At 43.0% G+C, this 72,089-nt stretch overlaps 2 protein-coding genes across 3 annotated transcripts; both read left to right on the forward strand.

Annotated features, from left to right (window-relative positions):
* The first annotated feature begins 12,304 nt into the window (after nucleotides 1-12,304).
* On the forward strand, nucleotides 12,305-40,989 carry LOC119034107 (receptor-type tyrosine-protein phosphatase epsilon-like). 2 transcript variants are annotated; one of them, XM_037124838.1, is made up of 21 exons: nucleotides 12,305-12,532; nucleotides 20,724-20,953; nucleotides 28,501-28,572; nucleotides 29,718-29,814; nucleotides 30,259-30,332; nucleotides 30,783-30,919; nucleotides 31,081-31,171; nucleotides 31,305-31,381; nucleotides 31,468-31,504; nucleotides 32,362-32,459; nucleotides 33,023-33,142; nucleotides 34,528-34,688; nucleotides 36,127-36,262; nucleotides 36,466-36,615; nucleotides 37,097-37,190; nucleotides 37,595-37,671; nucleotides 37,810-37,944; nucleotides 38,189-38,314; nucleotides 38,466-38,617; nucleotides 39,887-40,022; nucleotides 40,140-40,989. In XM_037124838.1, exons 3-21 carry the CDS (start codon nucleotides 28,506-28,508, stop codon nucleotides 40,212-40,214), a joined length of 2,040 nt encoding a protein of 679 aa, XP_036980733.1. In that variant the 5' UTR covers nucleotides 12,305-12,532; nucleotides 20,724-20,953; nucleotides 28,501-28,505; the 3' UTR covers nucleotides 40,215-40,989. The 2 variants fall into 2 exon arrangements, with proteins under 2 accessions (XP_036980733.1, XP_036980732.1); XM_037124837.1 differs by having other exon boundaries at nucleotides 12,307-12,532; nucleotides 34,525-34,688.
* A 1,325-nt stretch (nucleotides 40,990-42,314) lies between these two features.
* On the forward strand, nucleotides 42,315-44,228 carry gnrh3 (gonadotropin-releasing hormone 3). The gene is made up of 4 exons (XM_037124839.1): nucleotides 42,315-42,482; nucleotides 42,686-42,828; nucleotides 43,325-43,405; nucleotides 43,718-44,228. The coding sequence occupies exons 2-4, from the start codon at nucleotides 42,691-42,693 to the stop codon at nucleotides 43,769-43,771; spliced, it is 273 nt and encodes a 90-aa protein (XP_036980734.1). The 5' UTR covers nucleotides 42,315-42,482; nucleotides 42,686-42,690; the 3' UTR covers nucleotides 43,772-44,228.
* Nucleotides 44,229-72,089: the final 27,861 nt, after the last annotated feature.

Consider the following 72,089-nt stretch of genomic DNA (forward strand, 5'->3'; position numbering starts at 1 on the left):
TGTCTTTAATCCACTGACTGTGTAAAATACGTACGGAGCTTCCAGATCTCCCTGGATCAGAAAGATGTCTTATTGTATGTAAGTGTATGAGAAAATGATCCTACGTCTCACTTAACACGTGAGCTGAGTCAAAGGCTTCCCCAAGAGTTTATGGTGTCTGTCTTTAGTTTCAAGTCTTCTTCAATGCAACATGATTTTCATTTTGTAAATTATGATACCATGTGGTGTGGCTAACTTGCTACCTGGCCATCCTCTGGTTCCCAGTCAGATCCAGTCAGGACATCCTCTGTAGATCTACCAAGAAGAAAACCAAGGTGGCAACAACGCCAAACTTGAGGCTTCAAAATGGTAGTCCACAAACCAAACCAGTGAGGTGCTGGTGGTGCACATTTATTTGCTTTCTGGTGGAGAGAGTCATATTTAACGAGTGATGCTGATGTCTTGTCTGACTCCCCGCCAGAAAGCAAATAAGCGTATTTCCCAAAACACAACATTTTTAATGAGACTGTTGTTCTTTTACCCAAATATTCAAAAACGATTAACGTCCCAGCCTTTAATGTAACTTTCCTTATCTCAGTTTAAGACGTTTATCTCTGCAAAGCTCTAATTTGCTGCGATCCTAGTTTCCCTTTCATTGTTCAAGGACATATATGTCATTTGAAATGTGTGTGTGTGTGTGTGATGCCAAAGTCACCCAATTGCATTCGCTTTGTTTATACCGCTTCATTTGAGGATCTATTCTTAGTCAGTGCCGCCTCACTTTATCACGGCACTCAGCAGGGTTTTTTCACTCAGCCAATATTCTTCATTACTTCACTCCCCCCCCGCTGCTTTCACCCTCCAGATATCTCTTCTTCATCTTCACCTGGCTTGCCTCGTATTCCTCAGCACCTCCTCTCCCCTCGCACGGCTCTCACCTGCGCTGCTTCGAGCTACGGCGGGATGAGTGAGCGTGCAGTCACTGACAGCTTAAACTCCAGACAAGCCTCAAGTTACTGACTCTCATATTAAATGTGTTTTTATACAATATGTTGTTTAATAGGTTGGGCTGGGATTGGCAGGTGTCAAAAATGGAGTTGTTGTATTTTCCAGTCGCATGAGGAAAAAAAAAAAGGCTGTGTGCCGAGCGTCTCTTAAAAATCAAGTAAACCTCAGTGATAGTTCACACCGTGAGTGGTGGTTTGCAGTGTGTTTCAGCAGGAAGTGTCTGCACATATGGTCATACTTCATGCTGTCAAGCATGTGTTAAAAACCCAGTGGCACTTTTCCTGTAGAGGAAAAAGAGATCTGTTATGACAGTGTAAATGTTTGTCGAGGCTTTTCTTTTTTTTTAAGCTGCTGTTACATTAGAAAGCCTTCAGCAGCCTTCAGTTTGGCTCACATCTGTATTTGTCGAATATAAAATGAATGCATCCTGTGTGAAGAATCGGGTTTGCATAACAAAAGAAGCATATCCCCAAAAAGAAAAAAATATTCCGCTGTGCTTCACTTCGAGCAGCATCTTTTTACACATGCATAAATATCAAAATTGTTCTGCCTTTTTTTTCCTCTAGCTGTCAGAGGAGAAATGTCAAAACTACTATGAAATGAGATGCAAAGTCAAAGAGAGCACTTAACCACACATGAACCACACACACATCCGTAAAAACCTCTCCCTGCTATATTTAATTCATGCTGACAGAACAAACCGTCCAAATGATGATGCACTTTGTTTATTCATGTGTCCTTTTTGAAAGAAAAAAAACCAAAACTGGATGTGACAGAGTTACAGCTCTTTCATCTACAATCAGATTACACCGGATGTTGTGGGTGGTGGCTTGTGTGCCATATGCCGGCTGAAAGTTTTGATCTTATCTACCTTAATGCAGAGTGGAGACCAGGATGCATTTATTCTGCATTAATCTAACTACAATAGCGGAGCAGCTGGACTTAAAATGATTCTCAGAACGGATTAAAGTTGGAAAAAGTCAAACCACAGTAAAAGTTCTGACCCTTTGCGGCACTGCAGCATCTGAAAAATAAATGTCATCGCGACGCCTGTACTCAGTGAACTTCAGCATGGACATGTCTCTTCTCACAGGCCACTCACAGTGTTACTCATGTAATGGGTTTAAGCCATGCGGTGACAAGTTAGCTGATGGATGAGGTGATTATATCCCTCTTTTGCTTCACTCGAGGACAGTCCCCAGTTCCTAATTGGTAAGAGAGCAGACGACAAGGGAAAAGACGTCACCCTCTCCGTCTCCCCTCCTCCCCTGCGTCCATCCCTTACTACATTCCCAGTTCCCAGTCATTTAACTAATCTTGTTTTATCCCCTTGTCGACAGGCACAAGACTCAGGCACTAAAATGGAGTGTAGTGGAGATAACTTGCATGGCAGGGCCACAGTAATTTAATGGGAACAGATGTTTCCCCTGCTAGAGTGACAGCAGATCCTTCTCCAGCTCCCTGAAGGGAGGAGCGGACACATTACAGATGGTTGTTGTGCCTGTGGTCATCATTACAAGGACCCAGGTTTAGACCATGTGTTCCGATCCCGTGGAAGATACGAAGGCAGCGGTGGTCAAAAGAGCCTCGGGATAGAAAATGACTTAAAAGGCCTCAGACCTTGAAACAGAAGCAACGATGCAAAAGTGAGAGGGATTGAAGCGAGAGAGAGAGAGAGAGAGCGATATAGATGTAAACACAGTTTGTGAGTTTGTTTTTGTGGGCGTCCTTGAACTGATTTCTCTGTTTGTGCTGTATGTGTGTGTGTGTGTGTGGGCATTCCTGTATTTGTGTATGACAGTATGTGTGGGCATTTGAGACACAGTCTGTACGATCTCATCACCAGAGACGGCCTCCACAGACAGTGAGGCAGCAGACGCCGATCGACCCGGGTGCTGCACAACAAACAGAGGCAACAACAAAACGCATTAACACTCCCAGAGAGAGAGAGAGAGACAGAGAAGTGCCTGAGATGTATTCCTCCCCGGCTTTTTTTTTTTCTCTCTCTGTCTTTTCACAGTCGAAAGATGAATCCCTCTCCATAACACACTCAAATTGAATTCGTGCCTTTTGTGTCATGCAAAAATGGGAAAACATTTCATCAAGTCTTTGCCTTTGCATCACGCTTGTTATTCAACTTGTCAGCTGTGCTCAGTAGGTCAACGTCTCACGGCATTTTCCCGGCTGCAGCACTTTCATTCATAGTTTAGTTTTTTTTTTTTCCTCCTGTCACTATGTTAAGAAAAATGTCAGGGCTGCAAATAAATATTTGACATTTTCTCTTTCACTGTTTCATTTCCAGGTTCCCTATGAATAAACCGTCCAAAAATATTCCTGACCCAGGCACTTCCTGTTCGATCCGAGCTCAAACAAATGGAAATAAAGTGTAATTTATGGACCCTCTGAGGCGGCAACGTTGAAGAAAAACACTTAACTTAAAAGCAGGGATGCTGCAAGTTATTTGAGAGGCATGTTAGAAGTGGACTTGCACTCCAGAGCAACACTTATCAAATACGGAAAAAAAAAAAAAAAAATGCGTTTACTGTATATTCTGTGGCTCTTGCTGAGCATACAAGTTCCAAATCAAACATCCACTAGAGCCTTTTGTTTTGATAGTCGTGCCAGTTCATTCTGCTCCGATATTTCCCGGTGATTGCACATCCTAACAGTTCTGCTGAAAGGTAATCCATTCAAGTAAACAGTGATTTTGGCAATCACTCCCTGTGCCTCCATCCCCAACCCCGCCGCACAAATGCATTTTATGATACAATCTATCCACATTGTACAAACGGAGACTGGGGACTTTATTGGTATGTACTGTGCACACCGTGTTTGGCTCTGCATCTTCCATGTGTGTATTTTGTCCTGTATTTCTTACCGTATTTCTTTACGGTTCAGCAGCTCATATCTCACGGGCCAGTAGTTCTCATTGAGGTTCCGAGTGTTAAGATTGCACTCGCAGGATGCTTTTGTCTTTCTGCATCTTGTTGGCTTGGTGTATTTCATTGGACGGCGACTTAAAATATGCAAATGAGGCATTATCTAATTATATATGCACTAATTTGCTTACATTTCCGGAAAAGAAATCTGAACATTAGATGAAGCCAGGTTGAAAATTCTTGTTGGATTCCGTTGATTTATTAGAGTCAAAGGTTTTTTCTGAGGGAGTTTTGGACACCTCGTTTTCATCACTCCATAAATCATAAAGTACTGTCTAAAAATCGAATTTTGCCATGTTTTTTGGAATAAAATGTTTCATAAATCAGGCTATGACTGATGAGGTTCCTGATAAAAACCATCTGCCCAGACCTTCAGAATGTAGATGGGAGTACGACTGAAAGCTCTGGTTTTTTACGGAAGTGCTATTTAAGGCTATTTATTCTGCTTAGAATATGAGAATAACACTTTTTTAGAAAATGCCCTTTAAAGATATGTATTGTAAAATTCCCCCAAACTACAAAGGTTTTAGTTGATCTCACAATGAAACTTCCTTAGTTGGTTTCTTACATTAAAGCAATTATTTTTCATATTGCAAGTTTTCAGAAATGTTATGTTTGGCAAATTAGGCTATCTAATCAAATATACACCAAACTGTACAGTTTTCGGGAAACAAATATGAACCAAAATAAAAACTTTAATGTATTTTGATTGTTTTCGTTCCCCTAGTTTAAAAAAGAAAACTTTATAGAAGCAAAATACAGAAAAATCTTTTAGACAACTGCATGAAAAACAATGTTTTTACCTCCCGAGTAAAAGCTTCTATGTCTGTTGTTCATACTGTTATAACTATTAGTTACTGTGAATAGCCACAGTTATTTAATTCTCATGTATCTGAATTCAAACTACCATTATGTAGGCATAACACTGGACATTACATTCAGCCATATGTACAAAGGCAATCCGTGGACATCCTTTTTTCCACGTTGCTGAGCACAATGGGACCACCGTAAACTCCCATGATAACTGTCACATCCAAAGTCAAAAAGGCGCCGCCATACTGATTGTACAGTATGTTCTCACTCCAAGCTCCCCAATAGGCAAAAATGCAATTTATGTGCATATTTAAATCAAAATCACTCCTGGTTCTGGGAAAGAAAAGCTGTCATATTCGTAAGAGGATGTGCCAATTGGAAAGGTCACAACTGTCTATAGAGAACAAATGAGGCCGGTAATCGTTTTTCCTGCCAGCCTTCTACAGGCACATAAAAGACCAGGTGCTTGTCTGAATCTTGATGATCCCCTCTAAGTGAAATCATTGACGCGCATCCAGCTCAATTAAGCAGCGACTATGGTGAGCATGGAATGATCACATTCGGTAGTAGACAGTGAAAAAAGTCACACTGCGCGACGACAGCATCACGAGGAGCAGTGAAATTATTGGTTATGATTGGCTGTAAAGAGACTCGGCGAGGCATTGTGGTGTTAAGAGAACTCTTTAAGTCCTGTTTCAAAACAACTTTTTCTGCCACAAAAGCCAGCAACCAAAGTGCCTCTGACATTTAGTGTACCTCTGTGAGAACTCCTGGGCTGTTAAAACAGCGTGTACTGTTACACCTCAAGGTCGTGTGTGGCACCGGGCGAGGGAGGATTATGGGCTCTAATGGACAGTGCTTGACTTTAATGAAGAGCCCTGATGAGGAGACAGATTGGTCCCCATCGACAGATCAGCTGCTGCCATTTCCATTTTCATGGGTGCCTAGAAGCATCATGGGAGGAATTTCACGGCTGGTTGCTGATCAAATCCACCTTTTTTTCACATACAGTAAATAATGTGTGTGTGTTTGTTTCAGCCTGTCCTCAAACCTAACAACTGAATACATAGACTGCCAACGATTTCTAAAAATGATGATTAAGATATATGTCCAGTCCTAAAAAGACATATACAGTATGTATATGTGTATGTGTACAGTATGCGACTGTTCCCAAAACAATAAACTGTATATGACCATTCATAAAATGACATGTATGACACAGCAATTGGTGCTGGGTAAGTCTTGGTGTTGGACCCATCCGTCCATCCACACTTCCTTCATTTGCATACTTCATCATCTTTATACTACGTCATGTGACTTTCTCCTTTTCTCCCATCTCAGTGTAGTACTGCAGGGATGACGTGTTTTTGTAGGCTAACCTGGAAGTTAGCATCGTCCTGGTGTCCTGCACAAAGAGTCCATGGGATAATTATTTTTGAGCGAATAAAAATGCCAAAGGTAAAAAGTTAATGTTGGGCCATTCACCAACTACACTTCAACCTCATAGCTTAGCTTCTTACCGCACCATACAGAACACACTGTACTATAAATTCATTAGAGTCAGCCTCTGAAGGTGGACTAGTGAGACGATAAGTCTCCATATTCAGCATGATGGCGTTTAATATCCCTGACAACTTCTAAAGTCTCTTTGAGAATGTACCCCACCCAATGAACACACCTTTTAATTCAAACGTGGGGTGTGTACAGATAAATTTTACCTAAAAAAAAAAAAATATCTAAAGGTTGTGTGAACCACAGGTTTTATTTTAGGCATTCAACAAATTCAAGAAACCTGCTGACTGAGGTAACCGGTAGAGCAGAAATGCTAACTTATTTCCATCTATTATTTATTTATTTAACTTATGACCACTGGAGATCGCCGCCTAACAATAGACGCTGTTGTTATATTCCTATATGCATGCACAGGTGACCTTATTTCCAGGTGATAACGGGCTCCTTTGTGTAAATGCTTACACAGCGTGTGGTGTTTTACAGTATGTCATCTCAGACCGATCCATTTCAGATACAACAGTTCAGCCTGATTCTCCCTGCCGAGTCACTATTCACACTCCTCCACGTTGCTAATCTCTAACATGTGTTACATTCAGGCACATAATGTACTGTAAATGGATTTCAGGCTGTAAGTCGGGCAGCCTTACACACATGCGGCTTATACGACGAGTAATCAAAAAGCTGTTAGGACTTCCTGATTAGAAAAAAAAAAGCTTCTGACACAGCCCTTTTTTTGTAGTCTGCAGGGCAACCAGGAACGTGAATTGGATCGTGGTGGAGTCTGTGATACTTAATCATTTTCTTATCAGTGGTTGCTGTCAGAGCCCAGCTAAGGAATGACCCCAAAAGAAAGAGGAGAAATGAAGGACGGAGGGCGCCACATGCTAGCTGGCCGTCTCCATTGAACTCAGTGACAGACACACCTGCCTATTGACACCAGTGCTTTATTCCACCTGAAATCCCCTCCTGATACCCACTCTGTGAAGGTTAATGGGGGATAAAACATTTTGTCATAAAGCTCACGGCAGTACCTTTTCTCTTGGTCTGGCATTAGAGCCAACGGGCAGGACAGAAAGGAAAAATTTATATCATCGCCAGCGGTCACTAGTGAACAACTTGTCATCATGGCCTATTTCAGAACAAAATACCCGCTAGTGCCAAGCTGTGGATGCTTCAAGTACAAGGGCACAGCTTAAGATGTGTAGTGCGGGTTTGTCATTGGCTGCAGACAGAATACTTCTGCTCCGCGCTGAGAAATAATACATCAAGTCAGCGTCATCAATCACTGCATTGTAGTAGATGTGAAGAAAAAGGAACACAGAAACTGTCTTATTAAATGCTGAAACCCACTTGAAGGATTCCTTCCTTCAGATGTGATAAGATGAAGGGATGAAGGTCAGATTGCGTTGTTCTTTTAAGACAGAAGGCGCTTTGACGCGCAGGTAGAAAACCTGCCTCCCTTAAAGCCTCCGCAGCCTTGAGGAAATGAATGTACCTACAACATAGTGCCACATTGTCCGTCCAAGAAACCTCAGTGCTGTTTCACTGGGAAGCCGGCAAGTTTTAATATCATCTGCAAAAAAAAAAAAGGAAGAAGTTATGAGTCTCTGAGGACACAAGCAATCAGCTACAGTATTGACACACTGACGCCACTTGTCAATTTGGAACTGATGTTTGCATATTGCACAAAGCGCTGCAGATTTAAATCTCAAACAGTGAGAATGTAATTATTGTCGCCACACTGATAAAGACAAACACGCTCTTTCAAGATGCTACATTTAAAAGATCATTTCTTCTCTCTTTCTCTCTCTCTCTCTTTTTTTTTTTTTTTTTACTGCAGGCTTAAGTGTTTTCTTTAATGGCAATTAACTTCAGCTGGGCGAGCAACCCACATTCACTCACAATGCGTTTTGGATAATTGGAGCTTCGCATGACGCTCGGATCTCTTTTGACTTCAATACGGAAGTGAAACTAAAATAATTCAATTATATGATGAGGTAAATTAGGTAAGTGAAACTCACACACACACACACACACACACACACACACACACACACACACACACACACACACACACACACACACACACACACACACACACACACATGCAGGAAACCCTATGAATCACAGAGCAGTACACAGCAGCAGAGGAGGGTTTATGGAGAATTTATAGAGCAACACTGCCCCCAGCTGAAATCTGGTGTGTGCTACTGGGGTGCATGCTGTGAAGACAAGTGAAAGGAAATTGATCACGTAACAGACCTTAACGCACTAAATGTTCCCTTTAAATGATTTCAGACATACCCTGCAGATCACTGGAGCTGATAACTCCAGTGATCAGTCGTGCAGTTAATGAACCACAGACTCTGCTATAAACACTGTGGGCTGGGAGATGTCATGTTTGCACACTTTTGAAGAAGCATTGTTTTGCACCAGTATACATCCTTTAAATACCAGTACGTGTATCTGTGTGAGCTACCTCTGTACATAAACATTACAAAAAAGGTAAATGACGGTGAAGGTGACACTGATAAGCTGGACTCCATTTTTTAATTCATGGTTGTAGACGTTAGCTTCAGGTAAAAACTGCTAAAGTTGGTCGATAATTGTTGTGAGGCAGACTGTACACACAACATGCTTCACGCCACTTCAAGCCTCCCAGCAAGTTCATGGAATCGTAAATGTTCCCATATGTTCACTCCTGATATACTGGGCATGATATTTATCACTCGCTGCGGATCACTGCCTCCAAGCATCACTGTGTGGCCTAATGTTCACTCGCAATTTAATGCAATAGAGCAACGTTTTCCAGTTCCTGTTCATGGGGGACCCCTGCGCTGCATGTTGTAGATCACCCTGCTCCAACACACCTGATTCAAACGATCAGGCTCTGCTGAAGCCTGATAACGAGCCATTCATCTGAGCCAGGTGTGTTGGAGCAGTTAAACATCTGAACATGCAGGGCAGGGTTAGAATGAAAAACACTGCAACAGAGCATTGTGAAAAAAGTTACTTCACAACTTCATTATCCTGCCAAGGCCAGACAACCAACAACCAGCTTTGACTGCAAACTCACTCAACTAACTCCTGAAGATCAAATAAGTGATACAATTAAAACAAAGTTTACGACGTGAATGGAAAATCCTTGTAGCCCCTTTATGTAACTACAAAAAATGATGATCCTGCTGCCCAGTTAACGTGGATTATTGATAGACTTGTTTTCCCACTAACTCTGCGTAACAGACACTTCTAAACTGGGTTTTGGCTAAAATGTTCTTAGTTCACAAAGCAAGTTTCTCTGTGGTCCTGACTGTACTAAATATTTGCTCTGAGAGGCTCCACTTTGTTTTCAGTTTTACATAGACCCTTTGTGACCGTGCTCACTGTCCTACACGCTCCACTTTCTTTCTTTTCACACAGTCATCCCCCACAGAGGCGCCGGGCCACATTAAAAGAAAGTTCTAACTCTTTTATTGTCAATAGCCTTTACCCGGGTCCATGTGTTTGAGATTATTTCAACTTTGGAAAGATGTTTGTGCTATAAATGCATGAAATGAGTTGATAGGATTGTTGTTATCACTGATTAATGACAAAAACTTGTTTTTTTCTTTTTTCCTCTTGGAGATTTTCAATGAGAGTATTCCAAGTTCCTTTTGGGCATAAAGTGCAGTCAGTAAATCCTTGACACTTTAAGTCAAATGTACTTAACAAAAAGAAGAAAAAAAGTGACTCATCTTCTGACTTCACAGCTTGTGAATAAATCTGCTGACTGATTCCCTCAACTCATATTTTTAGAGACGCTACATAGACATTCGTAAATTATTTGTCCCACCTCCTGAATGCATCCACCCCCACAGCAGCCTGTTCCTCCTATCTGCAGATCCAATCAGAATCACTCCACCAGCTCTAATGCAGCTTCCACAAGAGGTCATCAAAAGCTGCCCAGTTAAACTAAATGATTTGTCTTGAGGATTAACCCACATACTGTGTAAGACATCACAGTTTCTAACAGTGATAAACTGAACACATAGATGTTTTCGTTGTGATTCTCAGAGGCCTCTGCGCACTTGAAATTTCCCTGTATGTCTGCACATTCTGGGAACAGAGGACCTTTCTACACAGCTGCCCTTTAACAAAACTGCCCTCCAGTTTTCCCTGGGACCTCATATTTCTGACTCATGAGTCACGCTTGCAAATGTCACTTACTGTGCACAAGTATTTAATGGTAGCAAAATGTGATTCTGTACATCAGCTGTGGCGCAGCAATAGAATAAAGACATGCTCCATAAAATGTACTACAGTTTAAAGATATAATATGACACACATCTGAATTAAAATGTCCCCCAAAAAAGGATTAGACTTTTGGGATGAATTCTGTCATTAAATTTTTACCTCAGCCATGAACATTTCTGCATGACTGATGTCAGTAGATCTTAATTGGCAATTTTGTTTTACAACAATAAAGACAACAACTCCCGAAATCCCACGTTACTTACTTCTTTAGTGTTATTTGAACGAGACCTCGAACATACTGTGCATTTAACATTCAAACAAAGCAAATATATAAAATACGTGTATTGTAGACTGTAATCTCCAACACTGCGAACCATACCAGATACTGGGATACCAGAACATTTCTTTCCTCTTTTACTGCTTGAGCGGGAGGAGGAGACAGTTTCTGACCAAACTGATTACTGTTGGAATGTGGTGCTATTTAAGTCTCATATTAATCAAAACATGTCACTTACAGCAGCTGCAGTTTCTTTTATTCACCCTCTGTCTGAACACTCCATTTTAGTGCCTGTCTCTTTAAGGCCCCGTCTCTAGAAAAGCCAAGTCAGTTCTGATTGGTCAGCTCTCACAGACCAGAGCAGAAACCACACCCACCATGTTTCCACATCTTGTGACATCACAACCACATGAAGGCTTTGACGGCTCGTTTGAAGGCACAGTTTCTGATTATGGGCTGTTTGAGCTTTTCAATACATTAACATTATTTATATTGCACCTGGACCTGTGTTAGATTCAAAAACAAATCACACTTTACACACAATATGGAACATTTTAATATATAAAACGATAATCTTTTATCTTTTAATTTTACTGCCCCCATATGTCAGCCCTGTGATGAAGTGGCGACTTATCCAGGCTTTACCCCGTCCGTCGCCCCGTTTTCATCTAGGATCGGCTCCAGCCTCTCTGTGACCCTGGAAAGGATAAACGGTTTCAGGTGGATGGAACTTATTTTTTACTGTTTGCTCTCCTATTTACAACTTTCTGTGAGCACATGAAGGCAGCATGACAGGTTCATCATTGCCAGCAGATGGCTCTACTACTTACATTTATGGTCTGAGTCGTAAAACCTTTGACCAGGTCTATTTATTTTACTGTAAAGTTCAGCCTTTTTAGTTATCTGATACACTGACTTGAAAAAAAGAAAATGAAAGAAAAGCAAAAAGAAAAACTATAGCATATATTTTATATATAATATTATATATTATATTTAAAAGAAAATATAAATAAAAAAGAAACCATCTAACCACTATGGAACTCCCTGCTTACTCTAACAGAAACATATAATGATAATAACAAAACGTTGTTGTTGTTTTTTTTTTTTTTTTAAATATGCCCCCAGAGTATAAGCAAGTCTGTAGCATCATATGACATGGAAAACAGCATGCAGTTTAATAAGGTCAGTGTAATCCCCCAGAGGAACACTACAGGAATGTTACAGCTCACAGCCTCTTAATGCATTGAAGAAACGTCATGTGCCAAAATGCCAACCGTAAACAAACATAATGATAAAAAAAAGATTCAATCATTGGGGAGAAGACAAAAACAAAGTGAGCCCTTTCACGCACAGGCCTGCCCTTTATTGTCCAGTGATGCAGGAATGTGAGGGATGCTGAGTGTCCACCTGATACACAGCTCTGCTCTGCGCCCGGGGGAGGGTCTCCAGTCTCCACTCTGGCTGCCATCACAGCGCGCAGCTCAGCCAGGAAGCCAGGAAGGCAGCAGGAGGAGGAGGAGGAGGAGGAGGAGGGGGAGGAAGCGCATCCTCAGAGAGACCTGCTGGAAACATGACCACCATCAGGGGGATATAGACGCGTTCTCCGGTCAGATGAATCGACAAACCTGCTGCGTTTGGCGTTATTCTCCAAAGGACGTACGAGAGGACGAGGCAGGCGTTGCAGGAAAGACCCGAGCCGACATCATCACCACCATCATCATCATCATCAGCCGCTGCGCTGGTTGAGGCGAGGTCACCGCAGATTACCACGGTAAGATGCGGGAGAGAGGGGAGGAAAAAAATAAAATAAGAGAGCAGTGGGAAAGCAGCCGGGCTACCTTTGCATCTGCGTGTTTACGCGTAAACAGCGACTCTTTTCTGTCGGCGCGCCGTCATTTTCCAGACATGTCCCAGGCTTTTTCACTGGAGTTGTGATGCATTCAGGCTCCGCGCATCTCCCCCTCATAATTACACCTCGCTTGCGTTACGCTGGAATGCTTTTACATGAGCGGAAAAATCTCCAGGGGAGAGAAAAACGGGTGCAGGCCACGGGGATCGGACATGATATTCATATTGAGACAGAAAACAACAGGGGCTCCAGTAAATATGGGTTAGTGGAGCAGATACACACGCCCTGCGATCACCGGGATGCTCCATGTGATTATATTCCCTCTAACCGATGATTGTTTTTACATTCACCTTGGAGTCATCCGATAAATTGCTGATTTCAAATCAGATTTCCGGCTGGAGTTCTTTGGGGGAACGGGCGCATTGGATATGCAGCACAACCGGTCTAGACATAAAAACGCAAGGGGGCGAGTACACGTAGTACACATATAGTAGACAGGCCTGATGCACACTCAGCCACACTGGATGCTGTAGTTTACAAAATGTGGGTTGTTCATGTATCATCTGTGTCAGGTTATTTTTATTTTGATGCGAGGGGCATTTCAAAATAAAAGACACATCTTAAAAACTAAAAACTATCTCCTACATTTTCCCTGTTTCTCATATTTGTTGCTGTCATGGTGACACTAATGTGAAATAGGAGCCATGCATCTGGAACAAGTGATCACCAGAAGCTGTGATTTTAAAGGAGCACTACGTAACAATTTTACACCACGTTTTTAATTAATTTTTTTATTGGCCACATGTGAGCGGGCCTGACAAATCACCAGCCCTTCCTGTGGGTGATGTGTTTAAGTTGTTGACTGTGGGTTCCTTTGTGTGGGACGTGGGTCGGATTTTTCCGTGACAGTCCGGAGGATGTGACTTCATGCACGATCAAGTGCCTCCTCTCTGCGCTCTGCTAACAGAGAGCAACAGCAGCTAACGTTACTTCAGAAATGCAGTGCAACGACACAAGTCCCACAGAGCTCCTTTAATAACAATGAGATGACATGTAATCGTCAATTGAAATGCCATGTGTTCATACATGAATTATAAATGTCCCTCATTCAACATAACCTCATTCGCGATAACGTAACCTTCACTCCCCTCCCTGAATAAATGGCCTACTAACAGCTGATGTTAATTTTAGAATTACCTCAGACTCCTCGTCTGTGTGGTCTGAACATCGGGCTACGTAGCCCACATCTCCTCCACCTGGGGAGTACATGCTCTATAGTTACACACATGTTAATACAGCAATTAATTTCCTGATGACGACTTGTCAGTATCCTTAGGTGAGAATGATGCTGGTTATGTGAAATGCAAAGGACGCTGGTCTGCTTTTCAAAAGCACATCTCACATCTGTGAGTGTGGGCAGTTTATGTAAACTTTGACACATGAATGCGGGACACTGATATGACAACAGCCTCGAAGCCATGAGTCACCGTTGAGTCAACGTGGTCCACTTCTCTTGCTTTCAAATGACGCCCATCTGCTCGAGGGATCATCCGGAGGTTGCCACAGACGCTCTATCAGATGACAGTCATAAAACTGTCAGGGAGGAGATTGGTGTTGAGCACCTGGGCTGAGAGAAGAATGGATACAGAGTGCAGGGGGGAGGATGAGGGAGTGGAGATGGAGGTGGAAGATAACCAATGAGTAATATCAGTGTCTGTGTGACTGCCTGTCCGTTCTAATACAGCATCTAAACTGAAATATGATGTTGGCATGGTGCGTTTTAGCGAACCCTGGACGCTCTGAAACTTCACATTTACTTATTCTGCAGCTTTTATCTTGTCACTACAATGTGCCTGTGCTCTGGTCAGGTTTAGGCACAATAACCACTTGGTTAAGGTTAGGAAACACACCTAACACACCTGTTCTGGCCGCCACAAACACCTCCCAACTTCTCATCAAAACCGTCCTGGTTTTGTTGCCTCAAACATGGCTGTAATTTGTCCTGAGGTCTCTGCTGTCACTGGCTTGGCAACCTTCTCACCTGTAACTCCACCACCATCTCGTCCTCCTCCAAATATGACAGTCAGGTCATAAACATGTTATGTGAATGTGATATGAGATGTTTTTGTAGAAATGTCAGCACGGTTTGTAGCCTATGAACCGTACACCGACGTTAACATATCAGTGGTTTGCAGAAACATGAACATTTCATCCTGGCGATCGGGTCGTTCCATCCTGAAGTTTTGTTTCTAAACAGATTTGTGACACTTCTCCTTGCTCACACTCAGTTCTGTGCGTTCTTGAGTGTTTATATATTTGTGTAATAGCTTGTTTTCAATGCACAAATGTTTCAGCCAGAGAGGATTTGCACAGTGTGGGAAAAGTCATTTATCCAAACTGATTTATATTTCTAACATTTAATTAACTCGATCACGGTCGGTACATTAAGCCTTGTGGGCCAATCAGAGGTTAATTTCGCCGTATAAAAATTCATTAGGTTCCTGGGTAATCACCCTTCTTAATTTGCTGACTTTAACTGTCCGGCGTTTGTCACTACTGCCTTTATTTGTCTGTTTGTTGCCACATTTTCTCCTGCTTACCACTGAAACAAGAGGTGTGTCTGTGTGCAGCGAGCAGTGTGAGTTGTTTGGTGGAACAAGTTGATAAGTAACGTCTTGAAGCACTGCAGCTGTTTTTGATTGGACTGCCCTCTGAAGGCCTCCGCAGGCTTGATTATGACGGAGTGTGCTGCGTGAAAACGACTGCGTTCCACATACATCCTCCGTCATAATCTTTACGCGCCACATTTTATAATCCACCGCACTGTCGACACCCATTTTAAAGAGTGTCTCGCTCGCATTAACCTCCGACTCATGACCGCCTCTTGTTTATCATATTTCATAAGCGCAGCCGCTCGCTGCGCTAAGTCACCGTTTCATCAGGAAACTTGTGGTGCGACGTGCTGTGAGAAGAAGGAGTGCTTGTGTTGTCGCTCTGTTTGATAAAGAGGAAAGCAAGCCACTGTTCTTTTCAATGAGATCTCCTGCACTTCAACACAAAGAGCTGTTTCAGGATACACTCGCAGTGAAGGAGACAAAGAAACCCAAACGTTGCCGTATTAATTAGAAAGACAGTTTGGATGGGGCTGCTGCAGCACTCTTTGTTTGATTCACAGTTCCTACAGTCTTAACTCACTTACACTGGACTCTACTGAAAGGAGGAACTTGTTACCCCTGGTTGAGCTGCAGTGGCAGGGCTGTATTTGCACTGATTACTATCTCTTGTCCCTGGTTTCACCTACACTGTGCCCCAGAAGTGTCATTTTCAGAGTCCTCAAACTTGAAGCCGGAGATTACTCCACTCATCGCCTCACATGAGGTCATGAAAATAATGTTTCCAAGGCTATTTTCCCTCGGCGATAGCAATTTATTTCAAATCATGGGTGTTTGAGGCTCAGGCTATGACATGCTTGGCAGACCAGTCGCAGTTAAGGTTTAGGACTCGTGTGAATATGAGGTTGTCTGAGGTCTCATAGTGGCAGATCTTCACATTAACACTGAGAAATCACAACTGTTTCAGCACTGGTATGTCTTTATCTCATTTTGGGGAGGAGACTTATTTTCCTCTTTCAGTTTTTCCCTTAGTGTGTGATATAGTGCATGTAAAAGGTCCTGAACATTATAAAGCTCAAAGTCTGCGCCACTGGGAGATCCTCTCTCTCACAGAAAACACTGCATCTGAAGTGTCTGAATCACCTCGCCAGTCGACTTCCCTTGCAATCTTGACATCACACCATGTCACCATATCAGACATTTGCATAATGTATGCGTTGCGGCTAGTTTGGCATGTAAGAACTAAGCGGCAGATGTCTATCGCCAGCATTATGTTGATTGTAAGAGTCGAGCACAGTTGCTCTGTGTGTTACTTTGATGAGGTTGCTAATATATAAAAACTGTTATGAAGCTGTAACATTAGATGATTAGAGGCTAATACAGATGGTATTCCTCCTGTAACATGTGCTGTGGTGACGTTTTTGGCTGTGAAGTGGTTCCTGTGGTGACATTTACAGTCACAGTGGCACCAACTAGGAGCTAAATACACTGACAGAGCTGACCGGAGACAGCAGTGCTGGCTCAGGCATATGTGAGCTGACCAATCAGGGCAGGGGTGGGCCTTGAAGAGACAGGAGCTTAAACAGAGACAGAGAGTAAACACAGAGTTGCAGCCCTGAACAGGGGTAAGAGTGCTGATGCACCGAAGCATGAAAACCTATTCTAGCAGTGACCTAGTATAACCTGAAAGTAAGCAAAATATGCCACCTTCAAAAAGCAGCATTTTGTCTTTCTGTTCTGGCATTTTTGCAGCAGACAACCTTACAGATTGAATTGAATTAGCAAACACAAGCGTGAAATCTAATTTTCCCACCTGACTCACGAAATAACACAGTCTCAGCTTGCTGTGCACATCGAGCATCATGAATGAAGCTTACTGCGTGCATCTGCGCTCTCTGAGGACCTGCAGTCGTTCACCCCATTATATAAGAAACCGTTGATTCATCGTCACAGGAAACCACGTGCAACTCCGGGGTAGAAGCCATCAATATTGGATTTTATGTGTCAGGAAGGCAGCGTGTGAATAGCGTGAATGAACTCATTGAACATGCGGGTTGTTCGAGTAGCATCCATCAGATTTTTTTTCTTCGAATAAGTAAAAGCGTAATGAGTGATGAAGAAAGACGACTTAAGTTATATTTAATTCTTTACTATGCGCCCAAAAGAGATGCGTTTGCTTCATAGCGGAGCTGAGCTACAGTGCTCAGTGTTGTCTGTTTGGGTATGAATTAATGATCGAACCACAGAGTGCTGGGTGATGACTGCACTCCCATAAAACTTTAATGGCCTGCATGTTTCCCCTCTTACTCAATGGGCTGAGTGGCACAGAAAGGAAGTGCTTGTGCCTGCAGTAATCGTATGCCGCGAGCGTGTCTCCTACTTCTGTGACTGTGGACTGAAAGCAGAACAATACTCCGTGTGAAAACGACGGAGATGGTTTCACAGAAGTCTCCCAAAAGAATTATAAGCAAGTGAAATACAGTATGAATAACTTATAGCATATTTTATACATTATTTTAATCCAGCTCAGGCTTTTCAACATTAATCAAAATATATTGCCATTCAAAAAAAGCCTAACCTAGTGTGTTGTTACTTCAGTGCAGCATGTTAACTATTTTATCTATTATGAATCACTTCATATGACAGTTTGGTAGCTTTCTTTTCTTAAACCTGCCGTGTGGAAACTGGCCTTGGAGCTGAAAATGTGCTCAGATCCAAAGAAAAAGAGCCACGGGTTCTCTCATCGACTCATCTGTGAGTGACAGATTCAGTAACCAGATTAACGTTGGAGGGCGAGGTCAAAGGTCACGAGAGCTGCGTAGTGACATACTTACAGTTCTTTCTCAGTATACGTTCTCACTGAGTACATTCACAGAAGAAATGCACCGACTGAGGCACAGAAAGTGAAGCCACACGTCAGCTTGTTGGAGACGTGTTACTTTAAAGGAACACTTCATCAATCTTACATGTTGTATAATGTTTTTTTCTGTGGCTCAGGAGGAGCTCTCAAGTCTGAGAAAATGCCATCAGTTGAGCAATCTTTGCTTGGGTGTGGAGTTTAAAAGACGTGGGTGTTAACCAGGCTGGGCCTCTCTATAAAGGAGTTACATCATGGCAGTTGAAAGAGCCAGTGTTGCTGGACCTCGACTAAGGCTGAAGAGTAAAAACATTTTTTTTTTTTTTGCAATTTAAATTAGTGAAGACGTGGATATATGCAGTTATACAAGAGAGAGAATGGAACAAAGTAGGCATAGAAATTAAAACAGAAGATAGATACATTAACTGGCAAAGTGAAAAAAGGAGGCTGCTTTGTGGATGAAACCATATCAGCAAAAGCATTTCCATGTATTCATATAGTCATAAATTTGTCTTTAAGGGACGTTACTGTAGTGAAGGAATGTTTACAAGCTGTAATTCTTGGAAAAAAATGTCCCACTATCATGATTTAAAGGTTTTTTTCGGTAAAAAAAAATAATCATACAAAAAGGATCATTGCCACTCATCATGACATCATCATATCATAATCATGATATCTGTCAAAACATTCGCATCATGGTTTTTGTTTCTACCATACAGTCCAGCCCTGACCTCGGCTCATGCTACAGAATAATAAGTCAGGATAACTGGGCCTCTGTTGCATTGATTTGCTTTACTTTTCTGTGTTGCGTACCACAGTGGGTGTGATGTGAATGAAAATCCATAATCTGATGTAAATGACAGGCAAGTTGTGGAGCAGCAGCCAGACTGCCTCAGATTCTCTGTTATCTCGTAGTTCTGCTGATGAAAGAAAGACTGCGGGAAGAACACATTTCTTTTAATTTTTCTAATGTAAGGACCAGAAACACCCCACAGGATTGGATAATATGGCTATATAAGAAAAACGGACACAATCGAGACTTAAAAAAGCTGTTTTGTGTCAGTCAGACTTACAACTGGAATGTCGCAATGAAAAATGACCCCAAACATAGTTTTTTAAACAATAATAAAGGTCCACAAATCAAACCTAACGCAGGATATTCAACAGTGTCAAACATTTGATTTATTCTGGTGGATTTGTAAACAAAAGTAATCATATCAAAGTATTACATTTAGTTAAATTATTCACCAACTTCTACAAACTGTCTATCTTTTAGTCCTAATTCTCTGATTTCAGCTTCTTAAATGTGAGTGTTTGTGCTTATTTATACTATTTAATGAAATAAGCTGAACAAATTTCGCTTGTGAACAAAAACAAGACATTTGAGGAAATCATTATTGCCATGCATCAACATTTTTCTGATATTGATAGTATTGACGACTAATCAGGGAAATTATCAACAGATTAACTGACAATGAGAATCATTAGTACGAGGCCAGCTATTATAGACAGATAGTCTTCCAAACTGTTAGCTAGATTTTGGCACCGTAAGTGGTAACAGACTCACGTCTGGTCCATGGACTGTTCTGACGTTCCTCTGAAGCAGATCTTTGTTTCTAACAATGGAGACAAACTGGAACCTGTTTCTCTCCGGCCCCTCGAATTTTTTATGTGAGCGGAGCACATTTTTAAAGCCTCGTTTATGAAGGAAGGCTTTTGATGGGGTGCTTTTAATGGCAAACATGTTTATGCTCACATGCCACAGACTTTGCAACATTCGGAAAAGTTGAGCACGGCTCCTACGGTACAGGAGAAAGGAGGTGTTTTCCATACCTTGTTCATTCATTCTCCCTCAGACTTGAGTGGGCTCGTCCAGCTGCAGCCCAGTGACTAACTCACCTCTTCTCTGCCGCTTTTCTGCTCGGCTGCGTCACGGCGGCCAAAAGTTAACAATATGGCTTTGTGTCTCACACCTGTGGGCAGCGGGACTCCGGGAGAGTAGGAGTGAGGGGCAGAAGGGGGCAGGCTTTCTGTCTCATCACAGGGACGGCTTTGTGTAAATAGTGAAGAATTAGTCCCAACATGCTTTCTACAAGGGATTTTTTTTCTCGTACAGCCACATTTACGGACAGATTTCCGGGCCGTGTTGTAGTGGTAACTTTAATTGGGCAACGCTGATTACAACCACCATTCACCAAGCATTGAGTGTTTACTCATGTGTACCGCAAACACTGTTTGGGAAGACTTATTGGGGCATAATTAGTTTTGCATGGTTGGAGATAAGTAGCTTGTTAATGTTTTTGCTCTGCAACAGTGGCTTCTGCAAGTTGCGGCCGAGGTTGCTGCAGAGGAAAGCGCCAAACGGCACACGAACGCTGGGCGTGTGCGGCGCAAATGGTCGCACGTCCACACACACACTCGCCCAGCTCGATGCGAACTCCCACTCTTTCCTCTGCTCTCTTGTTGTGTGTTCATGCATTTGTTGTTTTTCTTTTTTTTTTCTTTGAGTCAGCCTCAAACTGTGAGTCACGGATAAATCTGCCTCTGTTGCTGCTTAACAATATAATATGACAGATGTGTGGCTTCGGGGTTCTGCTGAACTTTTATACGTTTCTCATTATTGCCCTTTTGCTCATTTTTCCAGGTTCCCATGATCCCTTGTGCCTTGATCCCAATCTGACACACCTCGAACGACCTCCGACGACCTCATCAGCTTCTTCCAGTCCTGTTATCGATATCTCAGAAAGGATGTGAGTAGGAGAAGGACTGAGGGGTTAGGACACCCGGGTAACCAAGAGAGGAAGCGAGGACCACGCGGCTGCTATGGACTGAAGGGTCAACTGAAACCAGATCGCGCTGGCTTTGATTGGAAGTGTAAGTCTTTTAATAATCCCTCTGACCACAAACCAGCTCAATTCTGTTGCAGGGAATCAATTTGAATTTAATCCATTAATGGGAAATAATCCAATAATTACAGTGTCTCCTTTCCAGAGGAGACTAATTGGATTTCAAATCATCTCTCCACATCGATTCTTTTGACCTTAACCAAGCAGGAGTCGTGGATTGATTGGAGACGTGTAAACAGGGTGAAGATACACAGCGTTATGCATGGTGTCTTTCTGATGGGAGGCGTCGCAAAACAGCTGTTTTTTGAAAGGCACTCTGGTTCCCGCCCTCGTATGTGAAAACCAGCGATTTGAAGGTATAGAAGTGATTTAGCAGACTGCAGAGCTCCATCCTCTCCCACTGCCTCTGTGTGCTCAGGATGTCTGCCATTATGGCTGTTATCTGTGAACCCAGAAATCTCGACATTCATCTCCTGCAGCTCCTCTCCTCTCTCCCTTCTCTTCTCATCTCATCTCCTCTCTAATCTTTCCTCTCCTGTCTCTCCGCTGCCACACTTTCACTGACATGTGTTTGTGCTCTCGTTCCATCCTCCTCCTTGGCACTTGACGATGGAAGTGGTGGCTGTTTCTGGTTTTCTTTTTCCTTTTTCCTTTTTTTTTTTTTTTGTTGGCACTGCCTTTGTTCTTCCTCTCCCTGGAAACCAAAAAGAACACAACTTTTATCTTTTTCGTGTACAAGACATGCCATCCTTTCTGTGCCAAGTACAAAATGTGGATCTGTCTTTGAGGCTGTATTGATCTGTGAAGAAACTGAGACATGATTGGATACAGCTATGTGTTTGATACATGTTATTGTTTGAGATACCCCTATGAACAGACTATCCCTCACCTTTGTTGTAAAGCAAACCGCTATCTGGGAGTAAAAAAAAAAAAAGCTTTCCGTAGTTTTAACAGTATTCTTTATGCCTCGCTGATGTTTTGGAAATGTGTTACTTATGCGTATTTGGCGAGATTGCTGCTGTTGTTCCAGCTCAGAAAATTATATTATCATATCTGGCAAACACCAATGACTGTCCTCTGCACACTGTCACTGATGGATGTGTCAGGGACGGCTTTGTTGGTCTGTCTTGTCTGTCAGTCAATTCATCCACCAGACTGAAAAATCTCAACAACTGTAGGATGAATTTCCATAAAATGTTGTGTTTTTATGGCTCCCAGAGGATGATTCCTACTGACCCTCCCTCCAGCACCACCATGAGGTTGACATATGTGTTTGGAGTGAAATGTATGGACAGCTATTGGATGGATTGCCATGAAACTTGGTGCATTTAGACGTTGTTGATCTTGGTCCATATATCTGCAAAATGGATCCTTCAAATCCTCAGAGGTACCTTTTTTTTCTAATTAGCAAATGCTAGTATGCGAAAATACTAAATGAAAAGCGGAATATGGAAACAACAGCATGTGAACACTGACTGTAAGCACACTATCATGCTGATAGGATAGAGGGGGAGGGTCGAATGTTGGACTACTGGTTCCCTGATGTCTCTGTAGCCACCTAGCTACAGACAACACCACATTCTGACATTTTTCAATATTGAGTCACCCCTCTATGGCGCCTGAACTTTTACTCCTGCAGGGGAGTTGCTGCACTTGATACTGCTCCTCTGATATCAGTACAGACTTGTAGGGTAGGAGCACAGGTAGCTAATGTGAGAATATAAAGCAGTGGTTTGTTTGTATTTGATGACTTGACTGATAGTGTGAGGCTGTGAATGGACCCTTTCTTTTCTATCTCCACCAGATAAATGGCAAATAGCACTGTGGTAATACCATTTCATGGGGGGGAGCTTTCACCAACCACCCCTTGTATACCATTGTTCTGAAGGACACTCATGAAACGACTGGGGCTGGGGTAAAATATTTAAAATGGGACTGATCCTTAGTGTTGCTTGACTGCTCTGTGCTTCGTGCAGTAAGATTGCAGAAGATCATTTTAGCCACATTCATGTCACACACTGGGCTATTCAGTGGTAGTTTCAGCTGCTGGCTTTTCTCGTGGCTGACATGTGGTTTTATATATAGACCCTGTGATACGCTATGTGCAGCCATAACCCAGCGTGGGATCAGTAGATATAGATGAGGGATAGATTGTGAACCTAAAAGCAGATTAAATCAGGTGGGGATTTAGAGCTGAGTTAGATTTTTAAATGAAATGGCGCACCAACCGAGCACACACATGTACAGCACAGAAGCAACAGACTGGGTCAGTCCTGTTGGTATTAAAATAAGTACTGATGTAAAACATGCATGATTTCAGGACTGCTGATCAAGCCACTCATGGAGGTTCCTGGATGTGAAAGAGGAATAGATTGCCGAAAAATACACGCATAATAGTACGCAATTTATTGTGCGGTGTCAAACCAGTGCTCCATGACGGCACATAGATTACAAGAGCATAAAGTGGAACCCTGGCTGCAGAAGACAGAAGACCGACAATCATTACTTATACGATTTTAATGTGCACCGTGCAAATCTATCTGAGCTTCGGCACTCAAATAAGACTGTAAAGTTTGAGCTCTCATGAATCAACTAGAATCTTTTGAGAACACTCGGTATCCTTCTTCCAAATTGAGTAATGAAATATAACGGTTGAATGTATTTATCACAGATCACAGGTCATTATCTCCCTGATTTCCCAACAGAACACACTCAACAAACCTTACAGAGTTGAACCATGTTAATAGGTTTAATATCTCTCTTATGAATAATAAAACTTACAAGACTGAGCAGGTCAACAGAGATAAAGCCACAACCAGGTCTGACTACCAGTGGATCTATTAGCATCTAATGAGATATTGAAGAGCTCTAAAATTGATTTAAAGCTGCTGAATACTTAACATTATTAGATATTTTACATTTATAGTATGCATTTAGTAAAATGAGACTCTTGCACCATACTATATATTTGCATATAATCCATTATTGATAGGAGATATTTAACTCATTCCAGGAGCACAGCATGGTGTCATTTGATTATGTTTTAGGTCCTCAGAGTTTGCAGATTTTAATTAGTTTACTTAATAAATTGATTTTCTCAGCGCTCTGTGCGCCGTTCGACAAGTGATTTTTGAGTTATAGTAAACGAAAATCTGTCTTCTGGTCACACTTGCGAGATTAAATCTGTAAGAAAAGTCATCTCACAGCAGGGTTAGTCTCCTTTTTTATGTCTCTGGTCAGAAATAACACATCACCTTCTCTTGTTTAGTTTAAATGAATGATGAGGATGAGTGAACAGGCTGCGGGTCCGGCACGAGGAAAAGAGAGATTTCTCTGGTTGCTGTCTCTCTCTCTCTCTGATGTCTATTTTCTTTTTCTTTCTTTCTGGTTTTCATTTGAGAGCCAGGGTGAGAGAGAGATATGTTGAAGTGAAGCAGAACAGATTCATCGCAGGGTGCTGTGAGTCTTGAGTTCTGCAGAATATATCACAGCTGTTCTTTAGTTTCTATCGCTGCCTCACATTTAATGCACACACGCGCCGAGCTTCATCTCGTCTGTGTTCACGAGCACAAATAAGCGAAAGTGGATCGATGTTGAATAATGCATGTTCGTGCACAAAATAGTAACATCACCCTCAAGTGATGCATTCTGAATGTTAGCATTGCATCATGCATGGGTGGGATGATCTGCCTCTGCACTCCAGACGCAACTGATGCAGTATAATTTAATTCCCAGGGAGCGTTAACGTTGAGCAGGTGCTGGAGGTTGAAGTCATCACATTGTTGTTTTGTATTTCATTAAACAGATGGGAAAAAAAAAAAAAAAATCAGGGATCTGGAATGAATGATGCAATAGCTGGTGGGGATGGAGATGCCAATTATACCGAAGCATAAGCAAATCCTTTCATATGATGGCTCGATGATGTCATATGCTAATTAGGAAATATTAATAGTGTGTAGTAGGTGGCATGATCCATGAGGAATATTTTGCCATGGTGAGTCGTGACAGGCTTCTTGTTTGCTTGTAATAGTTTTTACGGAGAGAATTTTCAAAAATCATCCTGTATTTGCACCATATACTTTTCTCATTAATACTTCATCAACTATAAACAAAAGGTTGAAAAAAAAATAATAAGCAAAATTAAACATAGGAAAAAAGAAAAACACAAAAACAATGCAAAAGAAAAAAATCAGGAGGTGACATTGGGTGGGAAATTAATTAATCCATTATTTACATCCTCTAAAAATATAAAATAGAATAGCCAGGTTCAGTAGCACTAAGTAAGGTGTGGACCATTACATGCAGTTAGGAGAATGCTTAAACGCTGTTTTCTTGTGAAGCTCCAGAAATCGGCTGCAGGCTACGAATCTTCATCAGGATTTGAGTCAGCGTAAAGTTGGGTAGAAGTGACAGAATTTTCTTTTTTGGGTGAACTTACCCAATTCACCCATGACATAAACATCCTTTCTACTCAAGTCGTGTTTGCAGGTCATGGATGAAGGTAACTGGCCTAGTTATAATACAGCAAACGTAAACTGAATCTTCACACCAAGTACACTCTAGACTTCCTGTTCTCTCTCTCTCTCACACACACACACACACACACACACACACACACACACACACACACACACACACACACACACAAAGATGCTGACTGGCATTCACAAAACCATGTTTTCACAGATATCAGCCTTCAGCGAAGAGACAGTAGTTCAACTCATGTCCTGTCATGAATTGGCCTGTTTGTATTTGTTTTATAATCAAGGTCTTTTGCCTTTTTTTATTCTTGCATGTAGGATACTGAAGATATTTTCATTTTTATTAACACCGGCAACACAGCTTCTCTCGATCCCTGTGGTTTAAAAAGTAAACATTGAAAAAAAAGATGTTGTACTCATTGTGCATTCCGTTCCATGGTTACAAGACACTTTGCTGCCTTCCTATGCAAACACACACACTACTTTGGCTTCCCTTGAAGTTGTGTTGTGGATTCCCTCTGTTGGTCAGACAGCCACACTGCAGCAGACGCTCCACTGAACAACAGAACGCTCTTTCTTTTATTATTCTTATTTCCACCAGTTCCTCTTTTTTCTCCTCAGCTGCACAGGAAAACATTCAATCTAGATCTGAGTTATCGTCTCTTCATGTAAGCGAGTCACTTAAACTGACAGTGCATTTGACATTTTTTTTTTTTTTTTACATCTCCCTTCTGCTCTTTCATTTCCTGGCTGTACGCTGTCTATACTGTAGCTGCCAGCAGATGACAGATATGCAGTGGCCTGTGCGGTGACCCGTACGCACAGCATGCCTTGCAGCATAGAGCTGTAGGACGGGGCTCTGTGAGTGAATGTGACTTGCCCAGTGGGGTAGAGTGGAGAACAGGTGCCGACACTGTCAGCTTGTTAACACTGGGGAGAGAACCGGCTCCTCCAATGGAGTGTGGCACATATGCAACACATAGCCTTTGGCTGTGGGACGTATGTGCAGGCATGCACACATATGATGTGAGAAAAGGCAGCCTGTGTGTGTCCACAGTGTGTGTGAGTGTGAAACAAAAAAAACACGGCTGGGTGGGTGATATAATACAGTACAATTATGATACTTAGGTTTTTGCAAGAAAATACGTTTTAATCATAATTTTTTTACAAGAAATATATGTTTTATTTTCCCAGCCTTCATTTAGTGTTTGTCATTGTGTTAAAAAACAGAGATTTTACTAATTAGATTGGCTTCAAAGTCCAAAGTGATTTCCAACAGGCTAGCACATTGTTATCATGTTAAAGTTTTCTTTTGATAATAATAATACCCTCAACATTTAACAAGTGTCCTAATCTAACAAGGCAAGATGCTAATGACCGTCAGTTTTCATGCTTCAATTCTGATGAAGTTTTTTTGGTCAGTTTTGGACAGCTGATTAAAAGTAAATCCAACCATTTTTGAGCCAATTATTGTGAATCTACTTCCTCTTGCACTGTGGTACAGTGTAGTTAATACACTTCCTGATGTGAGACTGGGCTAAAGCAGACATCAGGTTGCACTGTGAACTAAACAAATGAAATAAAATGAGTTTTGTTCAGCTGGCCTGATTAAATCCTTTAAGTGTATATGCGTGTGTCAGCATCCTGTGTGCTGTCGGGCGTTTTACTGCAGAAACACCGCTGCATAATTTGCAAAAAACACAGAGCCCCTAATTTGTTGTCCAATCATATTTTATGCATTTTGACATAAAATTTAGCTTTGAGCACATTGTTAGAGCTTTATTATGCTGCTGCTTTTTCTACAGAAGCTTTGGGAGATGTGGTTATATGAAACCCCCTAGTGTTATGTGTGAGAAAAAAAAAAAAAATCTCTCAAAGATCACAAATTAGGCCCCTAGATGACCCATTTTGAGCAGAAATAAATTGACACGATGAATTATTCCATTCAGCCTTGTGGCCTCCATAACGAGGAGGGGACTTGGAACAGAGGATAAATTAGGACACTCATTCGTCGCTCCTCTCATTTATTCGATCAAAGACATTTAGGCAGATTTGCCCCTTTTGCCCAATTTATTCTGTGATTTCTTACTCTCTTATTTTGAGGACGTGGGGAGAAAAAAAGTGGATGTGAGTTTGGAGAGAAATTGGCTGCCACGTTTCGGAGATAATGAGACGCGAGGATAATCTGTCAGAATCGATTTAATTCTTGGTGTAAGTTGATAGGGAACGTGTCCTTCTTTCCTTCTTTCCTCCTTTCTTTTTTTTTTTTTTTTTTTTTGGGAAAAAGACACTCACGGAGCTCGGCCCCCCCCCTCCCAAAATAAATCACTGATGGCTCCCAGCAATAAAGGAAGAGGGAACAGTGAGAATAAAATGATGGCTGCCGGTAGAGGGAGGAGAAGGGAGAGGCAGAGAGATGGAGGGAGGGGGAAACAAATGCAGTAAAAGGAAAACAACACCATCTGGCCTCCTCTGAAAAGCCAACTGTATAACCTATATACATATGCTAATTTTCATAAAACAGTCCGAGCCTGTTTATCAACATTATGGCTCCCCTAAAAATCACAGTCGCGGCCATTTTCCTCATAAGTGCATTTAAGCAGAGATACTACATGGTCTTATTGTCACCGTGCAGGATGATCCGCCAGGCTGCCACACATCAAAGACAATACAGCAAAATGAGATGGCTCCTGACTAACACTGCGCTGAGCCCGACTCCACTGTCAAATCCACAGGGTCCACGGGGGATACGGTTACTGTCACCTGTGGGTTAAAGCCTCTGCGCTTTCGTTTGATGTCTGAATATCAGGTTATTTGATACGCCGCTGCTCTTTCAAGTTCGCCTTGACAGGACAGGACCGCGAGCAGATTTCCCACAAGGACTTTAACTGCTCAGCAGAGAGACGGACAGGCATCACGCTCATCAAAAGCTCTGAGCTCTCCTCTCTGGCCCCTCAGCGAGCCTCGCCGGGGCCGCACATGTGTTTCCTTTTGATCTGGCGCCTTCTAGTGGAGTTTGTGTAGGATTACAGGGTCTCTCCTGTTTGACTGTTTTAAGTGATTGTTGTGTTTTTTGGTTTCTTTCTATCTGCAGTGACAATGGTGTTGTTTCTGATCGGGATCACCATCGCCGTGAATAATTCATCTCATGAGAACCAAACCGCAGGTAATTGTTGCAACGACGGAAAAGAAATGATCCTGCACGCTGTGAGAAAAGAGGAAATAACACATTTTTCTGCATACAGATGAAAAGTTGGATTTATTAGCATGAAATCACACCTTTATTCACTTCAGTACACTCAGGGATTATGCTGCTACAGCCTGTTGAAAGCTTTATACAGATACTGATGTGCAACTGATGTTATTGAGACAGATCGGTGACTTTATTGCTGTTATGTACTTGTACATATTTTTATGGCATTTGCTTGTCTACAGTTGGTAAAAATATATAGAATTCAAGTTCATATCAAGTCTCATGTTTGTCAGGCAAAAGGCATATTTGAGTATAAGTAGAAATATCATGTTAAAATGTTAAAACTCTTAAAGTGTCTCATGAAATGTACTGTAGTATCACAAGTCATTTTCTGACAGTACATTTACTGAAAGTAAAATATACACATATTTACATAAGCACACTGTGTAGTTTAGGTCAGATGATTGTCGGATCTGATCTTCAGCCTTTTTCTAATTATCAGAATATTTGCTTTTTTAAGTCTGATTGCCAATAAAATAAATGAATTCAAAAAATGTGCAACTTTGGCTGTGATGCAACATGTAATCTGCAAAGTAAGGACTTGAGTAAATGTACTTAGTTACATTCTATCACAGATGGTAAGCTTATTATCCCAAGGATCGGCCACAGGGGAACCAGTGAGCCTGGCTCCGTCCAAAGGTAAAGAATCTGCTGACAAGCTCAGCAGATACAATAACAAGATATATTTTGTAACGATGGAAGAGAAACAAGATGTAATGTGTTTATTAATGAGCCTTGAAGGTGCTGCTAGGCAGCTTTTCTTCCTTTGGACAAAGCCAGACTTACTGCTTCCTCCTCTTTCCAGTCTTTGTGCCAAACTCAGCTAACCAGCTCCCGAGTGTCATATTTCATGGACAGATGGCAAGAAAATGATTGTGAAATTGTCAAAAAAAACTCCTTTTAAATCAACAAAAAATTCTAACTTCTTGGACTCACATTCGGTTTGTTAGAGGTCCTCTTTGGACACAAGACTTAAAAATCACACTCTCTTTTAAACTATGAACATGTCTTTACTGTCACGCCTCGGTCATCGAATGTTTTATCTGTCATCTCTGTAGGAAACCCCACCCATCAGGGTGCTCATGTGCTGCCCTCGACGCTGGTCATATCCCTGCTCCTCATCATCGTCGTCCTGCTGACGATCTACTGTCTGAGGTGGATCAACCTGCACACACGCTCTCTGCCTTCTCTGTTTCTGTCCTCTCTTTTCTCCCTCGCTCCCTTTTAGTGTGTGTGTGCATGAGAGCGAGTGTGTCAGGTCAGGGCATCAGGGTGGGGGTGGTTTGGAAACAGGCGGTAAAGAGTGCCTTATGGGTAAACAGCTGCACCTCAAGCAGGACAGCACATGAGAACAGCTCAGGTCAGGTCAGGCCGCAGACACTCATTCACTGACCGAGCTGACGGCAGCATGAGGAGGAACAGCTTGGCCTCTCTCAGATGGTTGATATTGGTTTTGGTGTTTGTTGTTTGCCTGCCTTATGTGTTTAACGGCCCTGTGCTGAGATCTGGGTCACGTTCTTTAATACAGATATCTGCCCTTTTATCATCTCTGACGTTTTTTTGTTTTCTTTTTTCCTGCTTCCTCTGTCATTACCGCAGGTTTAAAAACCACAGGAAAGCTCTCGTTACCTCGGTGGATAAAAAGATTCCAAATGGCTTCATGGAGGAACAAGGTACCGTTGTGCTGCACTCAATATAACTGCCAGTGCATGAAGATATAATTCAGCCTTTTACTTTTTATGCCCCTTTTTTTTTTTAAATTTTAATTGCAGATTTATGTTCTTTATGGACTGGGAAAGTTTTCATGATCTGAAGTCCAAGGTATGGCTGGGAAGGTTTTAGAAGGCTCTTAGCTTCCCCAGCACGTAGGGAGCCATATAAACTTTCACTTCAAGCAAAAAATAAATAAATAAAGGGAAAGGCCAAATTCTGAGTTAGGACAGCTCCGTGAAGCAGCGGCAGCCGCATGTTTATGGCTCAAGAAATCATTTCTGTCATGTACCCACAAAAGTAAGAAATCTTAATGGCCATCAGGCTTGTTTTTGCAGGTGCTATGAGAGCTTGTAATGTTCTCTGTTGGGAAACATTAGCAGTCTGACCGCTATATATCCCTTTAACCGCAGGAGAGCAGACAGTGGTCCTCCTCCCCAGATCCCCCTCGCCGTCCAAGAGGTATTTCCCCATCCCTCTGGACTCGCTGGAGGAGGAGTACCGGATACGCTCGGCGGACGACGGCAAGCTCTTCAGAGAAGAATTCAACGTGAGCGAGAGTTTGTGTGGCCGTGGACGCGAGCGGCGAGGCCCCACATGTCTGACTGAGATCTTTGTCCCGCAAGCACAGAAGATAGCAATAAAATGTTATGTTAGTGGTACCCTCGGCTTTATTTTGACCTCACGAGGATTGGGTTTCTGTCTTTATAGTCGCTGCCGTGTTACTACCACCACGGGTCCTTTGAGGAGGCGAGCAGAGAGCACAACAGAGAGAAAAACAGATACCCCAACATTTTACCATGTGAGTGAGGACCTCAGTGTGCAGCAGGCAGTATGAATGTAACCTTTAGACTTGAAGGTTTATTGATCAGTAAATCATAAGAGAAAGGTGATGCAGGCTGTTTTTTATTTTTTTTCCCTCCCTCTGTCCGCAGATGATCATTCCAGAGTGGTGTTAAGTCATCTTGACGGACACCCGTGTTCAGACTACATTAATGCATCGTACATAGACGTGAGTCTTTGCTGCAAATCAGCTTGGAATGCAGATTGTTTGGCTGTAATTATCAATACTGTTTTTTGTTTTTTTTTCCTCCGCAGGGTTTTAAGGAGAAGAACAAATTCATTGCAGCTCAAGGTAAATGGACATTTGTGTTTTGAAGGTCGAGTGTGAAGGATTCAGGAGGACATTTTGGCAGTAGTGTTTTCAATAGTGTATAATCACCTGAAACCTATAATTTGTGTGTGTCATCACCTTAGAATGAGCCGTTTCCTCTTTCACAAAGTTGGTTTGGCCTGTGACCAATGATTATTTTCATTGTTGATTCATCTTTTGATTATTTCCTCAACTAAAACTCATAAATCAGTGTTTCCCAAAACCCCAAGATGATGTCGTCAAATATTTTGTCTTATATATATAGATATTCAGTTTACTGCCACAGAGGAGGAAAGAAATCAGAAGATTCATATTCAAGAAGCTAGACTCAGATAATTGTTCAAACTTTGGGGGCTTTTCATGGCTTTATTTGGACAGGACAGAGAGAGAAAGTGGATGAAATGTTGTAAAAGGTCCCTGAGCGAAGTGGAAGCACTGCGGTCTGGACACGGTGTCTGTACGAGCTCTCAGAAATGAGCTACTGGGGAGAATTCTGACCTTTTTTTAATTAGAAAAAAGCAGACAAACCAATGAATCAGGTGATGAAATAGTTGCCAGTTAATTTAAGGTTTCACAACTAATTGATTTGTCATTGCAGCTCTAAATTCTGCCATCTTGCATTGACATTAACTCCGGCTTCAGTGAGGTCCTGTTGTGTTTTCCTCATCGTTCCCGTTTTTGAGTGAGCGCCGTAAGAAAAGGATGAGATGTGATCAGATGTGTTCCTGCAAACTCACCACCAGATGCCACTAAATCCTCCACACTGGACTTTTTTAATTACTCCTACAAATGCAAGCAGTTGAGTTTACAACCATTTTTACTGTATTTTTCAATTTCAGGTCCGAAGCTTGAGACGGTGGCCGACTTCTGGCGGATGATTTGGGAGCAGAAAACGACGACTATAGTGATGCTGACGAACCTGAAAGAAAGGAAGGAGGTTTGTCTAGAGAGTGTTGTCCCACTGCACCACATTCTTCTGGTGCTACCAAGTAAAGGCCGTGTTGTGGAGTGAACCTACACAATCTATATGCCTGCAGCGCGGCACAAAACCCTTTTGTATTCTCATGACCCAAAGTCATGGGCATAATTCATTTGACCCCGGCCAAGAATCCATACAAAGTGTCACCCAGCAGATTACTTAGCATCGCATTAAACTTACCCTCAAAGGGATGATCAATTGAGAGCTCAACAGCAGGTTTGATAGGGCAGAATAGAGGCATTGGGGATCAATGACGGAATATTTGTTGATAAGATCCTAAGAGGCTCCATGATAATTAGTCTGAGAATCTAGTTAATGAGTTGAAACGTCACGGTGAAGATCTTATTGACTGACTGAGTCGCGCAAAGTCCCCGTGATTGCCTTTTGGATTGGATTGTGAAACCCACACACACACACAGACACATCTGATATACACAACAGATGTCGCTCTACAACAGTTTGATATTTGAAGTCTTGACGTTGTGTGTAACCCTCTGCGTCGTTGTGCGTTCTCTCTCCAGGACAAGTGTTTTCAGTACTGGCCAGAAAAAGGCTGCTGGATGTACGGGAACGTCCGGGTGGCGATGGAGGACTTCACCGTGCTGGTGGACTACACCATCAGAAAATTTTGCGTTCAATATGTGAGTAAATACAGCAGAATATCAACGAGGGGACGGCTTCTTTAAGTTCATTATCAGAGTATTGTAAACACACAGCGGCGTCTGAGCTCGCAGCACATCCATTATAGTTAAATTAAAATGATGTTGCGCAGTAGGAGCCGGAACATTCATCCAAAATATGACCTGAGATTAAGATAAATGTTGCTTTTATGTAGCTCTGAAAATAATTGTGTGCCTTCTCAACATGGTTCTTAATATAGTTCTTAATTGCTATAAAAATCTATAATCATAATAGCGAGATTCTTATTAAAAATTAAACGGGAGACAAAGCTGTATGGAGATGGTGTAAAAAAGTAATGCTCCCCACGGGGGAAACTGGAACATTTTAGTAAACTGTAAGAGGGTACAAAATATAATAAACAAAAGAAAACACATAAAAGAATATTAAAGCAAACATGGAATAAACACAGAGTCAAATAAACACTGTGCAGGTGTATTTAACACACAGGACGTACTGTACAAATGTGCCCGTCTTTAAAAGTTCACACACATACAGTATCAGTGTTCCTTCTGCCGAGTTCCATCTCGGTGCGCCGCGAAGCCTTCAGAAAAAAAATTCACTTTGTTCCGTCTCCATTTGAAGCCAGAGACGTGCAGATATCCTCCCTCTGACTCTGTGACTGTCTGAAACTGCCACTGTGCTCTCGCTTGGCGGTACAAGCCGGATGCTTCTTTCTTTCTTTCTTTTCTTTTTTTTTTTTTGTGTTACGCGCGGCTCTCTGAACACAGAGTCACCGAGTGTTCAAGAGAACGAACGTCACGTCCTCCTGGGAGAGCGTTCACGAGACATAACGAGAGAAGAAGAAACGGGAGTGCGGTACACATGTTTAATAATTAGATTCTGTCGTACATTTAAATGGCAAAAAAATGTTCAGTTAATTTGAGGTTACTTTTCCTGAAGGTTACAGATTTTAAATAACTTTTTTTTAAAAATTTTTATGCAAACCATAATCAGCAGGTCAAAGGATGAAGAAGAAAAGCTAACAATTATGATAAACAGCATAGACTTTATTCATTTTTCAAACAAAACTATGACATTTTCTTGGTTCCAGCCTCTTAAATGTAAATATTTGCTGCTTTTCTTCATACTTTGTTAAGTTAAATGCAGAGTTTGGACTGTAGGTTGGAACAAAGAAACTATTTGAAGATGCCACTTTGAGTTCTGGGAAATTGTGATCAGTATTTTTCCTCATTTATTGACATTTCATGGATTAAACAATCAACTACCGTGACCCGATGATGTGAAATAGTCCTTGCCTTCAGCCTGGTGCAGACGGATGTGTGTCTGCGCGGGGATCATTATTCAAGCACAGGTATAACCTTTGTGTGTCTGTGCCTCGCAGCAGGGCAGCGACGGTCCCCGAGCTCCCCGGCTGGTCACCCAGCTCCACTTCACCAGCTGGCCAGACTTCGGGGTGCCGTTCTCGCCCATCGGCATGCTGAAATTCCTTAAGAAGGTCAAGGCTGTCAATCCGTCATATGCTGGACCCATTGTTGTGCACTGCAGGTGAGATGTCTTGCGTGAAGGAGGCCAGAGTCAGGGTTGATTCACTTCATTATTAACCCGCAGGATTGTCAGTTTCCTTGACACAGATTCTTCGCACCAAGTTGGAGCCCAGATTCAACTTCTTTACTCAAATATAGAAAGTATCCCTCATTCTGCCAGACATTTCTGTGAGAAGCTAACTGACCCTCACATCGTATTGATATAATTCAAAGAAGGAATGACTTGTTTCTCAGAGTCTGCTTCCTCTGGTTTAGTTTCATACGTTTTCACTACACTTTATTCTCCATTTGATTCTCCCTCTCTGTTTTGTTTTACATGATCGGTCTTGTGATTTTGGGAAGGTGGCGTGCAATGAGAAAACGTTTGAAAATGTAAGGAGTGGAAAATACAGATGAAATGTAGGGAGAAAAAGTAAAAAGTTGTCAGAAAAATAAATACTCAAGTAAAATACAGATACCTAAAAAATGTATTTGTTCCCACCTCTGCCCTGACAGACACTTGAAATACAAGCTGAACCAAGAACAAATCCGATTTTTTTCAAATTGGTCAATTATGAGGCTACAGGGGAGGGTTTGTTTAAATATGTATTTTCAAATGGATGTTAAACCACCTCTTTGTGTTTAAAGAAAGTAATAAATCAACCTTATGTATCAGTTTAGTCATTAAGATCATGCTGACGGTTTCTGCAGCAAACTCTTTTGTTTCCACCTCTAACAGATGAAAAATCTCTGGTGCTTTTACTTTAACTTTGATTAGTGATTCACCATTAATGGGATTATTAAAGTGAAGAATATTTCAATATTATTAGAATATATGAACAAAACTAAAATAAACTATGTAAAATAATCTATTGTTCTGAACATTTTAAGCATTGCTTCTGTCAGAAGCACAAAGATTTCCTGGTTTTCAAGAGTTAAACAATTATTTGTTAATTAAAAAACGCAATGTTAAATATGCGCCAATGTTATGCTTTGAAAGGTCAGAGCTGGTATGTGCGCACGTCTGTCTGGACGATCAGCGCGAAGCCTCACCAAAGAAATCTGCAGCCGATTGTGGCAACTGCTGCAACAGGTGCTCGGGGAGCGGGACTGTTGTTCTTGAATGGGGCCCATTGAAGAGGCTTCAACACCCCGCTGTGGAATCCCTGCTCGCTGCTCCCAGAGGTGCCGTCTGCTGAAATGACCCCTGTAAATCTATTAGGAGTGTGTTTGGGCTTCAGAGGTGAAGCACTTTTACACATGCTTGGGGCTGTCCGCAGTCGACGTCTATGTTAACAACACAGGGAAAGTATGGCGATAGATAAATCATTATGTTATGTGAGCGGGAGAACAAACTTTTATTTCGTATGGACGCGGTGGCACGCACGTCTCTGTTTCCTCGCTGCACTCTGGGCTGTTTGTTAAAGACGAGACCTTGTGCCTTCTTCGTCTCTCCACAGCGCCGGGGTGGGGAGGACCGGGACGTTCATTGTCATTGACAGCATGATCGACATGATGCACATGGAACAGAGGCTGGATGTCTTCGGCTTTGTGAGCAGAATACGAGAGCAGCGCTGTCAGCTCATCCAGACAGATGTAAGTGTTGACCCTTCCCGACCTGTTGTACCTCGAGCTGACAGCTCAACTCGCTCACTCCAAAACAAGCCGAGGACGAGGGAAAAAAAACAAAAAACAACCAACCCATGATGCGAGAAGAAGTAGGAGAAAGAGTTTGGTTAAAAAAAAAAAAAATCTAAAGCAACTACCTCTCCTTCACTTCCTCTGTCTTTCCTCCTCAGATGCAGTACTCCTTCATCTACCAGGCTCTGCTGGAGTACTATCTGTATGGAGACACGGAGCTAGATGTGTGCTCTCTGGAGGGCCATCTGCAGAGGCTTCACAACACCAGGGCTCCCCACGACAGGCTGGGCCTGGAGGAGGAGTTCAGGGTAGGAAGAAAGGAGCTCACTCTTAAACACATCAGTCAGTAATGAATCGTCCCCACCACCCCGTGCCCTGCATCCGTACATTTTCATGGAAAACTTGCCTTGGGTGCCACTCCTGGCAGCAGTAACATAAATAACAATGCTTTGAACCAACTAAAACTTTATAAGGCACCACCATCTGCCACACAGAATTTGCTGTAGCTTGCTGAAAAATTCTCTCTTTTTTTTTTTTTTTTTTCCCCCGCACACTGAGAGGAACTATTCCCCGTTGCCTCGTCCTCTTCCCGTCTTCTTCTTCTGTACCAATAAGAAATGTTTTTGACAAACTTTCGTGTTGTATTTAAAAAAAAACAAAACAAAACAAAACAGAAGAATCTATTGTCAGTCATAGCATCGCCAGATTTAAAAAAAAAAAAATCTTTTGATGAAAACAAACTTTTTTGATTGTGTGAGTCCGCCCCCCTGTGTTTCTCTCTCCCATCAGAAGCTGACCAACGTTCGCATAATGAAGGAGAACATGAGAACTGGGAACCTCCCCGCCAACATGAAGAAGAACCGCGTGCTTCAGATCATTCCGTGTAAGGACTACTCCGAGACTCGGAACACCTCCATAATGCATCACGTCCGAGTAACATCAAAGTATCACACTGCTGGTGATTTTATAGATAGCTGTACACAGATTTCTGGATAATCAGCGTGTCTGTGCGATCGATGACATTTAAACAGGGCTTGTATCTTCACTCAAAGTTGGGAGTAGAGCGGGCGAGGGGAAAAACCCGGGTACAACTTTTTTTACAGTGAAAGCTGATACAGGCGCTGGTGTGTTTGGCCTTAATAACACAGCTAAAGTTTTACTTCGCTTCGTTTTTTTTTTGTGTGTGTGTTATTTTTTTTTCCACCAGCCTCTTCAAACTTTTATTTTATTAGGAATCGCTTGTGGAAAGTTTCATTTCCCTTCTTTTTTTTTTTTATTCTTCCGCAGATGATTTCAACCGAGTAATACTGTCAGTGAAAAGAGGACAGGAGTTCACCGACTACATCAATGCCTCCTTTATTGATGTAAGCACTCCCTCATGACCCCCTGTATAGATTTCCCATAGAAGTATAAATAAAGCTCATTGTTTCCGTTACAAACAATGCAAAATATTATGTTTGCTGCACTCTCAAGTGTTGTTTACCGGATGATCTGCCCTCCAGGGCTACAGGCAGAAGGACTATTTTATCGCAACCCAGGGCCCCCTGTCTCACACAGTGGAGGACTTCTGGAGGATGGTGTGGGAGTGGAGGTGTCATTCAATCGTTATGCTCACCGAACTCAAAGAGAGGGAGCAGGTACAGTACGGCGCTCTTGCAAAAGTACAGGCTGAGAAGTGGAGCTGCACATTTTAGAAACCATCTTTTTCATTCCGTTATGTCATTGTCTTATCCTTCCCCCGACGGTCCGTGTGTGTATTCAACAGTTTAATATTGTTTTTGCGGCGCACGCTGCAAATATAAAAAAATACAAAAATAGGATATAAATCAGTCGAATGATGCTTAATTATATTTCCATCTGACCTTTTTTTTCCTCAACCAGGAGAAGTGTTTCCAGTACTGGCCATCAGAGGGCAGTGTAACATTTGGAGATTACACCGTGGAGCTGACTGGAGACACGCAGTGTGAAACCTTCACGCTCAAAGACATGGTGCTCACCTACAGACCCGTGCGTCAGGTTTTATTTCCACATTTTAAAGCAGTGAAACAGAAGTTTAAACATGAACAAATGTTCTTTAAAGATGAGCCGTTTAAAAAGTCTAAGAAACGTCACTGAATCTATCACGAGAAATAACAGAATGAGCTCTCCGTCTCACCAGGAAAAGCAGTCACAACACGTCCGACACTTCCACTTCCACGGATGGCCCGAGATCGGAATACCGGCCGAGGGACGAGGAATGATTGACATTATTGCAGCTGTGCAGAGGCAGCAGCAGCAGTCTGGGAACCGTCCCATAATTGTGCACTGCAGGTGAGGAATTTTCAGCTCCTGCAGCATGATGAGGAAAATTACACCCAGTGTTCCACATGACACTTTTATCCACTCCTCATTCTCACCGTTATTACCCGGACACCTGAATCTCTCCGAGTGATGTTTGAAGGAATTTTACAGATTCATTTTTCTTCCGTCTGTTACAATAAATTCTACATTTTGCCTCAGTAGGCCTGGTGTTCTATGCCTAAACCACTTATGTGATCCCTTATAAAGACTTAGCAGTGGAAGCTTTGATCAGAACCTAGCTTCAGGTGAAGTGATTCTAAAGCAGCATGCCCCCTGTGGGATTGATCCAATCCACTGATTCACAGTCAATTAAAACCTCTCAAAGTGAAATCTCCTCTGACTCCCACTATGATTAATCTGATAAGATGAGCTAACGACAGGAAATGGTGTCATCACTCTCTTCTATTCCTTCATCACCACTTGTCTAAGAAGGGCTTTTTAAAGCTTTTTCTCAGCCCCTGGGAGATGGGGCTAACCCGTTGCAATCCCCAACGTCTCTCTCTACACTCTTCTTCCGAATCGCACATCACTCTCCCGTTTGCCGTCTCCCCCCCCCTTCCTCCACGTCTCCCTCTCTCTCCCCATCCCACCATCATTGTAAACATTGACTCAGTCAAACACCGAGCTTCCGAACTGATTAGTGTTAGCGTTTGGATTAGCCTCTCTTTAAGTGAGGATGATTATTAGCACTATTACACAAAGGTCACCTTTGCCTCTTGCAAACTTTTTTTCTGTTATTTGAGTAGGAGAAAGGGGGGGAAGTGCTGCCGGGATTTCAAGGGTCTCGTTGCAGCATTACTGGTAGGAAATGGAGAAGAAGTGGTGAGAATTTAAAAATGTCCTCTGAGCCACAACTGCCGTTCTGCAACAAATCTCACCGTGTCTGAAGGCGGTCCAGTGTTTGTATTGGGTGATGTGGTTTTTTTGTGAATATTTTTAAAATTTATTTTCCGAATACTTCGAGAAGAAGACTTACTTTATCAATCCATTTACAGAGAAATGTATTTTATGTAACCTCTGTCAATACCCTCACATAGTTATTTAAGGGTATTATTATACAGGTAAATATTTAAATAACAACACAAATAAAATAAATAATCTCAGAAAGCATGCACCTCTGATCGCTCCCGAGCCTCGAATTCCAAATTCCACTTCACATGCAGAACATTTCCTCAACGGCGCATTGCAAAGTAAATAAATGTGATGCAGTTGCTGATGGTTTTGTCCGTCATGTTTCAGTGCTGGTGCGGGTCGGACCGGAACCTTCATCGCCCTCAGTAACATTCTGGAGAGGGTGAAAGCTGAGGGCCTCCTGGACGTCTTTCAGACAGTCAAGAGTTTACGCATGCAGAGACCACACATGGTTCAGACTGTGGTAGGTGGAAAAATCCAGATAATATGTAACCTGCTGTGCAGAAGCTTCCTCATGTCTGTGTTGTTTGGAGACATTTTTTAACACATTTTTCTTTTCTTTTTTTTTTTTCCCTTTCAGGAGCAATACGACTTCTGCTACAGAGTGGTTCAGGATTTCGTCGACATCTTCTCAGACTACGCCAATTTTAAATAATAAAAAAAAAAAAAACACCTGTCAGATACGCTTCTGTACGCTTTCTGGCATATCAACTTATGCATTTTTCTTTTTCCTGAATGTTATTTTCTAATAGCGAGCTCTTTTTACATTTTGCACTTGATTACAGATCTCAGTGTTGTAACATACTGTAATATAATCCAAAACATCTGTGCTCCAGGAGAGTCCGTCTCTGTCAGGAATGTTTAATTTTTCAAGTTTCCCAACTCGAAATACAGCAACTCCAGCAGTTTGCTGAATGGGTCGGTTTGATTCTTGAATATGTGAAAATAAAATAGAAATTAAAGTTTTATGTTGCTTAAGTGCAACATTGTAAGAACCAGTAAAGTGTTTAAGAGGACAACTGTATTACAACCTTATATATAGTAAATAATGTGTGTATATATATATATATATATATATATATATATATATATATATATATATATATATATATATATATATATATCCTGTAGTATGTAAGCTCACTCCCTGAATGCATCGCTCATGTGTTTTAGAGTTCATGCTTTCTCTTTTACTTCTGCTTGATTTTGTTACTGACCACAATGCCTTTGGGTTTCAGTAGTCGTGTATTTTACAGCCGCCCGCTCAACATGTCTGATTTGCTACGAGGAGAATAAATTGTGTGTATGATTATTAGGGTTAAAATGATTAATGCTTTTTCTAAATCGATGTCCTGTCCGACACGTGTAAATAATATTTATGATCTACTTTTAGCTCAAACCGAAAAAAAAAAAAAACATTAAAAAAAAACCTCAAGATACATTTCATCGTGTGAGACGCTGCAAATTACCTCACTCCTGTCTGTGAATAACTTAACAGCTGCTGCCTGTTGCAATTTTATTCAACTTCACCAACTTTCCTTTGTTGCCTGTGGCAATATTACTTAGTGGATTGGCGCCTGACGCTGCGAAATGCAATTAGCCCACTTTGGAACAGGCAGAAAAATAACGTAGTATTACATGAATCCAAAAGTATCATTCGCGCAAATGGTTCGCAGCCAAGCAACACATCCTGCTATTAAAAAAGAAAACAACATTTTTCTACATGTTAACAAGCCAATTTCACACATACATATGTGCATAAAGCAGTGCCATACTGATTAGAAAGACACTTCTAATCATGAACAACTTGTCACCGAGTGACACAATTTTAATACAGATAAGCCAGATGTTTATGTTTAATTTAATATAATAGACACATTTTTAAAAGTGTATTGTTTTTGAACGGTGGATCACCGATTCATTGTTTGTACAAACGCTTGTCAGAATATTATAAGTAGAGCAAATGTACCGTAATCTTAGCTGGAATGAGTGTGTAAGGACTCAAGAAGGAAAACACTGCAGAAATGTTTTTGATGAAAAGAGCTGAAGCTTGAAGGAAAAAAAAAAAACATGTCTGGGAGAGTGAATCCATTGATACGAACAGTGTTTCAGCCAAAATATGAAATATGCATGCACAGGCATCCTGACATATTTTGGCTATGATAGCTCGTCTTAGTTTCATATTTAAACAAGGAAACCCCGACATTGCTGCAACCTCAAAAGCATATATTTTTGCAAGGCTTCTGCTTACTTCTTTTAGAACAGTAAGCTTTGGAAGTCTTATGTTTGGGTAAAGAACTTTCTACTGTGTTTGTACTTCCTTTATTATAAAGTCATAGGACGGGTTTGTACGTGGCGCAGAGAGCATTGTGTTTATTTAATGTACATAGGTTGTGGTCATTAATCATCACTAAGGTTTACTGCATCGTTGGCTTCATTCTAGCGTGTCGTCAAGCTGAAAGAACGAGACGTAAGGGTGACGACAGCGCGGCCTCGCAGCTGATGTAACGCACAAGCATCTTGTTTGGATGATGTTTCTGCCTTCTGAGTCTGTATGGATTTGAACTCCTATTTGTTTGCTAAAAGCTGATTCCAATAAATTATAGATGGAGAAAAAAAATGTCAGGATTCATCTTAATGTTGTCTTTTTAAAATTTTTTTGTCCACGTCCACACAGATGCACCCAACACAAACACGGAGACGTTGTGCGATATATATTTAATGCCGTTCGAACCCTCGCGGTGATGTCAGCACATGTGGGCACTTAGCCAGCTCCATTAGTATTATTTTGTGTCCCATTAGTCAGTAAATGTGTCACACCTGCAGAGAGGGGATTATAATCCTGACAGCAGCCTTCCTGCTACAACACCTATAAAACCCCCCTCTGGCTAATGTACCACATGCTAACAAGGCAAACACAGAGGTGAGTCGGTCCTCGATGAAGTTTGCTCGGTGTTCATTAAGTCAGAGTTGCTTCTCGTATTAATTACTGTCTTGAAATGCTGTTTGCTAATGTTTGGGCAATGCTTTGTGTCCCCTGGTCTGTGAGCTGTGGAGCTGCGAGGGAGGAAAAAAAAACTGTGACTGTTGTTCTTTTTTTTATTACAAATTTGGCTTCCTCCGCAGCTCTAATGGAGGCGAGCTGCAGAGTGACGGTGCAGGTGTTGTTGTTGGCGTTGGTGGTTCAGGTCACCCTGTCCCAGCACTGGTCCTACGGATGGCTACCAGGTGGGAAGAGAAGTGTGGGAGAGCTGGAGGCAACCATCAGAGTGAGTGATTTGTTTGTCTTTACTGTAGTGTGGCGTTTTCATGAAGTTTAAAGGGGCACTATGTCATTTTGGAGAATTGTATTATTCACAATGATACCGACTCAGAAATCTGTTTTATTTTCGTGACTTTCTCAGATGAAAATAACGTCTCCAGAACACTGCTTGAAGCTAGAAAAGTGGCGGGGTCCGCCACATGTAAACAAAGTAAAACAGTGTGAAACTGTTTTGTTCTTTTAGATCAGTTTGTTTATTCAGCTGTGAAAACAAAGAGAGTTTCTTCATTCATTTTGCTCAAACATGAACAAATCATCTCTCTTCTGATTAAAATGTCTTTTCAGTGCATCTTTAAAAGCAAAATGCAACAGAAAAACCTCTGTAAAACTGTTCAGGGGAGCATGACTTGCTTATTTTTTCTATTTTTACAATGCTGTAAATGTTCCTCAGCTCTCATCTTCTAAAAAAAAAAAAATCTCTCTTTTTTTTTTATTGTGCTAAGATGATGGGTACAGGAGGAGTGGTGTCTCTTCCTGAGGAGGCGAGTGCCCAAACCCAAGAGAGGCTTAGACCATACAATGTAGTAAGTGCTTATTATACATAATTTATCACCAATGTCTACTTCAATTGTACAATATTAATGTACACGACACCACTGTGTGCCACTGCGCTCCAAAGCAGCAATGACAATATACAAACCGCTCAATGACTGTTTTTATTTTCCCCTTTTTGCATGATTGAAAGTGTGAATGCTTAATTTTTATCTTCTTGAATGTCGGCAGACGGGATGCTAATTTGCCCGGACGTGTTTGGTGTCGTATGAATGAAGATATTGCTCGGATTAAATATTCAAACTGCAGATCGACTGAGATTTTTTCAATTTGAATCCCCTCAGATCAAAGATGATTCCAGTCCTTTCGACCGGAAGAAAAGGTTCCCGAATAAATGAAGAGCCGCGAGAAACTAAAGAGAAGAGAAACCCTGACTGTACTTGTCGCCATCAACATCTTCGAGATCATCACATTTATCGCACAAGTGTCAGATACATGTCTGTCTGTTACATCTGAACTCATTTCAAACTGTAATAATAAAGTTTGGGGTTTTTTTTGGAGAAAATTTGATGGAACCATCTCGTCTCTCATGCGGTCATTAAATGAAATGTCGCCGCTCGAGTGTAAAATGCAGTTTTTTGAAGCCTTTAAACAGATTAGTTTGTCTTTGTAAAGCAGCCACGACCGACAAGCATGACAAACTTGTGACACAACAATCTTAGCATGACAACAGCTGGTGATTAAGCCAATTTATTAGAAATCAATGACTTAATTGAATTTGTTACAGTTTTGGTAATTCCATTTTCTGCCACACCGGTCATGTGCATATGTGATGTGGAAAATTACACCAGCTGATTTTGTGTGTTCGCACCTGAATGTTGATCAGCCGCAGCCAACAACACTGATGGACGCTCGTGGTCGTCCACAGCAGCTTTACGCTAATTTAGGATAACCGCAGTCACCCAAAACAGAAAAACTGTAAAACTTTGCCCCCCCCCCCCCCACTCTCTCTCTCTCTCTCTCTCTCTCTCTCCTTCTACGTACAGCAAATTGGTGTTCATTATAAAAATTGGAATTTCATATCAGGAAAGGAAAAGAATCAGCAGGGGGCATATGTTTTAAAGAGAACTCATTTTCTGGCAAAGCCCCACAGACAGAGCACCATACTAATCGCCTGGTGCATAAGGGGCCAGGATTCATGAACTGTGCTGACACCGTGGAGGCCCCGCATTGTTAGAGCGCGGTTGTAATGCACACCAATGAACCCAAACCCACTGGCACAACTGGGAAAAGGTGAACATTATAAAATAAAAAAATAAAAAAGCACATAGAATTAAAGAGAAATTAAACCACATTCCATTGCACTTCCAGAACAATGCACGCTCATTTGTGATACTTCACATCGCCGGTTTAATATTCATGGTAGTGATTTGCATAACACAATCATTTCCTTTGATGAGGGCGAAGACTTGAGGATTTTAATTTTTTTTTTTTTCCTTATAAAAAGTGCAGTAAGTTTGAGACGGAGAGTGTTGTCTCTAAAAGTCACCGTGAGGCTGCCTCTTATTGATTCCTTTATGGAGTTTTCAATAAGTTTTGTAACATCCTCGTAAAAAAAAGGGAAAAAAGATAATTACGCTTTTATAACGTTTTCCCTAAAATATGGTTTTAATTCAATTTGGTATACTTTGTGCGTGAGAATAATTAATGTTTTACAGATGAAGCATGAAAATCCCATAAATTCCCTTTAAATAATCCCAAAGCGTTTTGCAGTGAGAGCCTAACTTTCTCCCTCCCTGTGTCCTCATCAAGGACCTGCCTAATTGCACGTATATCAGGACAACAAAACCTGCTGGTATCTATGTTTCCAAATTTGATTTAACCTCACTTTCTCCTTCCCAGACCCCCTGGTGGATATTCACTTTGTTTACCTCAAATTAAACTTCATATTGTTTACAGCCTCCCGGTCCCTGAACATTTTATAGCATTTTAGAATTATTTCTTTATTTATTTTTTGTAATGATTGTAGAGTTGGGATTCATTTGAATGTTCTCCCTCATCTGCATGAAAATTATATAATTAACTTTTGATTAACCAGCTCAGTTGAGTTGGTTCCCCCATGCACACTGGTGAATAGTACCCACCGCATTTTAATGACTGTTTTCCAATTGAGTGGCGACCTTTTCATCAAAGAAAGCCACAACTGGGGCTAAACAACGGTGGAAAATAATCACGGTGAAGACAATAGCAGAGGCCGACAGGCTAGGATGTCATCCTTAAATATAACAACAAAGATGAAGGCAGCCGGAGCGCACGTAGTGGCTCGGTGGCGCGGAGCCAAGTGCTTATGCTGCTGGATGCCCCATTGTTGGAGCTGTGGAGGTCACGTCCACTGGCATATAGAGAGGGAAAGCACAGGAAGCCGAGAATGGCCCATTGTTACGTGTCCTTGCTCAGAGGGAATTCCATTATGAAGGGCAATACATTTTTGATACTTTGATTCTTGTGCCATTCATTTGTTTGAAAAACAGAACATATTTGGATAATGACTTCAGGAAGAGGGGGTCTCAGAGCTCCCTCCATCCAAGGCTGCGGCCTGCCGCGCTATAACGCACCTGCCAATCAAGCAGCTGCGCATCCTCCCTCGCACGGCCCACCATCAAATAAGCACTCTATCATATGCATAATATAGTTTTCATTTCATCACAATTATGCTCCATGCGTGTGTGTGTGTGTGTGTGTGTGTGTGTGTTTTTCTCGGATGGGTCACAGGAAAGTTTTATTGAAGCGCAGTGTATAATAAAGTCATTTTCCAGGTGCTTGTTGTGGCTCTTATTATGAACAGAATGATAATTTCCCCTGGAGGAATCCGGCACTGCATATCAATTGAAGTTTAGTGTGGGTCTTATTATGTTCCCGCAGGCTATAGTAGAAGGCAAAGTCATCTTCAGAGGGAGTCTAAATGTCAGGGAGGTCTTCAAACACTTTTTTTTTTTTTTTTTTTTGCCAGAGCCTTAGTGAAAAGGGTCTTTTGGAAGTGCTGCGTCTTGGAATGGATACAGTGGAGGTGAGGTGAAGACTTAATGTAAAGCAGTTGACATGGAATTTAATTGTGGTGTGTGAGGGTGAAGGGGGGAGTATTTAAAAAAAAAAAACGAAAAAAAAACCACAAACGAAGGAAGGGGTCAGAGTAGAAATGGAAATATGACAGCTCTCACTGCGTTCCCAGGTAAATGCATCTGCTCCCGGTTTGCTGCGGTGTCGTGTCGCCTCGCCTCCACATGGTGCCACTCTTGAGCTGCCGTCCTGAACGTGCTGCTGGCTGTCGGTCTCTCAGCAATTCCATCACTTAAGTTGCAGAGACTGTTATTCCTCTAAATCTAACAAAGACTTCAATCAATCAATCTCTAACTCTGCAGAAATTGTTAATTTTCCCGCGCGCTGACTGATGGAGTTTATAACAAAAAAAAAAAAAAAAAAGTGTTTTGTACAGTTTTGCAGGAGGAGCCCGCGCTCACGGCCTGAAACCCAGCTCGGCTCGGAGATTCATGTTGGAGCATTTCATCTGTGGAAGAAAAAGAAGAAGAAAAAAAAGTCATGAATTACTCAAGTCTACTTAGTTTTGCATTAATTTATTTTATTCTAATTTTTTTATTTTTTTTTCAGTGACTGAAGTTGAAGTACAGCAACGTATACGATAGCATGTACAGTACCGCAGCCGATTGGCCTTCCTTCTCCTTCTTGGCTGGCAGGGAACCTTCCTGTTGTGATCCGACTTCTCTCCTTTGATCAAAGAACAGTGTTAAAGCACTGGGAGAAGGAGGAGGTATGAAATATGAATGAATACAGCTGTGTTTTGATGGATATGTCTCAAAGTATCCCAGTAAGAGAGTGCTAAAGGCCAGGAAATCTGTTTGTGTTGTGGAAATAGGCTCTTCCTCGCCTGTTTCTTTACCAGCTTCATCTTGGGTAGCTTTTCACTTCATATTTTAGAGATCCTTTGTTAGGAAAGAGATCAACTCCTCATCCATGCATTTGTCGGAAAACCGCTCTAAGAGGCCTTAGTTCATAATATATATCATTAATGACACCATTTCCTTTGTTTGGTCTTGAAACCACCTTTTGAACAAATCGAGCGGCAGCCATGAGAGGAGGATATTTATTATTTTTCTAGGGTAGACCCAAAGTTCTCACAGATGGAATGAGATCTTATATGAGGTGATGGAGGCTTTGTCACTAGTTATGTCTGTGATTCCGCTTCCTTTTCTCGAAAAAAAAAAAACCCACCGGGAGCCGTGACTCATTTTGAAGTTGGAAGTTGATACTGCTGGTGTAAAACTAACGTTCCCATCTGAATTAAGAAACTATCAGAGCTCGCGCGGATCTCCGATTTTTCGGAGTTAGATGAACTCATCCCTCACATTACACTTCTTTAATAAACAAAGATAATAAAAAAAAGAGGGGCTCGTAAAAAACACAATTATTATTAGGCGAGACTGTAAAATGAAAATTGGTGCCTATAGATGTCTTTCACACCTCATCACAGCTCCACCGCCTCATTAATAAGCCTTTAAAGACTCTCTCCAGTCATTTAGGACTATATTAACTAAGATCCAGCCTTTGGACCCGTGGCAGGACAGTGTCTCTGGACTACCGGAGGTTCAAAACTTTCTGCCCGGGCTTTATTAGCCTCACTAATAGCTGGGTTCCCCAAATGCCAGGGTCCACCTCTGCTGGGACCAAGGGCTCAGATCCTGTCAGAGAGGGGTCGCATTAACCAACTGTAATCTTTAGGGTACTCCACTCCCGCTGACCCACATCTAACGCCGGTTCCATCCCCCCCGCTTACCCCCAACCGTTATCCTCTCCCTCCCCAATCTGGTCTACCCATCCCACTTCAGTTATGCCACCCTTGGCTCTCCCTCCCACGTCTTACCACCCTTGTGTGATAGTGCCCCCCCCACCCCAACCCGCCCCATGACTGTTCCAGCCTCGTCCGGCTGGCCACAGCGAGGAGCATGCCTTATCCTGTGGTAACGGCAATTAGCAGTGTAAAGCAAGCTGTGGAGAAGACTGGATCCCTGTCCACGTTTCAACCCCAGATCACGAGTCTCCAGCACAACTTCAAGGCGAACCATGCAATTAGCTACAATAATGATAATGTGTTGTAGGGGAACAAAGAGAGGGTAAAACAGACTACTGGTGTGAGGGAGAGTGGGGTGCTAATAGTAGGGGGGTTATTTGAATACCCTGGTGCAGATAGGAGACCAAATCAGACTGATTATCAAACGTATGATGAATTACATTTTTCCTCTAATTATCCGTGCCTTTTATGTGTGGACCAACTGAGTGAATTTTGCATTCTAGACATCTACGGTCAGTGGTCTTTGGGCATCACACTGGGGTTACATCTTTTATTTCCTCTAAGAAACATACAAGGAGTTACTCATGTGGCTAAGCTGATGGGAAGAGGGGAGAGATGCACTGACAATTTTCTTAGTTGACTTAATTAGATACTTTCAGAAAAATATTTGGCAGCGGTACAGGAATGGAAAAAAAAAAAAAGGGAGAAGTATGTGGTTTGATGTCGGACTATCGCAGATGTGTTGACACAGAGTCAAAACATGCTGGAAACAAACCACAAAACCCAGACCACAAATAAGAACATTTCAAGTCAAGGTTGTGAGTAGACACAGTCGAGAAGCAGACTCGCCGCCTTGGTTGGAACACAAAAGTGCAGCGCCTATTCTCTCCGCTGTGAGCAGAGACCATTCCTACAGTCTTACATCCAGAGGTTTATAGAGGATATTTTGCTGGGTGTTGTGCAAAACGAACCGTGTCCCCAGAGCAGCAGCAACTTCACCTTGGCGGAGTAATGCTGTGATATTCTGTTTATTCTTCACTCACTTCATTTTACTCAGAGGAAATCCTCTGGAGATGGCTTATCTTGGAGCTGGAACAGGTGCACTCTAATTTACTCCTATTGCTTGGGGAGCCCAGGGGCCCCTGTAGAGAAGAAAGTAGCGATGTAGCACACTCCACTGTAAAACACAAACAGCCAGAGAAAGAGCATTTAATCGAAAGAGAAGAAAACTGTGAGCTTTGAGTGCAGCCGTATCATTTGGATGCAGAAAATCTTTCTCTCTCGCTTCTCTCTCCTTTTTTTCTTTTTTTTGTTGTTTTCTTGGAGAAAAAAAAAAAGGACCCGTCATTTCATTTAACTTTCATTTGTTCAACACTGTTAACTTTGCTTGAAACTATCATGCGACACTTGGCAAAGCACCAGATGACGTGTGTGTGTGGGGGGGGGACCTGTTGTATTACCCCTGCATAATAAAACATTTCCACCACCAGTCACTTCTCAAATATCTACAGCCAAAAAAAATGGTTTATAGCATCTCTGATATGCGGCACTTAAGTTAAAGTGTCCGTAAATGTGCACACTATGGCCTATTTGTTTTAGTAATGCTGTGCATTTTACAGCCAGGCAAAAAAAAAAAAAAGTTTGTTTCATCTTTCACCCTCATCCCTGCGTTCACTGCGAGAAAGAGCTAAGCTTTCAACTCTGAATTTACTCTCCAATTCCTTTTCTTTAGAGAACTATGGTTTTGAAGAGTGGAGCTGGTATGTTATTTGTTCGGTATATTATAAGTCTGAATTCAGTCAGTATTTTTGTTTTGTGTTGTTCGTCTCTGGGGAATTATGCAATCAAAGCAGATGCCTCAAGCAGTCTAGAAAGCGCCCCTTGTGAATAAGAGAAAATCTTGTACACAGCATTTTTTTGTATGTGTGTACGAGGAAGGGGGGGGGGCATGACAACAAAGCAAATATATGGCATTGTTCTCTGTATACTATACCCGCATGCTGCACCTTTTTTTTTTTTCTTGAAGAGATTCCAACCATCACACCTGTATTCATTTAAAAAAAAAAAAAAAAAAAAAAAAGTCAGAGCATTTGACTTTATTCAAATGACAATCCGGCGCCCCTGATGAAGTGCATAACTACAGCGCGTGCACCATTTTGACTGATGCAACGGAGGTTCAACCGTCGTTGCGCTGGATCTCTGTTATGGCAAAAAAAAAAAAAAAAAAAGAATGAAACAGAGGTTTGAAGACAGTGTTGCTGCTGGAGTTTTCACGATGTATAAACAGACATTTCTCACTCAAGACAAAACAAACAGACGCCAGAGAGACAAAGGCTTATTTGGTGAGAAAAAAAAAAAGAAAAAAAGAAGGAGTAAACACGAAGAGGAGAGGGAGAGCAATGCAAGGACAACAAGAGAAAAAAATATCATATACACTTTTAATGAGTGTGCCTGCCCCGAGCTCCTGTTTTTAATCACCTTTCCGTGTGACATAATTTGCTGCAAGATTGTATATGCTTGAGGGACTTTCAGTTCTTGTCAACTCAAGAGCATTTGAACCAATCAATACCTGTCTATCCTGTGGCACACTCATAGTTGGCCATTAGGAAAGAGCTGCTTAAAGTAAGCTCAGCCAATACCATTAGCCCTAGCCTAAGGGCAGTTCCATGCCTTAGTCAGGGTAGGCACCTGCCCCCGTCACCCCCACCTCACCCCCTTAACCCCCCTCCACCCCTCCCCCTACCATTAAGAACCTCCCCTGAGACATCATTTGGACACATCGGCCAAAGAGCACTTCTTTATTCCCTCTCTTTTCTTTCCCTGGCTCCACCAAAAATCAATACATCTCCCCTTTTTCTTATTTTCACAATTTTGCCTCAATATTATTCTCTCCTCTGCCAGAAACCAATGACCGACCACCCTTTTTCTTTTTTTTTTTCGTCTTTTCATCTACAATTTCCTGTGACTAATGTTTCCACACATCGAGTTTTTCGGAGGGAAGAATTGGAAAATAATTAAATTATCTCGTCATGCTGATAGCAAACAGGCGGTCCCACGGTGCGCAGAAAAACTGTGTGGTCATCCTGCGTTTAGTCTGCATTTATAACCCTAAAGATTTCTACATTTCTTTTCCCGTCACGCATTTATTTATTTCCTCGGTTGTCCACAGAGTCGTCTCGCACACTCAGCAAAAATATTCTACTTGTGCCTTAAACCTACTCATTTGTTCCTGACATCCAATAAGGGAGACATCAGCGCTCAGATATCTTCACAGTAATGAATGAACTTCCTCCGTGTCAGTGTTTTTCTGCTCCGACCATGTCATAACACCAAGCCCCAGAGAGAGCGGAGCAGCGCACACAGTAATGCTTCCTGACTGCTTCTAATTTTATTGCAAGGCGGTGACTCCACACAGCGCAAAGTTTCAGCACAAGTGATACGATATAATGTCCTTGGAAGGGCCTCAGTCAGTCAGCTATTGCCCTCCCAACCCTCCATTTCCAATAGAAGCAGCAAAAGTGGGGTACTGCCCTAAATCTTGGCCAGTGCTGTTTACGATAATAACTCTGAAGAGTGATAGCTGGTTCCGCAGCACTGGCGATTTCTGTGGCCGCCTATATCGATCGGGGGTCCTAATGAGCAGCAGCGGAGCTGTGGCTAATGGTGTTGTGTCTGGTGTCCGTAGTAAACGCCCACGTCGAGATTATCATTCCCAGGGGGGACTGAGAAAGGTTTTGCCAGCCCAAGCCCTCAGGGTGCGAGCGACACACTTCAGGGGTCAAGGTAAACTATCAAATGAACAGCCAGGCCTTTCCCTCCCCTGTTTTTAAGGACTATAGCATACTGTACTACACTGCTACAGTAGAGCCAGTCTGATGCAAAGGCATAGTTTAATGTTTTCCTTACTTCATGTACACCAGGGGATTATAACCACAGAAACTCACCACCCTGTTGCAGCCTGACTTTATCACTTTAGTTCTTTGTCTAATTTCTCTACAGTAGTTGTAAAAAGCTATTACCAGGGCATTGATAGAGACTTCACCAAACTGCCTAACTGTTATTAAGAGACCTCAAATGAGACCTGGCATGCCAGACTGATAATGGCTTATTTGACTTCAGAGATCGCCCTGGCACAAACACTCTAGCCCCCTTCACACACCCCTGGCAGCCATTGTCCTTTGCTATGCACGGCCATTCTGGCGGTCTTGAGTGACATCCAACAAGTTCAGCAGATTCTGAATGTAAGTGCACACCAGACAGTAGATAGTATCTTCAAAGAAGGAGCTGAAACGGTCGCATTGTAATGAAGGGAGCTGTTGCTCCCTTCATGAAGCTGGCTAGGAAATGAAACCTGCTGTCAACTCACATGTGGGAAGGGGGAACTCTTTAAGCTATGTGGGCAATTAAGTCTGGATAAAACTGCAGCAAAAAAAAAAAAGAAAAGAAAAAAGAAAATGCATCTTTATTACCACAACCACCTCTCTGTTCCAACAGACGATCTCTCCACGGACTGTGCTTGATGGTATTCAGCTCAGGGTGCGTGAGGAGCATTAGCAGGGCACAGTAATGAAGTCAACCCAACGCGCAGCACCTCTCCGAGTCATGCCCTGTTTGGAGTCACACTTCCATGTCCTGGCAAATGCTGAGCATGTAAAACAGAACTGTCAATTATTCAACATGAACAGGAGGATGTATGGAGTGACATGGGGGGTGGACAGGGGCCGACTAAGCCTCGGGCAGATAGGGGGTACCACTTTGATGTGAGTGTGTGGGCCTGCAGAGTTGAGCAAGGTGCAGTGGGTAATCTGCTCGAACACCCAGCCCCCCCCCTCCACACCCCCCACCCAACACCACCTCCAACACCACCACTCCTTCGTTTTCCTTTCCCCTCCCTCCCGACGCTGATCCTCTGTGCACCCTTTATGTCCTGCTTCATTTTCCCCTCTGACACGCACACTCCCTCTCTCGCTCCATCTCCGCTTCACACATACATAAACAAACCCACACACACACACACGCACACACTCGTACAGTACATGCACACTGACATGAAAGCACGCTCTCTTTGTCTGTTAACCAAACAAGAGCTGGCAGCACTTGTTACAGATAATAAAGTTGTGAATGGCTGATTTTGGAGAAATAGCGTTGTTGCAGTGTCACAGGGAACGGCATTACTCATTTATACAATGAATACTAAAAGTTCCCCTCTCCAGAGTCTCCTCTCGTAGCCATACAATAGCAAGCTTAATTACATTAAGTTCTGAGAAGAGGGAAGTTAATGGATGACATTTTGCTACACCATGAGTGCTCCTTCCAATAACAATAGAAACCCAAATAAGACCTAATTAATATGCATAGCGGAGCCAATGAACTTAATTGTCAAGTTGCTTTTATCAACCTGTCAAAGGATTGACAATTAAAACAGCCTCCGTTAAAACTTTAATGAGAAGCAAGTAGGAGAGAGGGATGATGAGGGAACAAAAAGACGCAGGCTTCATCCGTCATGAAAGACGCTACAAGACAACTACCCATTATTATTTCCTATCAGGATAAAACTATGCAAATCATATTATGCATTTTTAAATAATGAGTCAATGAGTAATATTTAATTTATTACCTATACTCTTAGAATGAATATTTAACGCTGTTTTTAAGCTGATGAATTCATTAGATAATTTAGTGGTGAGCTGTAAGAGCAGTTTTTTTTTTCTTCTCCTTCTTCTCCTCCTTCTTCTTCTTCTTCTTCTTCTTCTTCTACAACAAATGTCCTTCAGATTCCGTCCTGAAATCCAGAACAAGTCAGCTGTCAGGTTCAACAAGTAAACTTCCTAAAGTCTCCTCTCAAGGAGGGCCGGACCGCCTCGTCGTTTGAGCAGAGCCGGAGGTCCGTACCGTACCCGGACCCGAGCTGAGCGAAAGGCAGCGCTTCTGACTTGAGTTTTTATCCCAACATTGACACCAGCATGTCTGCGTTCCAGAGGGGAGTTAAAACTGCTGACTCACTCCCAGTGCGCTGGTTGTTGTTCTCCCTTACAGATGTGACCGTTAATAGGCCTGCATCCATAATCATTAGTGTGTCTCAGTGCACAGGTACCCGATGGGCCCCGTGCGTCTGCCATTTGGTCTCGGTTCACTGTGCTTGCCTGCAGATGTGAGCGAGACACACACCTGCTCAGGGGCTCTCAAACAGACCGGCGCCATCCGTCACAGCTCACGCTACACTCGCTCTGTCGGAACAAGGCCTTGGTTCCGGTCCAACGGCCCTCAGACTGTAGGTCAGCGGCCGTCTCTCGTGATGAACCCACCCTACCATGAATCATATCCTCTCGTCTCTTTATACCCACTCCACTCCATCCAACCAACCCCAGCCCTCGTTGCCCCTGTTCATGGTTTGCTCTTCCCTCACGCAAGCACTCAAGCGCACTGAGGTAGCTCAGGTGGGCCAGGTAAAGACAGCACCTTAAAGAGAGACATAAACTAATGATCATGTTTTCCCACATCATACACTCCCCCCTGCCCATAAGCCACAGTGCACAAAAAAAAGAAAAAAGAAAGAAAGAAAAAAAAAAAACTTTCGTGTGGGTCTTTCACGGGCATCAGGCCACGCTTCACACTACATTTGTTGATGTGTGCATGCATGTGCACGTCTCATGCCAGCCCGCCTCCCATCAAGTCCTAATGAGGCCAGCTGGCTCTGTGCTCGGACCAAACCAAACTGGAGAGACGGCACAGTCCTGGCTCTCTCCGCCTTGTACACCCCACCTCCCCGAAGCCTCCCGCCCACCCTCCCTCTCCTCCAGATATCTTGGAGAACCATGGACGGCTGAGCACACACGGCAGATTTGGAAATGGACAGTGTGTTTGTTAAAATCTACTCTGTCTCCCAGATCCCTTGGCCAAGGCCTGAATTAGAAAGTCCGTAGCTGCAGCCCCAGACCTGCCTCCATAGTTTCTTACCTCAACCGTGTTTTCTGCATCTCCAGCAGCAGCGGTGATGTTGAGGTCTGCTGTAGAACAGCGGAAAGGAGGAGATATACCCCGAGGCACAGTCAAGGGAATATTGTTCTTGACTATAGAAACAGAAACACAGCCAGTGTTACATATACCTACAGTAACTACAATAAAAACTCAGACAGATAAAGAAGATCCAAGACAACAAGTCATATGTGGTTTCCTTCAAAGCCAAAAACAGCCAGCGACACACATCAGCAGCCATATTTCAACTTCACAGTGTCCATTATCTCTGAGCTGCTGTCTTTTAAAAAGTGTTATCATCAGGAAAATCATTTCTTATTAGGCTACAGCAGTTAATTTCACTGCAGACTAATTAGAGGCATTTCACATTATTAACAAGCATTATGGTTGATAAGGGCCAGAGAGGTCTGCAGAGAGACTTGTATTGTCCAGGCTGTTACTTGGCATACAGTGATGTCCATGTGGGTGAGTAAATCCAACTCCCTTGCAAAGTCTCCTTGACAACTAACAATAATATACCTCCTCTTGCTAACACAAGTAGTCATGCACAGCGTTTGTACATGCGCAGCAACATGTGCATGCATAAGCAGACACACACACACACACACACGTACATGCATAATGTGGCCATACATGCATAAGCGTGTGTGCGTCAACATTAATTTGTGTACGGATGCACATAAACAACACAAAAACACACTCCTTGTCACCTTCGTCCAATCAGCAGCCAGATCTTGTTCACTTCAGAGAGCAGACAGCCGACTGCATGTGAGTTTTTTGCCCAGGAAGAGAGACTGGACCAGGGGGAACACCTTAACAGGTAGCCCTGGGGTGCTTACCAGAGTTCGGGCAGCCAGGGGGAAAGAGTGGCTCTGGGAAGCCGTACCACCACTATCCTCTCTGTCCACTGATTATGAAGCAGGTCCCAGACGGGTGCCTTTAGGAACCCCCCAGGCTACTCACAGCCTCCCTCTCCTCTGTTACAGGATCTGTCGCTGGGGGATTCGACTGAAGTGTGAAGAGGGGTGTATGTGGGAGACGTGCCGAGAATTCTAAATATGTACGTGCTGATTTCATTTGTTGTCTCTCGGTTAAGTTTTGTTCTGGTTACAGATTTGATGAGAAAAAAAAGAAAAGGAGAAAAAAAATTACAGTGCTCAATCGTCTGCGTGGGATTGATTTCAGATCATTTGAATTTGACTTGTGAATTCCCCAGACAGCTCAGCGTGTCTCAGTTGTTGAAACAGTCAAAACTCCAAACTGAAAATGTCCTGTTCTGTATGTGCTACAAGAGCTGAGAGGGAAAGGTCTCAACACTTGGACTCAACTATAACCCTGTCTTGAGTTATGATGACGTCCCAAGTTTGTAAAAGCCCTCTGGCTTCAACTATCTCTGACATGGTGTGCGTGTGCATGTGTGTGTTTGTGTGTGTGTATGTGTGTGTGTAAAACTCCTTGCAAAGTCCAAAAAAGGAAGGAAAAAAATCATAACTAATGAGCCCATTTAGCGCCCAGCACCTGACTTTGGCCCGTGATCTCCGGGAGACATTAGAGGCAATTTGCCATCGACTTCAGGGCTCGTGTCCCAAACGTTATCAATGAGCTTGTCAGGTAGAGACCTAACCTCCCTTTGTTTCCTCCTCCACCCCCCTCTCTGCTCCGGTCCCCCAGCCTGCTCCCCGGGCCCCCGAAGAGGAACCAGCGGCATGATGTCACACACCTGTTTGGCTGGAGGCTGCGGCCCGGCGATGCTCGCAGCCGTGGGTGTCGCGTTGGCACCCCTCGCTCCCCCCTTGTCGCTGCCTGCTACGCCCCGTGGATGTGTCAAAATGGCAGATGATGGTTGGGGTGTGTGCAGCTGCTTGGGAAGAGGAGTGCCAAGGGCGCTCATTTCCTGCGGTGAGTTTTAATTTGCTCTACCCGCGTCTTCTGAAGAACTCTACCCCCCCAACACACACACACACACACTCAGACAAACACATTCATCTCCTCCTATAAACACAGATCGTAACGTACACACACTTGCAATAAACACACACATACTGTATACAAATCTGCCACCACCCAAGGGGGCAAAAGCCCTGCATGCCCAAATAGAGGTGAGCGCAGGTGGGGAAGCAGGATGGTGCCAGACTTTTAGTTTTGGAAGCGCACTTTTCTTGAAACTTGAATAAAACTCCAAACTAGAATGTGTGCTCAAATGATCTAACTGGTGCATGTACAAATCACCTCTCAGAGGCGTTCAGCTGGGTAAAAAGAGACAAGTCGGGGAACCTGCTGATAGAATATGCGGCTAGCATTGCTACGGCATGCGAGGGGTCTACGTCTCCTGACATCTGCTATGCAGTTGTCACCGGTAACTTAAATCCCCATTGATCAGACAGCGCGAGTGAATTTGTGTTGCTGCTTTTTTTTCCTAACTCCCACTTTGCGAACAAACCCATTTTCACACGGGGCGCACGCATATACCTGACAGTTACACCCAAACAAGCCTTGCTGTTTACTCGAGAACAAACACATAGATGCCAACCAGCAAATCTATTCTCAATACACACATCACCCCAGACGTAAAGAGATTCAATTTTCGCCTACCGGGAGTGTTTCCATTTTTTTACGCAACAATTTTTTTCCTTTCCCTCCTGTGTCAAGACAGCTGCCTTTGATGTTAGCATCTAATATACAGGGCTAAAAAACTATAGTTTGCTGTGAGCTGACAGATAAAACAGTGCAAGACGCCATTACCCTGCAAAGCGGAATAATGAGGAGACCTGAACACACAGAAGACAGGAGCCCAGTTGAATTACCGTGGTCTCTCATCCAAGGTGGGAGCTTTTTGACAGCTTTCCAGGCAGCACAACACATTACCATACTGACGCTGCTCTGTAGTGCCAAAGAAAAGCTTTGATGAAAACATAACTGGGAAACTGGGAAATCTTTACATGTGTGTGAGTGCGTTTGTGTGCACGGGGGCGCGTGCGCGTGCTCACGCATGTTGCGTGCGCGCCTTCCGCCCGAGTGTGTTTGTGCACGTCTGCGAGTGCTTGCGTGTGTGTGTGTGACAACAAAGACGGGACAACAATGGGAAACCAAGCAGTGTCAAGCTGCAACTTTATGTTCTCTAATTACTAAGTGGATACTGTATTCTTGAGTGTGCTCCTATTGGCTGAGATACAAGGGCTTATTTTTTGATTTAAATTCATGTTGATGATTCAGTCGAATTATCAAAGTGTCGAACCCGACTGACAATATGTCTAAAAGAAATCCTTCAAGTGGAGAGTAATGCTGCCAAATTATATTCTGCCATTTCATTAATGTGGTTAGCTAGTTAGTTATCCATATTCTAACAGAGTAGGCTTGATGTTAGATCTTTGGCAAGGACACCCTGTACTGAGTTTTGGCACGGTACTGTGCCGCAGTATGCTGCTGACTCTGGGTCTTAACGACAGGCTAAACGAAGCGGGCGTTACGGCCCCCTGGATAGGTCATTACTCGTCCGTGGCCAAGAGCTAAACTGGAGCAGGGCTTTTTAAAGAGGGGAGCAGGTGTGTTTCACCATAGGGGCTGGAGCCGGCCCAAGACCAAACAGCCTTAACGGTCTTTATCTCCTTCATAATGAGGCCACGCTCTCCACACACCCGAACTCTGCACACATGCTGGAGGTATGGAGACCCAACCCTCCCCCCGGTTAAATGGTGACACTTTCAAAATGACCCGTGCCCCAAGCAATGGAGGAACAGTGGCATGTCATGAATGTCTATGCACGCAAATTGGCAGGGCACTAAGCCTTTTAATGTGTGTTTCTTAAGAATTTCACCCGGCTAATTATCAAAAAAAAAAAAAAAAAAAAAGCAGGTTCGGGAAATGCAAGGAAACACAAGGAAAGTTATGACCTCTTCTTGTTTAAAGCTAAAATGTTTAAATAACTCTCTGAACTGTGTTGGGCTTCCTCGGCGTGCATGTGTGTGTGTGTGTGTGTGTGTGTTTGCATGTGTGAGTGGCTGCGTACGTGAGTGTGTCTGAGTGGTATTGTCCCTCTCCTCTTTCACCTGTCTGAGTAGGTTCTCTAGTACGGTCCCTGCGTTCCCCACAGTCTTCTCAGCCCTGTCAGCCGAGTTGAACTTGATCAACATCAAACGGCATAGCATTCAAAAGTATTAGTGTTCTCTGTTGATGGGCCCTCTTGCTATCACAAATCAGTCCCCGAGCTACTTCATTATTTATCTCTAATTCATCAGTGTTGTCTCCTCGCACACGGCCAGTAATGCACACAGATATACTGAATGTGAACACATACACACACACACACACACACACACACACACACACAGGACACAACATCAGCACGTTAATCTCTGCTTACCTTCTGCAGAGGTTTTGTTTTTGTGATACTCCGTGTCATATCAGTTTAGCTGGAAAGTAAAAATGTTTTTCTCCTGTTTTTTACCTTTTTTTTTTTCTCTCCCCAGGTCAACGCAACGCTAACACATTCCCGACGAGTGATTAGGCTCATGCTTGTACTTTCAAAATGCTGATTATTGCGCCGACCCGACAGGCCTCGTGTTTCTTTTTTTTTTTCTCCGAGCATTCTGGGGATGTGAGTCCGAAAAGGAGCCCCATGGTGCCGCGACCCCTGACCTAGCGTGGGCGATCCCACCAGATGTGGAGTGTGTGCTGGGACAGTGGCGAGGGGCAGCTCGGTCTCACGCGGGGAGGCCCTGTCTCCCCAAACTGCCACAGAGAGCATGGCCAGAGGGGTTCTGTCAGCACCGTTATCAATCATACTCCCTCCCTGTCTCTCTCTCTCTCTCCTTTCTCTCCCACTTTTTCCTTCTCTCACTCTCTCTTTCACACTGTTTTCCTTTTGCCACCAGTCTCTCACTTTCTGTTCTACTCTCCGCTTTTGTTTTTGTTCCCACTTTTTTTTTTTTTTCTCCCCTCAGATATCCTCTTTTCCACTTAGGCTACTGGCTCTCTCTTTTCTCAGTCGCGTACTGTACATGCCTTCAGCCTCCACCACCCTCCCTCCTCCTCCTCCTCCTCCTTCCCTCACTTATACACACTTTAACCTTCTGAGTGTGACTTTTTTTTTTCTTTCTTTCACTCTCTAATCTGTTTCACCCCTGCCTCTCTTCAGACTTGGCACACACTTTTAGTCTTAAAAAAAAAAAAAAAAAAAAAAAATGTTTTCTACTTGTCCTTTAGATTGACAAAGCAGATGCGCTGGAAGAACGCGATACACCTTGTTCCAACTCCAAAAGGAATACATAGCCGGTGATTTATCATACCCAGGGAATCTGATTTTAAGTGCGGAGGAAATGGAGAAGTGGACAAAAGAGCAAATAAAAAGGACAGAAATCGAAATCGGCAAAAAAAATATATAGAGGACACCCGGAGGAAAGAATTCAAAGATTAAGTTTGGAAATAACTTTTTATTTCTGCGTGTGTGTGTGTGTGAATAGTGATGCAGTGTAATGGGAGATGGAGGCAGGGGTCATGGTTTTGAGGAATAGATGCCAGTTGTCCCTGCCATCCGGTGCGAGGTGTTCTCTGACACATGGCACTTTGAAGGCCCCGGTCCCTCCTATCGCTGCGATCCTTTACATCTGCAATCAGGGCAAATGGGTTACAGCCAGCACAACAGACAACAACTAAATAAACAACATACCTGGGGTGGATCCCCTCCAATTCCGGACTGCCAGTCTGGCTTTGGTGCATTTTTAAAACATCACTAGGTAATTGAACTCGAACGTTCACACTGACACATTTGCATGGGGTAAAGGGGGGTTGGTGTAAGCAATGGAGCAGCTGGTACGCACCAGTACGACTCCGGCTCAACCAGTCCTTCTGACTTCATATGTAGCACTTAATTGGTTCCCAAGGCAAGAATGAAATATTTAGCTCGCACGTCCTTTAAAATGCGATTGATTTTGATCTGACAGCTGTGCCTGTCCCGCGCGAGGGAGTGAGAGAGAGAGAGAGAGAGAGAGGAGAGAGGAGAGGGTGAGGGCTGTCTGGGCTCGTTGCCTGAGAATAGCGCGACAACACCCACTCAACCGCACACAAACACCAGTATATGGCCACCGAATGTAAAGGATCACTCATGGATGCCATATGCTTTCAACTAAAGCCTCCTTTTAAACCCCCCTATTTAACCTCTGAGATACAACACGCTTTGAGCTTTTGGACGATCATGAGTGAAAGCTGTTTTTGTCTGTGCAAGTTCAAAGCACAAAAAAAAAAAAAAATTTAAAAATGCACAATGTATGGTGAGCATGTGCAGCCTCACAAACAAACAGGAATATGGTTTTATTGTGTGCTTAAAGGTGCAGTATGCAGGATGCTGGGGAGGAAATGTGAACCGGAGGAGACAGATCTTTCGTTTTTCTACGCCTAAACAAACTAAATAAAGCATCTCTCTCCGTTTTCATGACTGAATGAACTAAATAAACACACTGACATTAAGGGACAACACAGTTTCATACCGTTTTAGTTGCCACCTCTCTGACTTCAAACGGTGTTCTGGGGACATTATTTTCCTCTGAGAGCAGCTTTGTTTTTCAGTTATGGACAAAAGAAATAATAATAAAAGAGTTTGAATTCATTCTCCAAAGCAACATAGTTCCCCTTTTAAGTCAAAATGATCAGCTATGCAAAATTTAAAAAAAAACAAAAAAAAAAGAAAGAAAAAAAAGAAAAGAAATAATTACGAACTTCATCGGACGCGAACACACTTAGCAGGAGCCTCGTCTCTGAACTGTAGGTGCACATTCCGCTCTGAAGTAACGCTCCGACCAAAGTGAGGCAGATATCCAATCGTATTGGATTAATGTCACTAATTATATGACAGAAACGAGCGTTGAAAGGCGATGGTGTGGTCACGCCATAACATGATAGAAATGCATTAAAAGGAAACCTGCACGGGATCCATGGCCGGGACCCTCCCCCCTGTCAAATTGACTAAGCTGCAAATTACGTACAAACGGATATATCCTTTATATAACAGCAGTGATTTTCTCCACTTTATCCTACCTGTCAAGCTCAGAACATCACAGGCTAATTCTTTATTAAGTGAAAGGGCATCGGGGACCAGATGATCCAATTTAAGTACATTGGGCAGAATAGAAGACTAATTAAAACCCATATTTTTACATTATTAATTTTGGAACTTCACTTTTAATGAATGTGAAAAGACAGGCCTTCCATTTATACACACATACTCTTTGGGCTGCTCGACAGGGGAATAAGAGTTACGGGTATACTGCAGGGGCTACGAAGAATTTTTAAGCATCCATGACAGACTTAATATCAAAGTTTAGACAAAGGTGTGTGTGGCTTAACTTCTGCATCGTAAACACGCCTGTTAAGCGAGTGTATAGGTTTTTAAGAGGTTTATAGGTTTATTTGGGGCTGCTGTGAGGCGCTGAGACAAAAAAGTAATCAGGACGTCTGTTGCCGGGGGTGCAACCTTGTCATTTAGCCCTCATTCTTCCTCTCAGTACCTGGAGAAAGAGAAAGAAGGAGAGAGAGAGAGAGAGAGAGAGAGAGAGAGAGAAAGAAAGTGCAAGAGAGAGAGAAAGAGAGAGAGAGAGGCACCTACATGCCGTTTAATGATGTGCCCCATTTCCAGTCACCTCTGCTCAAAAGGAGTCCGCTTTTTTAGCAACGTCACCCTTAATTGTCCATCATGCCCTCTAATCAGACCATTAAGAACGTGACCCCGTTTTAGAGCTAACTTTAATTATCTCCATGCACGGCGATAGAGGAGGCTGCCTTCCGATCCGACTGAGGCTTTCTGCGTGGACTTCATCAGAATAACAGTCGAATGTCAAAGGCATCTCGTCCCAAATGAAATTATTTGCAATGCATATTACGAGCGAGAAAATAAGTGAATGGGTAGCTACTGTCTGGAGAGAGAGAGAGAGCGAGGAGAAAAAAAAGGATGTAAAATAAGGAAGGTGGGTCTGGTGTTTACCCTTCGTAAAAAACGATTCTCTCTATGCACTCTTCTCCCCCCACAGGCCAACGCTTCCTCACATCCACAAATAGGCACAAGTCAAAGGGCAGCGAGTTTGCAAAATTGAGTCAAATATACAAAACAGCAATATTTAATGACGTTTCTTTTTTCACACCAAGTGACCCCTGCATGGAAACCGATCCGTTTTTTTTTTATTTTCCTCCGGTTTCAGGAAACTCTTGGAAGGCAAAAGCAACATCCTGAGTTGGTGAGGAGACAGGAGAGGTGCTGACATGCCGACAGGCAGGGGATCCTGGGAAAAGCCACAGACAGGAAGAGCCTGACTGACTTTGACCCCCGAGGTCAAGGCTGGGGGCTCGGCAACTGAAAGATGTTTCCAAGCCACACTCAGACTATCATAGAGTTTTACAGGAAATAGCTTCGAAATACAGTATGCTGTGAAATGTGGGAGATCTTTTTATTGCTTGCTCTTTTGTTTTGCTCTCTGTGACATAAAATGCATTTTGGCCCTGAGCTATATTTGACTTATTTGTTTGAGGGTTACTGTATGTAATTGAGTTGAGCTCAAGTCCATTTCTCATCTCCATAATGTGAAAAACAGTATTTTTTTCTGCAGACCATGTGGATGTGCCGTGACTAATAGAATTATAGACGATGGGAAATGTGGAGACTTGTGTGACAGAATTTTCGACTGGGACAAAAGCACAGTGTTACTCTCCTGCTCCAGTTTCTGACATGTGTTTTGAATAGAGTGAAGTTTCTCGACTTTTTTTTTTTTTTTTTAGGCTTTGTGCGGTGGGTCTCTGAAGGCCCTTTACTGTTAAACCAAATTGGGTGAGAGGAGATTGTCCTGTCCCCAGTCTTGCAGAAGGACCCATAAATCAAGGCATCCATCGTTTGTCACACCTCTGTCTCCCCAGCTCGTGGCTCAGGCCCAGCGCGTTCCGACTCTGAGTTTTTACGGCACAAATGTATCCATCAACCCCACCGAGTGGCCGCCAGCCGCCAAGCCGCCTCAGCGATCGATGGGTGCGATGTACCCTCCCTCTCGGCCTGTGTGCAGCTCTCTCTGCGTGGGAAGGGGTAAGAGGAACCTCATTTTAGCTGGTTTTAGCCTCGGGCCACTACTGTGATTTTACCCCATGCTCCTGGCCTGACGTCATTAAAGATGCATGATGATGGATACCATGAAGTCAACCTCTCCGAGGGGGTTTTGAGGTAAAAAAAAAAAAAAAAGAAAAAAAAGAAAAGGAAAAAAAAAAAAACCTTGCTTGTTTTTCAGATCACACTAAGAATAAATCAAGACTGTTTAAATGTAGAGGTTGCAACTGGATGCATGTGACTAATCTTTCAATGCACATCAGAGGAGAGAGCAGTCAGGTATCTAATGCTGAGGAGGCATGTTTTGACCAGTTGGTGGTGCTCCTGTCACAGTGAATTCGCGAGCGTTGGCTCTCCCTGTGATTCAGATAAATACACTCTTGGCTGTTTCCAAACTGGGCTGGAGAAACAGAAGACAATGATGCAAATTTAGATTTTCATATCAAGACATGCTTGAGAAATTGTTTCTTTTTCTCCTCTCTCTCTCTCTCTCTTTTTTTTTTTTTGCAATAGAAACTTGTACTCACTGCTACTAATTTTAGCTTCTTTCACTCCCACTTTTCATAATCTGATCCCCGTCTTCTCCTCCCACTGCATGTACATGTTTATAAGATGATGGAGGATATTCATGAGGCCCTACTACACCATATTCTGAAGAATTAAGAAAAAGTGAATCCATATTCATGCGCGTGCTCAGTTATTTTTAATCTCGGAATTTCAGTAAAAAAAAAGTTATTAATATTATCCTAGAATATGTAACCTTGAATTTGCTACTTGAGGTGTGAGTAGTTCAATGCTACTAACGTGGTGAATGTGTGTGTGTGTGTGTGTGTGTGTGTGTGTGTGTGTGTGTTTGAGTGCATCCATGGTCACCGGGTGTGTGTGGTGTCTTGTGAAGAATCAGTGCCTCTCCGAAGGGGATGACGGGGGGAGACGTTTGACAGCTGTGCTCCGCAGGTTCAAAGGTCATGTCAAGTCCTGGATGAGCCCAAGGTAAAACGCTTCACAGGGCCCGTACCGGTCAATGGGTATCGTTTGCCTCCCTAGCAAACAGGGTTGGCGGTAATGGGACCTCAGTCATATGTCAGCGCCTGGAAGAAAAGTCAAATACCACGAGGGCACATTCATAGGCTCCCAAAACAAAAGGGAAAGTGGAAAGATTGAACTTTTAAACTCTCCCAATTTATAGCTTAGAGGTGTCATATGCATGGTAAACTCTCCAGGCAGCGTCCATTATCAGTCAGCACCTCTCTCTTTCACTCAGCCTCTTCTCTCAATCTCTTCTCCCCACTTTTCTCCCTTTCACTTTCTCCATCCCCGCCCTCCCCGCGCGGTGTTTCCGCTCTAACTGCAGTTTCTAGCATCTGCCTTAACCGGCGCGGTCCATGCCGTCCCTGCTGGGGAGTAGAATCCGGCCCCTCACTGGAAGACCCTGAAATAAGGCCTTTATCAGCCAACCCCACACAGTATCAGGGGGCCCCCCGCTCCTCCAGCAGCCTCTGATGTGAAGGAGAGATGGACAGAGCTCTGTGGTCCTCTGGTCGAGGACCAGAACAGGATTCAGCCCATTGTACCATTCAAATTAAGCAGGCATCAAAAGGGAAGAGGAAGCTGTTGTTGATGTATTGTCTCGTGTTATTTTAACCGGCTTAACTCAAGCCTCTTCATGGTGGAGTGTTGTGGCGCTGGATGCCGATGATGATAAGTGGTGGATTCTCTGTTAAGACTGCTAAGCTGCTGTGCTGGCTGAACGAGGGGGCTCTGGCTCCATTGGCTGTCGTGGCTGATTTTGGCTGTGGTTGAACCATTTCAATAGGTTACCATGGATTTATCCACTCAAAACCGCTGACTTGGCTGTCCATGTACAGCCTCTTCATGTCACCAGTGGGACCCCACTGTTTATTTCATAACGCTGACATTTTTTTGAGGAGATTTGATGAAAAATTAAAGTTCAACACAACAACAGCACACAAAGAGAAACTTTTTTAGTCAGTTAGACAGTTTTAAAACTGCAGACTTTAAAATCGGCGGCTTCGTGTTCCCGAAACTTCCTTCTTTTTTCTTTTTTTTTGCATTAAATTAAAAACTGTTTGGGTTTTTAAAGTGTCTGTATCGTTTACAGCGTTATGAAACCCGACATCTATTTTCTCGCGCCTTCAATTTCCAGACAAACACAGGCCCTCTTTTTAATAATGGCACCAATAACATGTAAATAGGTGCTATAAACATACATGTGAGAGGAAATATGTTTTCCATAGAGTTAAATTGCGGCATTTTATTTACTGGCCGGGTGAATAATCACCCTGTAAAGACAGTTCAGTCAGCTCTGAGTACTTGTGAATAGCTCTCTCCATTCTCCGCTGAAAGCTGTCTATTTAATTTCTCTCTTCTGTCCTCAGAGCAGCAGCTATTAAGTGCCTTCATATGTCAAGCCAGTGACACCTCCTCCATTCTCTTCAGCTTGTTTAAGCGTGCCCCTGTATTGTTGCCCGCCGTGCTTGACGTGTTAATAGCTTAATAACGTAATCTGGCAAATAATGACACCTCATCACAAAGACCGAGGCCAAATGTTTACAAGGGAAGCTGTAATGTATGATGACAGTAATCTGAATAAAAATGAATTTACTGGCATCGTCTCATTTGCAGTAAATTTTCACTTCTTCCATGCACAACTGATGCTCCGCGGACACCTTCCTTTGCTCTCTAGCTGTCTCATTACCCTGCCTTTCAAGTGGTGGGAGAAAGGGAGAGACGGGAGAGAAAAGAGACGGAGAAGGGGTGAGAGTGTGAGAGAGGGAGAGAAAACGAGGGGGGGGGGAGAAAAGGGGTAAAGGAAGCGAGGCAGAGAGGGCAAGGAGGAGATAGGCACTGATAGAGCTTGTTATTTTCAAAGCCTTTTTCCTCTCTATTGTTTGCCGTGGAACAGGAACGAGGAAAAAAGGAGAAGTTCACACCGATTTCAAAAAGTCTCACTTCCTTTTTGACAGATGTGGTGTCAGCTTTGCTGTTTAATTAAAAGGAAATGGAGGTGATGATTGCAACACAGACGTGATCTGATATGATAATGTATTTACAATCATCAAGATGATCGTCATTAAGGATGTGTCAAGGACGAATTCATTGTGGGATTTGGGGTCCTGAGCTGTCAAGTGTATTTTTCTGAGGCAGTTGCGAGATTGTCAGGAGGACGCCGCGACGATGACAGTCACAATTAATAATTTGCCAGAAAAGAAATGCGATTGAGTTTTTTGTACACAGTTTTGGTCGTGGCCACTTCCAAAAGCCCAGAATATTCATACCAACAGTGTGTGAGCGAGCGAGCGAGCGAGGGAGCGAGAGAGAGAGAGAGAGAGAGAAAACAAGGCCCAGGCAAGACTGAAACAAGAGACAAAAATACCCTTGATACATATGCTGCATGGGAGTCTATTATTAAATGACTTTGAATTATTTCATGCGCGCTGGCTTGAATTTTTCATACGAGGTGCATATGGAAGGTTCATCAAAACAAATTGTTCGATTTTGACAATTACTACAACAATCACACCCGCCTTTCGCTGCACCTGTTTGAAAATGAATAATTTGAAGTCATTTTAATTGCTTATGTGACAGCTAATCATCAAGGCATTAATTTATTTATCGAGCTTCATTTGAACTTCCTCCTTAGTGATAACATATCCAGCCTTACCCTCTAGAGTAACAAGATACTGATTAAACTGTAGCAACCTCCTTCAGTATTATGCAGATGCCGAGGAGTGAGCCCTGGAGTGGCTGCAATAATAAGATGCATGATCCGCGCTAAGTCGAGATGAACCGCGCGCTGGCCATAGGACTGAAATGCACCAAATGATACTTGTTGATCTGATCTTAATGTTTTGCAGCCAGAATAACGACTGTAAAATGACTGTTTCAGGTCCAAATGTGCTTCTTAATCACGCGTCTGTTTTTGCGTTAAGTGACCCAAAACGTAACATTTCTAAACACTGGAGCATTCCCCAAATCAAAAGAACAAACTTGACAGTGTTGAGTTATGTGACGAAACAGAGAAAAAGTGAGGAACATCTGCCCCAAACTCTCAGAGAAGCGGAGCATTAGCCTGAATGTTTCTAGCTGCTGGTGGCTCATCTGCAGTTGGTGGTGTGCCGGGATTGGTGCGATGGCTATGGGGAAATCAGCCACTGTTCTCTCTCTCTGGGTCCCAAGCATGGCCATTAACTGACTGCCAGCAGCTCTGGGAAGAGGAACAACAGATGCCAGCAACTGAAAAGCCTCCAGCTCTTCAGCTAAACCAATCCCAACTGAGTCGGGACGGGCCTCTGTAGATTTTTGGACATACAGCGAACAAATGTGGACATGAAAGGGGGAAGAGGAGGGCTGTTCTGGAGGTAAAGATTTGTTAACCCTCTTGAACTTGACAAGAGACGGGACCGAGGCACAGATTAGCCCTCTCAAAGCTGGCTTTTGCAAAAGGTTGCTGTGTGAATATGTGAATGTCGGTGGGTGTGGGTGTGGGTGTGCACATATGTTTGTGTGTTTGCGTGCGCCCGTGCAGCGGTGTTTAAACAAGTTTGCCTGTTTGCACGTTCTATATGCCGACACGTACGGCCGCGGTGACGGCGGCACATTAAATGGCACGTAATTACAGCGATGAAACCATTTAATTATGTTGTAATTACATTTTACTTCTCTGCCATTACCATATCCGTTCTCCAGCAAAAGGTTTCTTTTTCATCGGGTGTAAGTCGATATGATGGCACCAAACAGCGAGACTTTCATTTCTCCCCCGAAAAAGCAGAGAAGGACGGGCGAGGCATCGACCCTGAAGGAGTCCCCACATGTTTAAATGATTCAAATGCTTGTCTTCTGACTGGAAATACGTAATGAGGCTAAACTATTTAAGGTGCTAATGCTACCTCCGGGTGCAAAGGTCGTTACATTATGCTTAAGTAAAGACACGTGAGGGAAGTGGAGGGATTTTTGACCACATCAAGCCGCCGAGCAACAAGGAAACGGAGAAGTGACGGGACGGCAAAGTAGGAAGTGGAGGTGGAGAGCGGGGTGGGGGAGCAAGAAAGCACAAAGCCTGGGTAAACACAGCTAGGTCTGCATCTGGAACCAACTAAAAAGATGCTTAATAATGCAGAGCCGTGCAGGCGGGCCCTGTGCAGCTGTTGTGTGCGCAGGACCATGAAAGACTCTCCATCTGACAGCTGGCTCCATCTAGCTGGCTCCATCACCCTCTCCCTCTCTTTCTCCCTCTCCCTCTTGCTTCCCTCGCTCCTCTGTGGTCCAGAGTGGCAAGGAGACAGCAGATTAGGGATTAGCCAATCCCTGCCATCCTCATCTGTCCCATCTGCCTGCCAGCCAGCCAGGCTTCTGATTCCAGGGAGAGATGGGACATTACTGGGGAAAAAAAAGGGGGAGAAGGGGACAACAGAGGAGACAAAGCGGGCTGACTGGGGGACGCCGGGAGAAGTTAACAGAGGGTGAGCCCTGAAGTGGGAGTCAGGCCGAGGGGAGGAGAAGGTGGGCGTCAGCGAGGGCGGCAGGACTTGACCGGGGAAGATGGAGAGACACGCGACTGCACAGTTTGGGGAATTAAAGATTACAGACCTCACCCTCTCGATGAACTTCAGGCTACTTTAACAATTTCAGTCAATGCCATGATACATGCCACGATTCTGTAATCTCATGAAACATTCAGAGAACCTGCCACTCTGAATATTCAACAGCTTTCCCGACATACCGCTGTATCTTAATCCATGACTTTCTCGCTACAGGCAGCACATGAACGTACATTATTTTCTGTGCAGGAAATTTCACCTGAACAAAGCTGGCACCCCTTTATAGTAGCTAAAAATACACCCTTGTATTTTGTCTCGGTATCAAAGAGACCACTTGTCTTTTTAATAATCTGCCAGCTCACATTTGGCAGAGACCAGAAAGCGCACTCAGAGAAATAATTGCTGTTATCTGTTAGAGTCAATAAAACCTCTACAATTGCACTATTTGAGATAAGAGTGTGCTCCTTTGCCATGTGTTCCCCTAAACGAAGTCCCGCTAAATGATTTAGATGTACACTCACTAAGTATCTGCTTATACATTATGAGTGTAATAAGCTCCAGGCAATTGGAGGCTATTGGAAGCATCAGTCATTGAACTAAATAACAAGGAAGCAAACTCTGCACACATGCAAATTCTGGGTTTGAGCCAAAATAATTCAGATATCATCAACGCGCTGCTCGCTTTTCATTTCCTGAACATCTTGCAGCCTTTTTTTTTCCCCCACATATCTATCTTTTTCCAACAAGACACGCATGTAAATGTATTCACTGTATATTTTCAAGTGTTAAGTGAACAATATCAGGTCGCAGCAGCATTATAGCTTTTGTTTTATTTCACGATTCAAACTTAAGGGACCAAGTTCTGTTCAGCAACAGGGGAATTTAGAAGAGAAAAAAAAAAAGTTAGCTCCTTTACCTCTAGAAAGGCACCCGGTAGCTTAACAGGCCCTCAGCTGCAGTACCTGGTTCCCTCTGTGCACACCTTTAAATCACACCCAGGATAGTTGCCTTGTCAAAGCTCTCTCAGTGAGCCAGGCATCTGAGAAACATTAAAACACTTCCTCATGCAAGCCAGAGCCTCCCACAGGGCAGCGAACGGGAGCAGAGCCTTTCTCTCAGGCCCAGTATCCGGGGAGGATACTGCTCAGTACCGCTTGGAAAGTCCCAGCTCGGACAGCGGTGGTTAATATTTTAATAGCCTACGGCTGAGGCAGTTATCATCCAAGAGTATTCTTGTTGGTGGATTTAAAAAACCCACTCTCTCACTCGCTCCCTCTCTCTCTCTTTCTCACAGTTAAAAACCCGATTTGAGTTTTTAATTATTCTTTTTTGAATTCCCCAACCAGCTCTCCTCTGTTCTTTTTCATTTGTGCTGTGCAGTTTTTCCAAGACTCGCACCGAGGGAATCCCTGACAGTGTCCTACTTAACTTTTCACTTTCTTTCCTGTGATTTGTTCTTTTTTTTTTCCAGGGTTGAGGGACTATTACTGATCAATCCACAGCTTCTCTCCAAACACCTGCGTTTATATTGATCAGTCATCCGCTTTCCCTCCGTTTGAACTGAAGGGAAGACTTGTCAGCATTACAGGTAAAAAGTGATCAAATCCCCTCATGCAGCCACTGCTCTGTACTCTGAAATCCTTTACATGGGAACAACGTTTGCCCGCAAGTGCTACACAGTGGACTTGAATGGGCACCGAAACAATTCCCACCATTGAACTTTTGCAAAAAATAAAAAATAAAACTTTTGTTGTTGCCACTAATCCACATTTAATTCTTTAATTCCATACAACTTGCACACAGACGAGGAAGGAAAATCACAAAACGAGAGCGGAGTGGAATGAAAAGTGAGGTGTGCGTGTTCTCCGTGTTAGTCCTCACACTGGCATGTGTACATGTGTGTATTTGCATATGTATGCACGTGAACATGTGTGTCCATGCAAATGCGGGTCTACAGGTCCTTTTTCTATGCGAGCGTGTGTGTGTGTGTGTGTGTGTGTGTGTGTGTGGCTGCTCTGAGCCAGCCGTCAGCACAGCCTGCAGGGAAGGGGCCGGGGTTACGGCATCAGCTGCAAGCAGGAATGAGAATGGCTGAGAGTCAGACAGACACTGCCGTGGGTTATTATGTTTGAGTCAGACCAAACACTCCTGGGAGCACCAAAAATATTGCTGTTACAGTTGTAACATTATCACAACAGAATAAATAAGAGCGGACCCGGGACACCCAGGGAAAGATTTAA

The sequence above is a fragment of the Acanthopagrus latus genome, chromosome 15 (assembly GCF_904848185.1).
Source record: "Acanthopagrus latus isolate v.2019 chromosome 15, fAcaLat1.1, whole genome shotgun sequence".
Lineage (NCBI taxonomy): Eukaryota > Metazoa > Chordata > Actinopteri > Spariformes > Sparidae > Acanthopagrus > Acanthopagrus latus.

Excerpts from the sequence above, each read along its gene's own strand:
- LOC119034107 (XM_037124837.1), top strand. The coding sequence starts at position 28,506 with ATGGTGTTGTTTCTGATCGGGATCACCATCGCCGTGAATAATTCATCT. Across the intron at positions 36,616-37,096 it reads GCCTGGAGGAGGAGTTCAGG|AAGCTGACCAACGTTCGCAT; the intron begins GTAGGAAGAAAG and ends CTCTCCCATCAG. Across the intron at positions 38,315-38,465 it reads TGGTGCTCACCTACAGACCC|GAAAAGCAGTCACAACACGT; the intron begins GTGCGTCAGGTT and ends CCGTCTCACCAG.
- gnrh3 (XM_037124839.1), top strand. The coding sequence starts at position 42,691 with ATGGAGGCGAGCTGCAGAGTGACGGTGCAGGTGTTGTTGTTGGCGTTG. Across the intron at positions 42,829-43,324 it reads AGCTGGAGGCAACCATCAGA|ATGATGGGTACAGGAGGAGT; the intron begins GTGAGTGATTTG and ends TATTGTGCTAAG. Across the intron at positions 43,406-43,717 it reads GGCTTAGACCATACAATGTA|ATCAAAGATGATTCCAGTCC; the intron begins GTAAGTGCTTAT and ends GAATCCCCTCAG.